This window comes from Abramis brama (assembly GCF_963993115.1).
Source record: "Abramis brama genome assembly, chromosome: 7".
Taxonomy (NCBI): Eukaryota; Metazoa; Chordata; class Actinopteri; order Cypriniformes; family Leuciscidae; genus Abramis; species Abramis brama.
Genome location: NC_139969.1, coordinates 33962163 through 34034251, shown reverse-complemented (window position 1 = coordinate 34034251; position 72089 = coordinate 33962163). Strand labels below are relative to the sequence as shown.

Sequence of the window (72089 nt, the reverse complement as noted above, 5' to 3'; positions counted from 1 at the left end):
TTTATGACTCACCCTGTGACCCGGCAGAGGTGGAGGGCCCTCTGTGCAGTATGGCATCACTGAGGCTGAGTAATTTATTATGGGAGCTAAGTGTTTCCATTCACAGCCAGAGCCACTAAAAACAAGCAGGGCCAGGGTTTCTGGGGGGCCCTCTCATAAAAATACTTATGTGGTGGGGGCTGGCTGCTTGCCTAACAACCTGTTTGGGGAGCAGTTTTGATGCAATTGTAATGAATACATAACCCAATGAACAAATGTACAGACACAGAAGAATAAAGAGTTCCATGACTTGGCTACAATGCTATATTGGGTGTTTTCCAGGCCGATTCATGTAATTGTTATATAGGTGAGTGGTTGCTAGGTGTCCACCTCCAAATTTCTACTATATTTTTGTTCCTAGATATGTCAATGTCAGTTTAAGTCTATGGATTTTTTTTCACCTGTTTTTTTTTTTTTTTTCATCCAGAAAATGAAAACCAACCTGTTTAAAGTGTTTTTTTGTTTTTTTTACAAAAGTAACAGCACACCTCTACAATGTTTGAGGCGTTTTTCATGTCCATAACATAAATGGTATAGGAGAAGATACACATCTATGTTTAATAACTATAAGGTCAGGGGTTTGTATATCAGTAACCGTGAGAAGAAATAGTGATTCTTGCCCTGTTAAATGTTTTAGGAGTTTTTTTTTATTTTTTATTGTCTGTCTTTTATCTGTAATTCAAATTCATGAAGAATGACAATCAAGCCTACTTAGAAATAACTTTCTGTATGAACTACTGAAATCCATTAAATCATACAACTGTATGTAAGATTGACATTATGGCAACTAAAAAAAAAACAGGAGTTGGCTACTCTGAAACGGATATTGAGGGGAAAGCATTTTGAGGCAACTGGGACTTTCCTAGATTGATTACTTCCACTTTTAAAATATATTTCTGGGAAGGTGCTTTTTCTGTACTCAAAGCATGGTCACAGGAGGAGTTCTGGCAGAAATGGATCATATATCATGGCAGAGAATAAGTATTTCACAAGAGCCATAAGTTGGACATTTGTTTTCATTGTTAAGAGTATGCAATATGTATTGTAGATCTGTGCAATTGGTATAAAGATAAACAGTAATGAAAGAAATAAAAAAATGTAATAAAAAAAAAGTCTGTTGGATCAATGAAGCATTTGTTATAATTTAGCAAAAGTAAAAACTGATTAAAGGCAGTGTTGCCACATTCAGAGCAGTGGAGGACTTAGAAAGTGGATAAGCTTTATTATTTTCTGGTTGTGTGATAATAGAGAGAATTAAAATGATTATTTATAATTATTAAAATTTTTAGTGATTGACCCAGTAACAAACGCATTGCTCCTACACAGCGTTTTTAACTAAAAATATTTTGATCTACTGTATACTGTACATATTTTTAAAAATATTTGTGATGAGCGACCTCTTCAAGCAGTCTGCCTGGATTGAATGCATAGAGGTAAATTTCTGTTTGTTAGTCTTGGCCTGAATGTAAATCAGCTAAGCTGAAATGAAACAAGTATATATCTGAATAAACTCAGATCCATTTATGACCAAAGGAATAATAACAATAATTTTTGCAGAAGGCTGATGATATTGTATTAATTTCTGCACGGACCCTGTTAAGGCATGTACATTAGTCACACTGAGGACATTTATGCTGGGACACGGATCTTTGCAACGTATTACTTTCACCTGAAGTAGCTAGGTAATAGCTAGACAATTTCTTGCTGGATGTTGGATGTGTTATCTCATCTTTCCCGGAGTACTCCAACATACAATAGTTCTTCAACATCCACCTAGAAAAACCTCAGGCTGCTGACTTCCACTCTGCTTGCCACGTTTGACCTTAAAGGGATAATTCACCCAAAAATGAAAATTCTGTCATCATTTACTCACCCTCAAGTTGTTCCAAACATGTATGAGTTTCTTTGTTCTGCTGAACACAAAGGAAGATATTTGGAAGAATGTTTGTAATCAAACAGATCTCGGTCCCCATTGACTTCCATAGTAGGAAAAACATATACTATGGTAGTCAATGGGGACCGAGATCTGTTTGATTACAAACATTCTTCCAAATATCTTCCTTTGTGTTCAGCAGAACAAAGAAACTCATACAGGTTTGGAACAACTTGAGGGAGAGTAAACGATGATAGAATTTTCATTTTTGGGTGAACTATCCCTTTAAGCGACTATCTACTGCGGCTACTCACAAATCACTAATTGGACCTTGTTTATACACACTACTGCTCCACTGATCATATGCTGGTTACTCCACTGCACACTTCAGATCACCATCTCCTCACTCTTAACCTCAACCTGGCTCATCACACAACACACACTCCTCCACAGGTGCACTCCTCCTTTCGGTGTAACCTATTTATTGAACCTCACATTCACCCTCCCGCCTATCCTCTTTGGTCTCATCCACACTTCCTCCCCCTAATCTGCTCTCATCACATCACTAGATACTAGCAGTGCAACTGATACTCTTTTCTCCATTCTAGCAGCTTGTTTAAACAACTTCTACCCCCTGGCTATTTGATGTTTTCCGTGAGCATTGTTGCGCAAGTGGCGCAAATCGCAGTAATGTCTCTACTGCTAAAATGACTTAATACCATAACAAAATGAACAATTATTCGGACTTGCGCATGCGTTTCAAAACCTTCTCCTCTCTTCTTAAAGGCACACTATGCATTTTTCCATTTTTGTCAAACAGCGACCCCTAGAGTCGCTGTGGAGTACTTGTATTTAATGTTACTGTCGTAAATACCACTCACGCAGAGCAGTCTCTGCACTCACGACCTGATCCTCTCCCCCCTGTATACCAGTACCTGTTCAGTAGGATGGAAGCGTCGGACATCGAGCAGGCACAGATAGCCTCCGAAGATGTCTACTGACGAGGTAATGTTTCACGATTTCATACAAATATGCCAGCTAAAGTTTGCATAAGCACAGTGCACATGCCATACGAAACCTGAACCAGACAAAGGACTACGTGATAAATACACATCACAACACCTGAGTTCAGCTGGTAAACTTGCTCGTGAGGCGAGCTGGGCAATAAAACATAACGCAAAAACACGTAAGTTAAGAGAAACAAGTGTTTGTTATCAAGTCTGCTAATAGCTCTGCTAATCGACAGCTAGCTAGACATCTGGAAATTAGTGGACTGGTCTTATTATCAACAATGGATGAATGAACAGAACGCAAGGAAGTTTACAAATAAGAGATTTACTTACTAGTCCATCAACAAGAACGCCAGGTCAGCATCGCTGTTGCATCCTTTGCTGATTTGTAGCTCTGGTCGAGTGAAAGCCTGACCGAATGGGACTCTTGTGCCTCACTTTCTCATTTTCTTTTCCTTGACTCTTCCGACTGCATTTTCTTCATAGCCTCTACCATGATTCACGTCTGAAATGTGTGCTAGTGTCTTCCATAGAGGCTGCTTCATATGTTGTTGATGTATGTGACGTCGTCCTATAAAGCAAGTCGTGATTCTCGCGAGAATTGCTGGTTTTTCCAGCGGCGTCCCCCACCTGCTTTGCTATCGGGATGATTCGCCCTACTACGAGTTCGTTTACCATCGAAATGATTTCGAAGCTGTTATATTAAGGTACAAATCTTGCATAGTGTGCATTTAATTCTCCTCCTCCCCTTCTTTCATTTACCATAACAGCTGACGACTTTGCCACATTCTTCATAAATAAAACAACCATCAGCGGCCAATTTTCCACAGCACAAATCGACACGCACATCTTAACAGCTAACACACACATTCTCCCCTCCTTCTCTCCTCTGTTGGAGGCAGAAGTCTCCAAACTCATCATTTCCAATCACCCTACTACCTGTCCGCCACCCACTCATCTCCTTCAAGCCATTTCAGTTGTACCGTCACATTGTATCGTGTTCAGTCGATCCCTCACATCATCAACACCTCTCTTCACACTGGTACCTGTTGGAAACTTTTCCTTCATCGAAGCAGAGACCAGGAGACGTTGGGATATCTTTCAAGCAGAAGTTACTCTTTATTGAGAACTCGCTGTGCGTCACTGTAGTCATCCAAGTCTGACTAGGGAACTTTACATCATAGTTTATATACCTTTCAAGGGGGAGGGATTTACATAGAGGTGGAGACACTCTGAACAAAGCATGTAAATTAAGTACATGAGTCAGCTTGTTACCGAAATTTCCCCAACCCTGATCTCATCAGCATAACAGTGTCATTCATAGATGCTAATCCAATCAGCCTGACTATTCAACGACTGGGACAGGGGCTCCAAGAGCCATTAAAGACAAAGGGTGAGAGTCTCAGTAATCTGACTCATTTAACTTACAATAGAGAGAACAGGACGGGCAGGAATCTCTTTGCTGGAAACTCTGTTTAACAGCTGATATAATCATCATCTATACCTCAAAATGTAAAATTCTATCTACTCTACTTTCTCAGTTTATATACAATTGTATTGGAACCTAGATTTAACATTTTATAAATTTGTAAAACAATATACCTTTCCCACAGCATTTAAGCAGGCTCAACAACCGCCTAAGAACAACATTCTGGACAACAACCAGTCTGGTGTCAAAAGTGGACACTCAACTGAGACTGTCCTACTCTTGGTTATTGGAGCTCTGAGACCGGTAAGAGCAGCTTCCAAATCCTCAGTTCTCATCTTGCTGGATCTGTCTGCTGCTTTTGACACAGTTAACCACCAGATCCTCCTGTCAATCCTCAAGACGAAGGGCATCTCATAAACCGCACTCCAATGGTTCAAATCTTACCTCTCAGGTAGGTAATTTAGGGTGTCGTGGAGGGGTGAGGCAACATCTAGCGACAGGGGTACCTCAGGGCTCAATGCTTGGACCACTTCTCTTCTCCATCTACATGTCATCACTAGGATCTGTCATTCAGAAATATGTTTTTTCCTATCACTGCTATGCTGATGGCACACAACTCTACCTCTCATTCCAAACAGATGATCCGACGATAGCTGCTCACATCTCGGCTTGCCTGACAGACATTTCTTGCTGGATGAAGGATCACCTTCAACTCAACCTTGCGAAGACAGAGGTGCTTGTACTCAAATCAAATTCAAGGCACTGATTTTTGCAGACAGATCAACCACTAGCATGCACCCCAATACCTAAACTCATTACTTCAGACCTACGTGCATTCAAGTCAAATCAAGTCAAGTCACCTTCATTTATATAGCGCTTTTAACAATATGGTTTGTTTCAAAGCAGCTTTGCAGTGATAATAGGAAATTACCATAACAGATTGTTTAGGCTTTACAACGCTCTAGGATAAAGTTTCTGGGGTCTGAGGTGTTTTTGGGGTCCTTGAGATGTTTTGACATGCCCTGACATTTGTGATTTTTTCAGTTGCTTATAAACATATTAATGGCAAAGGTGACATTACACTCTATTTAGCACAAACAGGGCTACCATAATATGTGTGCAACATGTGCGACATGTTTGTATTTTTGAGAGAATAATGTTTATGCATGGTTATTGAAAAAAACAAAAATTAAAGTTTCTGAAATAAGGCCACAAAACACATACTAAATATGTGTCTACAAGACTTTTGACTAATGAATGTTGTCGCCTAGAGTTTTTGCTTCAAAATGATCTGAAAATCATCCTGCCTAATCATTCACATAACACAAAACAATAATTTAAATTTTGTAAGACACTTTTTGTTTGGAAAGGCCATATGCGTGGGGGTGTGAATGATCATGAATAATGATGTGGTTCACACCAGAGAAGACAATGACCTGCATAATGAGCTGCATACATGGATGGTCCAAACATAGCCAGTGGGGACATTAAAGCTGTTCGACTCTTCGCCCTCAGGGTTCGTTCCCTCATTGGCATGCTAGAGCAACTAGGAAGGAAGGGTACCTTTGAGTTGCAGTGTGGCTCTCAAGTCTCCCGGCTCCTAGGGAAACTACCGCACGACCCCAGGTCAAGTTTTCGCCGCTTTGCACATCCTCACCAGGTTCCAATACTCTGTAATATTCTGTTTGGCACAGAGAAAGCACCTCCACAGACAAAGATGACACCTACAGCCAAAAAACCTGCTTCAACCCCTTACTGCCCTTATTGTGACCACCATAAACACTCCCTCAACAATTGCAACAACTTTAAGCAGCTTACCGTTGACCAGAAACGAAACTGGATAGGAGACTGCAACAGATGCTGGCACTGCGGTAGGAATCATCAAGTTTCAGAGTGCAATCTGAAGATGCGATGCAAACAGTGTAATGGACGCCACCTACTGGTCCATGCCATCAATCCCAAGAGTGCAGACATCCCAAAGACTACCCCAAATGAAGGTTCTTCTGCTAATGCCTGCCTCCTCAACACTATGAACAAGATACTTCTCATTCGTAAGCCCCCTGCCAGCCGAAAGGTTCTTCTGAAGATCGTCAACGTCATTATCCAAAACGGGGCACACAAGATGAAAGCCTATGCCATCCTGGACGATGGATCGGAGAGGGCCATCCTTCTGCACAATGCTGCCAAACAGCTGGGCTTAAAAGGTCAGCAAGAAGATCTTCCACTTCACACGATCAGGCAGGAATTACAAATGCTCTCTGGTCTCAGCCCAGCAAACTGTATCACATAAAGGGTGCATTCACAGCCCAGCAGTTAAGTCTTGCTGAACATACACACCTGGTTAAGACCTTGAGGGAGAAATACCACCACCTCAGAGGGCTTCCTTTGAGCCATTTAGAGGCAGTTCGTCCTGTCCTGCTCATCGGATCAGACTACCCCCACCTTATTATGACAGTGGAGCCAATCCGCCAGCAGCCATCAAGACTCGTCTCAGCTGGTCTTTGCAGGGCCCTGTACAACACTTGCAACATGAGGTCATTGAACAACAGTATCTTTTCACCTCAATGGCACCTCCAGAAACTGATCTTCTCAAACAAGTGGAGAGACTTTGGCAGATAGATGTGCTTCCCTGGCAAAGTGAAAAGATAAGCACAAGATCCAGACAAGACCAGGAAGCAGTGAAAATTCTGGAGAGCAAGGCAGTGAGAGTCAAGTCAAGTCAAGTCATCTTCATTTATATAGCGCTTTTAACAATGTAGATTGTTCCAAAGCGGCTTTACAGAGATACAAGGATAGTTTTTAAAGTAACAGAGATTGTTTTAGCTTTATAGCAGTTCTTGAATAAAGTTATTTTCCAGCTAAAGTTAATTTGATTGATTCACTTCCGTCGCAATGATCATTAGTTATTAACTTGGGGGCCGCTAACACGACACCATTTTAACAAGAAACTCTACACAGACTTTAAATGCGAAACCTGTGAGAAATGCTGATGGCATGCACATGCGTATTACGAGTTCAGTCTATTGGTATGCGCGTTTGAATATATGTGTGCAGCTTTATAATTCCCTACAAACCAAGCCTTAAAAAACTACTTGTCTGGCCTTAACATTTTTGATACAGAATTTTATCACTTCGGGGTAGATACGCGAACCGAATTTTCCCAACAACGCTTTATCTGTAGAGTGCTAAAGGGATCCTCCATAAGGAGAAACTAGTTGGCACTTTAGCACCCCGCTATGACATCGGGTCCAGGCGCAGGTCCTTTATCAGATCTGGACACAGCCTGGATCCGGCAGGCTGCGGGAAAACCTCGGGATAAACAAAAACACTACAATTAGCGTAGATTCCATTCTTCTTATGATGTAACGAGTACATCAGGATTTATGGGAAGTGTTCCCGGTTCCGGCTGACCTAATCTATGCAGCCTAAGATTGAATTATAAAAGTCTATAATGTGTTATGTGTATGCTAGGTCAAAGAGATGTGATTTTAGTCTAGCTTTGAACTGACAGAGTGTGTCTGCTTCCCGGACAATGGTAGGAAGACTGTTCCAAAGTTTTGGTGCCAAATAGGAGAAGGATCTACCGCCAGCAGTCGATTTTGATATTCTAGGTATTATCAACTGGCCGGAATTTTGAGATCGCAGTAGACGTGAAGGACTATAATGCGTTAAGAGCTCACTCAAGTGCTGCGGAGCTAAACCATTTAGTGCTTTGTAAGTAATCAGCAATATTTAAAAATGTATACGATGTTTAATAGGGAGCCAATGCAGTGTTGACAAAACTGGGCTAATATGGTCATACTTCCTGGTTCTGGTAAGAACTCGAGCTGCTGCATTTTGGACCAGCTGTAATTTGTTTATTAAGCGTGCAGGGCAACCACCCAGTAGAGCATTACAATAATCTAGCCTTGAGGTCATGAACACATGAACTAATTGTTCCGCATTTGTCAATGAGAGCATATGGTGTAATTTAGATATATTTTTAAGATGGAAAAATGCGGTTTTACAGATACTAGACACGTGACTTTCAAATGAAAGATTGGTATCAAAGAGCACACCCAGGTTCCTAACCGACGACGAAGACTTGACAGAGCAGCCATCAAGTATTAGACAGTATTCTAGGTTATTACGTGAGGACGTTTTTTGTCCAATAATTAGAATCTCTGTTTTTTTCAGAATTTAGTAGTAGGAAATTACTAGTCATCCAATTTTTTATATCAGCTATGCATTCTGTTAATTTTGTGAATTGGTAGTTTTCGTTAGGTTGTGAAGAAATATAGAGCTGAGTATCATCGGCATAACAGTGAAAGCTAATTCCATGCTTCCTAATTGTAGCAAGTGGCTCAATTTTAGCGACTACGCCACCCCAGGTTAACGGGGAAAACAATCCAAATAAAGCACACAAATACGTTCCACCTAGAAAAGGCAAGAGGCATGGGCTTCCGTGCAAAAATGTTTATTTAAAGCTAAAAGTTGATCAATAATTTAAAATCAGTAGTTCACATGGGTCATGATTGAATTGGACAAAGCGACAAAATTAAACCTTCAAGGTTCACAATAAACCCTCACAAGATTCACAATAAACCCTCACAAGATTCACAATAAACCATCACAAGATTCACAATAAACCATCACAAGATTCACAATAAACTTTCACAGGGGCTGAGGCTTCCGGTCAGGAGCAGGCTAGTGTGCTGGCAGCAGGTCTACCATAAGAAGCACGCCAACCCAACGTACACCCACCAAATTCACTGCAAATAACCAATGGTAGTGACACGGCAATGAAACTGCAATAACACTCTTAGTGAAGCAAAACCTGCGGTGAAACCGACAACCAGCCCGCTCCTGGAAGTCCTCAGCTCCTAAAGAAAAAAAGAAAAATAGATAATCAAACTAAATTTAAATAAACAAAGAAAACAGAAACATTCAAAGTCAATTTGTTGACTCTAACATGACGGAAACCAACAAGAAAATAAACAATTTACAATGCATCCCAAAATATAAATACTCTAAACACTCACATTCACATTAAAGAAAAAAAACACATTCACATTCAAGAGAAACAAACAGATCTACTGTGACCGCGGCAGAAACTTACACCAAATACAGCGTTAACAGTAATAACATTACACCTAAAAATAATTCCAAGCAAACACAATCACTCAGAATCAAATAACAAAAAAAAATAATCTTTCAAGCCCGCATAAACATGTTTGACTTAAATGTAATGGTGTGTAGAAAGCAGCAGCGTGGCTTTAAAGAGCGAGTGGCGGAGAGAGAGAGCGCGCGCGCTGTTTAATGCGACTGCTCACTTAACCCACTTTAGCATCCGTGAAGATCAGAGAATACGATCGTTACACTTCAACATATACCGTAAGAGAATCATGTAACAGCCTTGTTGATTGCAACAGGTGGTGTTCCGATCAGTTAAGCTGCAATGCCACACCGATGGAAGCCCTGAAGGCACACCGTACTGGGAGTAAGCAGCCACCCACGCGCACAAACCCTCAGCCACCCAACGGCACACTCAATCCATAGTTGCGACAGGAAGGGGCGGGCTTTCAACCATGACACACACCAGGAGGCATGAATGAACGGTTTATATGCCCCAATGGGCGAATGCTCATTGGCCACCTACCAAATTGTACTGACATCACACAACTTCACTACATAATGATATCTCCTAATGGTAGCATGTACAGAGTGAACAGCAGTGGTCCTAGTACTGAGCCTTGTGGTACGCCATACTGAACTTGTGATCGATAAGACATCTCTTCATTTACTGCTACAAACTGATAACGATCAGATAAATATGATTTAAACCATGCTAATGCAATTCCACTAATGCCAACATCATTTTCAAGTCTATTTAAAAGAATGTTGTGGTCAATAGTGTCAAATGCAGCACTAAGATCGAGTAACACCAATAGAGAGATACAACCACGATCGGATGATAAGAGCAAATCATTTGTAACTCTAATGAGAGCTGTCTCGGTACTATGGTACGGTCTAAATCCTGACTGAAAATCCTCGCAGATATAATTTCTCTCTAAAAAGGAACATAGTTGTGAAGATATTGCCTTTTCTAGTATCTTTGACAGAAAGGGTAGATTCGAGATCGGCCTGTAATTAACTAATTTTGTAGGATCAAGTTGCGTTTTTTTAACAAGCGGTTTAATCATAGCCAGCTTAAAGGTTTTTGGTACGTATCCTAGAGACAAAGATTAATTAATGATAGTAAGAAGAGGATCTATGACCTCTTGAAGCATCTCTTTCAGTAGCTTAGTCAGTATAGGGTCAAACATACATGTTGTCGGTTTAGATGATTTAATGAGTTTAGCGAATTCTTCCTCTCCTATAGCAATAAATGAATCAAATTTTTCCTTAGGGAGACTACAATGTACTCCCTGTTGCGATACTGTAGTAGACGGTTGCATAGTTATAATTTTGTCCCTGATATTATCAATCTTATAAGTGATGAAGTTTATAAAGTCATTACTGCTGTGTTGCTTGGAAATTTCTGGGCTTGAAGCTTTCTTTTTCGTTAGTTTAGCCACTGTTTCAAATAAATACCTAGGGTTTTGTTTATTTTCTTCTAATAGGGTTGAAAAATAAGCAGATCTAGCAGCTTTTAAGGCCTCTCTGTATGCAATCGAACTCTCTTTCCATGAAATGTGAACTACCTCTAGTTTTGTTTTCTTCCAGTTGCGCTCCATTTTTCTAGCTGCTCTCTTAAGTGCCTGAGTGTGCTCGTTGTACCACGGCGTTAGACTATTTTCTTTAATCTTCTTTAAGCGCAACGGAGCAACTGTGTCTAAAGTGCTGGAAAAGAGAGAGTTAAAAATTTATTTTGCAATATCGAGTTCTTCTAAGCTATCCGGGATGCTGAGATGATGAAACTGATTAGGAAGATTATTAATAAAGCAATCTTTAGTGGCAGAAGTGATAGGTCTAACATATTTGTAACACGGAATCGGCTTTGCAGCCTTGGCTAAATGTAATTTACACGAGACTAGATGATTATCTGAGATGTCATTGCTCTGCTGCAGAATTTCAACGGCATCAACATTTATTCTGTGTGATAACATTAGATCTAGAGTATGATTACGACAATGAGTAGGACCTGACACGTGTTGTCTAACTCCAATAGAGTTCAGAATATCTTTAAATGCCAATCCCAATGCATCTTTTTCATTATCTATATGCATATTAAAATCACCAACAATTAGTACTTTATCTGCAGCCAATTCTAACTCTGATAGAAAGTCAGCAAATTCTTTGATAAAATCTTTATGGTGCCCTGGTGGCCTGTATACAGTAGCCAGCACAAATCTCAAACGTGATTTGTCATTTACACTATATATTTTTACATTAAGCACCAACACTTCAAAAGAAGTATATTTAAAACTAGATTTCTTAGTGATTTTGAAAATATTACTATAAATTACAGCGACACCTCCCCCTTTGCGTTTCAGACGAGGTTCATGTTTATAACAGTAATCTTGCAGGACTCATTTAAAGTAATGTAATCGTTTGGTTTTAGCCAGGTTTCTGTCAAACACAGCACATCTAGATTATAGTCAGTAATCATATCATTAACAATAAGTGCTTTTGAAGTAAGGGATCGAATATTCAGCAACCCAAGCTTTATCATTTGCTCATCTGTATTATAGCTGTTTTTTATTTGTTGAACATCAATAAAAAATGTTACCTTAGATGGGTTGAAACATTTTTTTGGATTTCCAAATTCAGGGAACAGACACAGTCTCTATGTGATGATAGCTAGGTGAAAGAGTCTCTATGTGATGGGATTTATCTGACCTTGGTGACGTGAGACAGCTAGCAGACGGTCGGTTAAGCCAGTCTGTCTGCTTCCTGACCTAAGCCCCAGATTGTCATGTTTTATCTCTAAGACTATGAGCCAAATTACTAGAGAGAAGAGCAGCACCATCCCAGGAGGGATGAATGCCATTTCTTTTCAACAGGTCAGGTCTGCCCCAAAAACTTTTCCAATTGTCTATGAATTCTATATTATTTTGCGGACACCACTTCGACAGCCAGCCATTGAGTGAACACAATCTACTGACTATCTCATCACTCCTGCGAACAGGAAGGGGGCCAGAGCAAATTACAGTGCCTGACATCGTACTTGCAAGTTCACACACCTCTTTAATATTAATTTTGGTGATCTCCGACTGGCGGAGTCGAACATCATTTGTGCCGACATGAATAATAATCTTAGAGAATTTACAATTACAATTTGCCAGCACTTTTAAATTTGCTTTGATGTCAGGCGCTCTGGCTCCCGGCAAACATGTGACTATGGTGGCTGGTGTCTCTATTTTCACGTTCTGTGTAATAGAATCACCAATAACTAGGGCACAATCAACAGGATTCTCAGTGGGTGTTTCACTGAGTGGGGAGAACCTGTTTAATGTTGTTATCGGAACGGAAGAGTGGTGTTTTGTCCCGCGACTATAGCGTCTCACCGTCACCCATTTGCCCTACTGCATGGGCTCTACTTCAGCCAGAACCAAGCAATGTACAGAGTTCACTAAGCTAGTTGCATCCAAAGCAGTATCTAAAGCCCTTGCATTCTTACTATCCTCTTACTATTAAAGTTTGGATGCATGTCTCTAGTTCTGAAATCTTCCCCGTCAGCTTTACTATCTCCCTGCATTTATCACATGTAAATCCTGTGCTGACAGAGAAGGATATGCTAAACATGTTGCATGAGGTGCAAGTAACAATAAGAGGAGAAGATGACATGACTTACCTTGTTTGTTGACTGATCCTACTCACCTAAGTTGTTTGATGGACTCATAAAAGGCACGATCGTGCGCGAGAAAAATAAATAAATAAAGAATGCGCGGATGGCACACTAACAGGCTAGCGAATTGCTAGCGTGTTGTGCAAGCAATAACAATTAAGATTGAAGCTAGCTATGTCAGGTTAATGTGTGATGTTGAGTAAGTTATATTTAGCAGTATAAACAACAAGGAATGATTAAATAATGATTCAAAACAGAAAGATATACAAAGCTTTCAGATGCACAGCAACGCAAACAGCAGCAGAAGCAACGAGGCAGCTAGAGTAGAGAGTAGAGAGTAGAGGTGGATGGTGTTGAGCGCTATGCAACACCACTTTTGCATGTTAAGAACATGCCAGACCTCAAGGGCCCCAAAAATGCTGTTCTCCCTCATCTGCGAGCCACAGAGAGAAGGCTGGCAAAAGACCCAAAGCAAGCAGCTGCCTACCCTGCAGAGATTCAGAAACTAGAGCGGGCAGGTTATGCAATCAGGGTAGAGCCAAATGCTGAAACATGCTCAACTAACACCTGGTACATTCCCCATCACCTGGTCCAACACAACGGGAAGAACAGGGTTGTATTTAATTGCTCGTTTCAGTGTCAGGGTCAAAACCTTAACAAGCTCTTGCTCCCTGGACCTGTGTTAGGCCCATCTCTTCTTGCAGTGTTGCTCAGATTCAGAGAACATTCCATTGCTATCAGCAGTGACATCAGGGGGATGTTCCACCAGATCAGATTGCTTCCAGAAGACAGGCCACTCCTGCGATTCCTCTGGAGGGATCTAAAGACACAGGATCCTATCAGTGTTAATGAATGGCAGGTTCTCCCCTTCGGCACGACATGCAGCCCTTGCTGTGCAATCTTTGCATTACAAAAACATGTCCTCGACCATAGCCAACCTGGGGAAGACGCCCGCCATTCTGTCCTGAAGTCTTTCTACGTTGACAATTGTCTGCAAAGCTTCTCCTCAGTGGAAGAAGCAAAGAGTCTTGTTGACAAACTCAGGAGCTAATCAGCAGAGGGGGGTTTTGACCTGAGGCAGTGGTCCAGCAACCAGCTCTCGAAAATAAGCCATTTACCTCCTGAGGCCAGATCAGATGGCACTGAACTTTGGATTTCACAAGGGCAGAGCAACACCAAAAGAATCTACACTGGGGCTTCTCTGGAATCACCAAACGGACACGCTTTCCTATAAGTATTGTCCCATAGCAACCACTGAGACTACAATGCGTACCATTTACAAAGTTGTGGCAAGTCAGTACGACCCCCTGGGCTATCTTATTCCCTTCACTACCAGAGCCAAGCTCATAGTGCAGCACCTTTGGGATAAGAAAAGGGGCTGGGATGACCCACATTTACCTGTAGATCTTCTACAGACCTGGAGAGAGTGGGTGGAGGAGCTGCCTGCCCTGCAACACATTGTCCTTCCAAGTTGTTACACCAGCCCAATCAGAGACACAGACATGAGTCAGAGAGAAATACATGTTTTCTGCGATGCCTCTGAGCATGCTTATGGTTCAGTTGCCTACCTTCGCACTGAGGATCAACATGGGCAGGTAGAGGTGGGCCTTCCTCACAGCCAGATCATGAGTGGCACCCAAAAAACACCAATCGGTCCCTCGTCTGGAACTCTGTGCTGCTCTGACTGGGGCACTGCTTGCTAAAGTAAACAGAACTGAACCTTCCCATAAACCAATTCATTCTTTGGACTGACTCCACCACAGTCCTCACTTGGCTGCATTCAGACTCTTGCCGATTTAAAGTGTTTCAGTCGCTGAGATCCAGGACATTACAGACAGGCACACATGGCGTTATGTACCATCAGCTCATAACCCAGCAGACGATATAACACGAGGGAAATTTTTATTTTATAATAAACAATATTTCCCTCTGAACTGGAGCAGTTAACGGCGGGAAAATCACTTTCCAGAAGCAGTCGGTTACTGCTTGCCCCTGAACTTGACCATGAGACACAGCTGATCAGAGTAGGAGGTCGCCTACATTGGAGCCCTTATCTAGATCCTGATACAGTGCACCCCATTGTCCTAGACCCGTAACACCTATTTTAACAATCTGAAACGCAAGTATCAAGAGCAAAACGCAAGTAACTTTGTGGGCGGGTCTTGGGCGCTGTTGCTATTATACCGGCGGGATAAATGACTCTTGCGCCCGACGCAAATCTAAAATGGGTTGGTCTGAAGTAGCTTCATTATTCATAGGTGTGGTTTGGGCGTAACGTGAAATAAACCAATCAGAGCGTCATCTCACATTCCCTTTAAGAGCAGGCGCGCTTGTTCTATAGCGGATTCCTATTATAACGGCGGATTTGCCAGGCACGCGCCAGGAGCGGTTCACAGCCGAGGAGACCGACGTTCTCGTCAGAGACGTTGGGGATGGAGAAACACAACCAAATTAACTTCGGTTAAACAGGCGTATGATAATTTGGGTAAATGTGTAAGCTAGATGTATGCTTTTATAATAAACTATCTATCTATCTATCTATCTATCTATCTATCTATCGTAATAATGTATGATTTGCAAAAATGATAACTGCTGCGTCTGTGTGTAGATGAGAGAATCAATGTGTATGTGCGTTGTGCACACGCTACATTGATTATGGCCCTTAAAATAGCATATGAATAACATGCGCAACGCGCCACTGACTTTAAACTGTTTTTTTTCGGTCAGTGGCGGAATTGTTTTCTAAACCTGCAAAATAGCATGAGGGAACGTTTGCGCCGGAACACGCCTCCTCTTTGCGCTGAACCGCCACGGCAAGTGTATTTCTTAGTTAACCGACGTGCGTCTGTGGAGGGAAAAGTCCGCTTTGCGCGGGTGCAAAATAGGAATGATACATGCGTCGGTGTACAAAGTCAGTTGCGCTGGGTGCAAGATAGGGCCCCCAGTCTCTAAACTGCTCATACAGAGTTACGACACTAAACTCCACCATCCAGGTCATTCGGCGTAAATATTGGATTCTTCGAGGCAGAGAGGCCATCAAACGGTGTCAGAGTGCTTGTGTGGAATGCCAGAAGTGGAGAAAAAACCCTGAGGTACCAAAAATGGCAGACCTCCCTCCAGCCAGATTTATTCAAGCCCGCCTTCTACTCAACAGAAATGGATTGCTTCGGTCCATATACTGTTAAAGTAGGTCGCAGAAACGAGAAGAAATGGGGCATCCTGTTCAAATGTCTCACTACCCGGGCAGTCTACGGTAAATTGACATCCTTCATAGCCTCGACTGATTCATTCCTCATGGCTCTCAGACGATTCATCGCAAGACGAGGCAAGCCATTCGAGCTATTATCGGATCAAGGGACCAACTTCAGGGGAGAGAGAAGTGAAAGAAGTAAGTAAGTTGTTTATACATTGTTCTTTACTTTGTTTATGAACGTTTACTGAACGAGTCCTAAAATACGAACTAGCTTGTAAAGATGTTCGTGTGTATATTTACAGTGAGGAAAATAAGTATTTGAACACCCTGCTATTTTGCAAGTTCTCCCACTTAGAAATCATGGAGGGGTCTGAAATTGTCATCGTAGGTGCATGTCCACTGTGAGAGACATAATCTAAAAAAAAAAAAAATCCAGAAATCACAATGTATGATTTTTTAACTATTTATTTGTATGATACAGCTGCAAATAAGTATTTTAACACCTGAGAAAATCAATGTCAATATTTGGTACAGTAGCCTTTGTTTGCAATTACAGAGGTCAAATGTTTCCTGTAGTTTTTCACCAGGTTTGCACACACTGCAGGAGGGATTTTGGCCCACTCCTCCACACAGATCTTCTCTAGATCAGTCAGGTTTCTGGGCTGTCGCTGAGAAACACGGAGTTTGAGCTCCCTCCAAAGATTCTCTATTGGGTTTAGGTCTGGAGACTGGCTAGGCCATGCCAGAACCTTGATATGCTTCTTATAGAGCCACTCCTTGGTTATCCTGGCTGTGTGCTTCGGGTCATTGTCATGTTGGAAGACCCAGCCTCGACCCATCTTCAATGCTCTAACTGAGGGAAGGAGGTTGTTCCCCAAAATCTCGCAATACATGGCCCCGGTCATCCTCTCCTTAATACAGTGCAGTCGCCCTGTCCCATGTGCAGAAAAACACCCCCAAAGCATGATGCTACCACCCCCATGCTTCACAGTAGGGATGGTGTTCTTGGGATGGTACTCATCATTCTTCTTCCTCCAAACACATTTAGTGGAATTATGACCAAAAAGTTCTATTTTGGTCTCATCTGACCACATGACTTTCTCCCATGACTCCTCTGGATCATCCAAATGGTCATTGGCAAACTTAAGACGGGCCTTGACATGTGCTGGTTTAAGCAGGGGAACCTTCCGTGCCATGCATGATTTCAAACCATGACGTCTTAGTGTATTACCAACAGTAACCTTGGAAACAGTGGTCCCAGCTCTTTTCAGGTCATTGACCAGCTCCTCCCGTGTAGTTCTGGGCTGATTTCTCACCTTTCTTAGGATCATTGAGACCCCACGAGGTGAGATCTTGCATGGAGCCCCAGTTCGAGGGAGATTGACAGTCATGTTTAGCTTCTTCCATTTTCTAATGATTGCTCCAACAGTGGACCTTTTTTCACCAAGCTGCTTGGCAATTTCCCCGTAGCCCTTTCCAGCCTTGTGGAGGTGTACAATTTTGTCTCTAGTGTCTTTGGACAGCTCTTTGGTCTTGGCCATGTTAGTAGTTGGATTCTTACTGATTGTATGGGGTGGACAGGTGTCTTTATGCAGCTAACGACCTCAAACAGGTGCATCTAATTTAGGATAATAAATGGAGTGGAGGTGGACATTTTAAAGGCAGACTAACAGGTCTTTGAGGGTCAGAATTCTAGCTGATAGACAGGTGTTCAAATACTTATTTGCAGCTGTATCATACAAATAAATAGTTAAAAAATCATATATTGTGATTTCTGGATTTTTTTTTTAGATTATGTCTCTCACAGTGGACATGCACCTACGATGACAATTTCAGACCCCTCCATGATTTCTAAGTGGGAGAACTTGCAAAATAGCAGGGTGTTCAAATACTTATTTTCCTCACTGTACATACTAGTTTCCTCACATATTACATTGTTATATTTAGAAGACATAATTTATGTGCCCGAACTAGCTTGTAAAGATGTTCGTGTGTATATTTACATACTAGTTTCCTCACATATTACATTGTTATATTTAGAAGACATAATTTATGTGCCTTTTAGTCATTATATGGTCTATTTAATATTTAATATATATATATATATTGCTCACTTCTAAAGTTAAAGCACTCTTTGGACGCATGCACACTAATGTGCTAGCCAAAGCGGCTCCATTTCTGTCCTCAGCACGCAAAGGTGTCGAATTTCAACTGCTCAGTATTAATCATTTTTAGCAGTGCACTTTTCCATATAATGGCACATTTGTTCCTATTGTACTGTATTAATCATTGTAATTTAACATTCATTGTGGAGATTACTGTTACTATGTTATTATGACTGCTATTATTTCTTATTGTTATTTGTACTTATCTATTTTTCTTATACCTTTATTTATAGAAAACTTCACACACATGCAAAGTCGAATTTATTCAGTGTACTGAGTTGTGGTGACAATAAATGGGTTATTCCCGAATACCTGATCATCTCTGGTACAAGTCGCTCTGTAGTGGGTCTATTATCAACCGGCAAAATCAGCTTCTACTAAGAGTAGATGCAAAAACGTGTATAAAGACAGCCTTATCTCTTTTCCAGAATTCACTGCACAAATGAACCCTCCACATTTTTTTTTCTAATACATGAGTTAGGTTCCACATTCAGTCATGTTTTAATTGGGCTCTTCTATGTAATAGAACCAATTATAATAAATATCCTGTCTTCACTGCGGTGTGACACCATAACGGACATGCTATTTTAGTAGGGCCATATCTAAATATATTTTGTGGTAGAATCACTATTAACCTGTGGGTGACTCGTGGACACTGTATTATACACACCGAAACAAAAAAACTAATAGTGGTGAATATACAGTATGACAAGGTCTGCTTTTAGTTACAGAATACTCAGCTTTTACACACACTTCTTAAGATGTTCATCTTTCTCTCTGATTTGTATCTGATCTAGGGCATTTCTTCAAAGAATTAAGAAAAACTGTTCTAGTGACATCTACTGTAGCTTGGAAAAAGTCAAGGTAGGAACATTTGCAGTGATTTAAAAAAAATTATGTAGTAAAACTATGTCCAAATCTTTGAATTTCACTGAACATTATGCCTCCAAGTAAACTAGCCAGTTTTGATTAAATTAATCAAAAGCCTATAGATAGCATAATGTGCTAAAATATGAGCATAAATCATCTTAATTTCTAGGAGGTGGTCACCATCAACTGCCTTGTAGATCACTGACTACTTCTATGTCCAAGACAAAATAAAGAAAGTCCTACATGTTTAGAATAACTCAAATGTGTGCAAATAATGACTGAATTTGAATGTTTGAATGTTTGTCTCCTGTCCCTCAGGATGATGGTGTGGACAAGCATCCAAGGTAGTGATTCTCTGCTTGATTCTCTACCCCTCTGAAAATGCAGAGCTTCTCATGGCACATTACCAGGTCAGTAAATATGGTTAATTTTGTGTCACTGATTTTGCAGGGACTTTTTGAAGTGCTACAGTTTTGTAAATTGTTGTGACTGTGAGTGTGTGTGACACCAATGCTAAAAGATCTCCAGATGAATAGCTGAACACATGAAACTAAGGCATAGCCTACACAAATGTTGCATCAGATTTTTGTGAAGTTAAATCAAATTAATTGTTGTTTTGCTTTGTTCTAGGACAACCAGGGATGAAGATGAACCAAGATGAACACACAGTACAATACACACTTCATATCATCTCCAAAGGGGGGTCTGAAGATGACAATCCTCTGGAGACTGTTTGTTATAGATAATCAGGAGAGGAAACACAGGAATCGTTGAACAGTTATTTTATTGACAGGTAGAGAACCGACTGAACAGCAGACAAGCAGTTGGGTGAGTAATTTGAAGACAAGTTGAAGACCGTCACACTTAGCACATTAATCTTTCTTCTTTTTGCAGGTTGTGGTGAAGCACGCGGGTATGTGGGGGAGTGGGTAACTTACCCAAGGAAGCAGGTAATAACAAAAAGGTGAGCATTCAGGTAAAGTGCACTGGTAAGAAGTAAACCCAGTTGTGGTCTGACGAAGAGTGTTCTGTGCATACTCGGCCCAGGGCAGAAAACGGGTCCAGCTGTACTGGTGGTTGTGGCAGTATGACTGCAGGAAACATCCGATTTCTTGGATTTTTTGTTATGTTTGGCCATTGGTCTAAGGGTGGTATCCTGATGACAAGCTTACCGACACCCCGGACAGATGGAAGGCGGCTTTCCACACACTTGAAGTGAACCGTGACCCCGTATCCGACACAATGTCTTCTGGCAGTCCATAGTTATGAAACACATGGTGAAACAATGCCTCTGCAGTCTCCAGAACCATGGGTAAACCCTTAAATGGAATGAGCTTACAGGCCTTTGAGAAATGGTCAACTACAACCAGAATGCAGGTATTGGTGTCAGAAGGGGGTAATTCAATGACAAAATCAATGCCACGGTGAGACCAGGGTCTATTTGGAAAGGGCAATGGTTGCATTCCTTCTGGAAGATGTCTCGGGGTTCTGGAAATGGCACATGTGGAACAGCCTTGGACCAGGCGTTGGATGTCCTGCGTCATACTGGGCCACCAGTAAAGTTCACAGAGGGGCGAGAGGGTCTGCTGGTAACCTGGATGTTCTGATCCCGGAGACGAATGCACTGAGTCCATGAGGGTAACGCGTAAGGTTGATGGTACATACGTTCACCACAAGCAGCAACCTTCCGGTCTCTCTCTTCAATCCAACACGGAAGTGACTTAAACTGCAATTCATCGACTGACAGCTAGAAACAGGCTCCAAAAGAGAGTCAATCCCATATATGACATGACAATCTTCATGACAACTGTGAGGGGAGTGAAATTTTTTATAACTCATCCGCTAAAATTATATTAAGCCTTAAAGTTCTGCATAATTAAGGGCGTGGCCACTTGCCGCAATTGACGCTGCTGTCACTACTAGCCGTTTGCAGACTGACAGACTGAGGTGCGTTGAGCCACTCGGATGGATCTTTGAATTAAATTCTCCTGACCCATAGCATCATCATAGATCGCCATCTGAAATCTTAACTCTGGAGAGAGACCTTGACGATAAGCAGTAATTAAAGCTGCCTCATTCCAACCACTCACTACCGCCAATGTACGAAATTGGATAGCATAATCACCCAGAGTTAACTGACCTTGACAAAGACTGTACAGCTGATCGTGCACAGAAATGTTGTGAGTGGTTTGACCAAACACCTCTTTAAAGTGTTCCAGGAAGTCATCTAGAGAGTGAATGAGCTGGCCATCCAGATCCCAAATGATTTGTGCCCATTAAAGAGCGCGTCCAGAGAGGAGTGAAATGATATCCTGGTTGGGCCATGGACATACCTGTCGAAATTTTCAGGACATCCCTGCATTATATCATTGAAAACACAAAACAGTGTTCAGCACAAGTTTATTATGTATTACTTGACAATGGGTAGGACAGTGTGTGAGAGAATAGATGGGGGATACCGTTGTATTTGTCGTGTGGCTCTCTTGCATCTGCAATGGACTTGTTATACACATAGATCGCAGACTTTGCATTTCTTAACACTTTCTGAGGAGTATATGTGTGAGCTTGACCAGCGTCGTTCATTTTACATGACAGTAAAGCACAAACAGTACTGTTGTCCAATGCCATTCTATTTTCTCCATCTCCTCTTCAAGCCTGTGAATCTGTACTCCCTCTGACTGTAGACAGTACATGTAGCCACAAAAAATAACTGCAATAATAAATATTATCATATGTGATTTATTCAGATCTATTATTCTGACATTATCCCAAGAGGTCATGACACCCACCTGAAAGGCAATATTAAATTCAGCTAAAGGCTTAAGGGCAACACTCAGGAAAATAAAGTATGTTTAACTGGATCACAGAGATGGTTTGCCAGATCACAAACTTTGGCATTCCTCTCCACCTCCTCATGACTGTCAAAGTATGCCTATAGATTTAGGGATATAGGGTGGCAATATATGGTGAAAAAATGCAATGGAAATATTTTCAAGATATCTGCTGAGTGAAGTTTACCATTACAATCCTACCTGTAGAGAATCCCACTGGTTCAGTACTCTCTGAATGCATGTAAGCAGACTGAGCCATCTGGTCAAAGAGTATAGAAGTACCAAGAGGCGAAACTCAATAGAACGTTCCATTGCAACAAACTCACCCATGCGCAGAGCTGCAGCTCCGCCATCTTGGACTGAACGCAACACAGCTGTCATAGAATTGAACGATACCGGTTCAAATTCAAAAGCGGTTAACTGAACTAAAAAGTAGTTTCTAGTTTTTAATATCTCTAGAGCAGACATCCCATGTCTCCCGGAAGATCCGGGAGTCTCCCGCATATTGATAGCGGCCCCCTGATGCCCACAAATGAGCTAAAATCACCCGGAATCTAGAGCGAGCGAGCAAGATGGTCCATCGGCAGCTCCAAACCGTGTAACGTTAGAGCACACGGCAGAAAGGGTGAGGAAGCGAGATATCAACATATCAACCTAAAATGTGGAACACAACTTGTTCAGATTTTTTGCTTTCATTTTCTTGCAGTTCTAGAGTAAAATATATTTTGTAATATATATATATTTTATATAAAATATAATTATATTTTAAATTTGTACATTTTAATAAACTCAAACTTATATAACTTTTTTCTGTTTCACTTTCATAATTTATTTCACTTCAACAATAATCTGACAAATTAAAACAAGACCAACCATAGGTCTAAATTCCAAAGCATTCTTGAATTACAACCATTTAAGTTTGGATAGTGATTTTCATGTTTATGCGAAAAAAAGGTGACACTAGTTAAAGGGTTAATTTAGTGATAACAATGAATTAATAAAGCGGTCATTTGCCAGGTTAGGTGTTCATATATCTCTGAAAGTATGCGATTTAAAAAGCCCATTTCGAGTCTTGACAATTTCGACCAAATACATAACATTAGCAAACTGTTACTGCGGTTACATTAACGTTACAGCACCTGTTATCGTTGACGTTAGCTCACTTTAAAGTTAATAAAAACCTTTTCTACTTTACCTCTCTGGATCTTTGGGGAATCTATGAAATGCTAGTTGATTGGTTGTACACTGGTAGTTGTTGCAGTTGATGGCAGAACACTGTTTTCTTTGTTTCCAATTATTTCCAGACATAATGTTAATGCTGTACAGTAGTTGTGCTAACGGTAAAGCCGTTGGTTCAGTCCAAAATGGCGGCCGCGCTACCGAAGCGCCACCTAGTGGCTGTTGTCAAAACTGCAATGGAGTTTCGCCTCTTGTTACTTCTATACTCTTTGATCTGGTACTGCAGTACCTCTGCAGCTTCAGGTTGTCAGAGTGAACTCTACAAACTCCTTGTAGAGCTCACATCTCTTTGCACTGAAATGAGAGAATAATTTTGAGTTTAATAAGTGGTCTCAGATTTCTCATGGTGTAATTATTAGATATAGAGTTAAAAGAACATATATATATGTGTGTGTGTGTGTGTGTGTGTGAGTGAGTACTTTTATTTTACATTTACCTTTTGTCAAAGTGGGTGTATATCCCAACCAATATCTCCTCTACTGGAAGTTTGGTTGCTTTGATGCCACAACCAATGGCAAGCTGGACATGGTGGCAAATGCAGCCAAGGTCCTGGACATTAGGCTGGCTTCCTCTTAGTCTGCTAATCACTGAATTGTGTCTGCCTTTCATTACACTTGCATTGTCAGAGTTGAAGGCAATGACATTCTTCCATTGAATGCCTCTTTTGCTATTGGAAACAGGAAATCAAAACAATATGTCTATAATTACAAAATAACCTATTTGACAAAAGTTTTTATGTAAACTGTAATAAAAAAAATTTTCTAGCTGTTATAATTAAATGCAAACTAGGTAAACACAATGCAGTTCCCTCACTTAAATGCTTTGGACAGCTTTTCATATAAGTTTTCTGCATTTCCCACATTGCATATGGGCATTTCAAGGAACTTCGTTGTCACCTCCAGATTGGACTCATTATAAATTCTTGCAAGGATGACAAATTCTTTGTCGGTTTTTCTGTTGTTTGATTCATCGCACAACAATGAAAAAGGCTGAGATTTACATATCCTTGCTACGTCCTCATCAAGCTCCACAGCTATGGCACCTGTTAAGCAAAAGTGTCCAGATACTTTAGGCTACACCATGGGAACATTATCAAGGATTCGATTCGGTTGTCCTATTCATTTTGAGGCAACAACCTTTTAAAGTCTATATCTTACCTTTGATGAGTTGCGTGGCTTTCGTTTTTCCCTCAGAGTACTTCTGAGCGATGGCAAAGTCAGGGAACATGTCTGCTACACTACAGTTAAAATCATTGCAAAAACTTAAGGTCAGATTATTTTTGGCGCAAAGCCTTGACATTTTCAGCTCAGGTCACTTGATCAGCCTCAGAAACGTTTGTAGTTACAAATGCAGTCATTGGCTGGGCATGTTTCTGCGCCTCTTGGGCACGCTTGTGCTTTGCAGATTTTTCATGTTGGCTCATATCACTTCTCCCTCCGTGTGATACACTAAAATCCGTGTAACATATTTTACAAAAAGCATGATTTTGCCCGATGTTGCTCTTGGTTAAGTATGGGTAAGCCTCCCTCTCCCATTTGATAAGATACTTGCACAAAGTTTTCGCCTTTTTGCAGGTACTCCAACGCCATCTCTCTCACGTTCCTCCATCCTCGGGATGCTGTTCTTCTTCGCGAGATTTTTCCCCCTAAACCAGTTCAGCGGAAATCCCGCCCTGCAGCCGTTTCTAAAGATTTCATTGGTCATGTCAATCACAGTACTGATTGCCTACACCAAACACTGATCCCTAAACCTACCCGTCACTGTAACCTTAACCAATGAAATTAGCTGCAGGGCGGGATTTCTGCTGAACTGGTTTGCGCCCAGTGGGATTTTTTATAGAAAGATTAAAAATACGGGAGAAATATGGGAAAAAAACGGGATGATAGCGAGATAGAATGGTAAAATACAGGAGAATCCCGGTAAAAACAGGATGGTTGACAGTTATGGCCATGGGACTGGCAGGTGGGACTGTCAAGTGAGAAGCGGTTGGTGGAAGTAGTGACAGTCTGAGTGTCTGCAGGAGCTCAGTGATTGAATCGGAAGCTCCTGCTTCCATCCTTTTCAAGTTTAGGTCCGGTCTTCTGTTGGTGGAATCCGTGACACTGTTACAGTAATGTGAAATTACTTTTATGTTTCCAATAAAACTTTTTTTTTAATTTCTTCAGGTGAATTTAATTTAAGCTATTTTATTAACAGTAATAAGAAAATGAACATCTAGATGAATAGACTATCTAAAATCTAAATGATATTAGAATGCATAGCTGTGTAAACCTAAATACTTTACAATAAGGTTTAATTAGTTAACAAACTTTAGTTAACATGAACTAAGAATTAACAATAATTCTTTCAAAAATGCTTAAAAAATGGCTCGCAAAAATGATGCACTATATTTTTAAGTAATTCCAGGTCTTTTGTTTTTTTTGTTTTTTTGTAGTTGGCAGTGATATCCAAGATTAGTTCTTGATACACTTGGTTATAACAAGCATATTTACTCAACAGAATCAAAGTCCATGCCCTCACCAACCTTTTCCCATGTGAGAGGATGAAGCTGATTGATTTACCATTAAGTGGCACCCCTCCTCCCAGAGTAGCCTACCCCAAGTCCACCATGTAAACAGACCAGTAAGTGAAGGCCAGTAAAAATCACTACTGTCTCCACACCATCCGCTGCAAGACAGAGCCGGATCTCAAGTACAGTGACTGTGGTTGGACCAGACCGCTGCCACTTCCTCACATTGCATGGCTGCTTCTAACCACACCAGTATGTGTTCATACTCTCCATGTCTTCAGGCTACCCAATCCAAGTAGCTGAAATGTACGTCTTGAGAGTTTATGCAGAAAATACCAAAAGAGTTTGCTGTTTATCACGCAATGGAAAGGAGTGAAACAAGTGTCCTTGGTAAACAGAAGCAAAACACTTAGAATGAGTCAATGTGCCCCAGATTTTCTGCTGCAGAAAGTAAAACAAGCACAAAAACATTGTGCTTAGTTTAAGCCCAAAGTCTACTTCACTTTAGTGTTAATTAAATTTAGTCTTAGTCCTGTGCCAAATGTACTTTTTAATTTTCATTTTTAGTCAACCTTTTTCTGTTTTTGTTTAGTCAAATTTTAATCGATTGAGGTCTGGTTTCACAGACAGGGCTTAGATTAAGCCAGTAATAGGACTTGGTTCAATTAGGACATTTAAATAGCTTTTATAAACCTGCCTTAGAAAAAAAAACATTACTGGTGTAAATCTTGAGACAAAACAATGGCACTTACTTTCAGTTAAAACAGCTCAAACATGCATTTTAGTCTGGGACTAGACTTAAGCCTGGTCTGTGAACCTTGGGTAAATGTCTGGGCATTTTAGTCTACATTTTCATCATGCTGCATAATGGTTAAATTGATAATCAAAATTATTTTGCTCAAAATTATCATCACAATGATTGTTGTCGTTTCAGAAAGGTATATTTACATTTTATCAGAATTATCGCACTTTCACCTATAATAAAAGCACCAAAAAAAAGTCAACTCATACGCATGCTTTATTTTCCCTCATCTAGTATTCTGATTTATTTTAGGCTATTTATCATATAAATTAACACTCTCTACATAATGAAAACTGGTTAAAAAAATTAAACGATAAAATTCCTACTAGTAATTCCAAAAATAATTCCAATAATTCCAAATGTTAGGTTGCATAAGTGCATTTCTGTCAGGATCACTATTGACAATTAGCATATTCCATTTTAAATGGCGGCATGGTTCTGTTCTGGGCAAGAACTCACTGCCCATCCATGCAGCCTAGCATGGATAAGAGCAGAGAAAGCCCCCAGGGTAAACGGAACAGAACTTCACTTTTTACACTAACGCTTGGGCCCGCGAACAGTGCATGTGATGCGAATTTCGCCATCAGCACATTTCACGAATACTGTACACGCACAGCCTGATTTTTCCATGCATACTCTGTACACAAATTATTTTGCACTAATTAGTTGGTCCACAAGGTGGCAACATTGCCTCAGGATTCCTGATTCAGGTAGTCAAAGAAAAAAACAAATGTAATATAAATCTATGGTGTCCCCAGAATGTGTCTGTGAAATTTCAGCTCAAAATAGCTGAACAGAGGCGTTCAGAACAGGGCCGATCCTTTACAAGAGCTTTGGATACTCCGGCGAATAATCTCCCTCATCCAAAATCTCAGAAATAACCAGTAGCAGAGTGCAGCCTTACGGAGAGACTCAGGAAGAGGTTGCAACTTTTAGACTGCACCTGGACGTTTCTGAATGGTTAGTGGATCTATGTAGTTGTTGTGGAGTTATATTGATTCATCTCATCATCTTGCATGTACCGTCATGTTTAACTTTTACACAAGTTGACAGTTCCCTGAGGTCTTTATAAGACAGCTGTGACATTTTTCAGTCAAATAGTGTTCTGTGCTTGTCTGTGCAGCAACGACAGAACAGTTTGCATGCTTTGCTCGAACTTTTGCCATTGCGTTAGAACTGGTGGTTACACTGTTGTCGCTTCCGAAAACCAAATGGCGGCGCTGTGGGTGGAAAAGCGTGCAGTTTAACCGGCGGTAATATTATAACAAGATCCCCTACCTACGTCAGAAGGGGAGCGAAATATGATCGGCTTATTTTTTGACATGCTTGCAGAGAAAGGCTTACCAAAACAAAGTTACTGAGTTGTCACTTTTCACATTTTCTGGGTTGGTAGATGCACCGGGGACCCGATTATAGCACTTAAACACTGAAAAAGTCAGATTTTCATGAACTCTTTAACTCTACTCTTTAACTCTAACTCTTTAAAGATTCCAAGGGGTCCTCTAACCTTGCCAAAAGAAAACGGTCTGTGCCTTTAGTAAACGGTGGTCTCTCTTTCGTCATAATCACGCAAGGGCAGATGCTTGACTTCTTTTGCCAACAGGATGCAACAGGATAATAACAAGGTTCCTCCACAAGTGTTAGTCCTTCACCATTGAGTCAGTCTAAAATGAATCAACATTGCTGTTCACAAGCCTTCACTCTGCATTGTTGAGCACAGTTATTATGAAGCGCTTCCGACTCCAGTAAGAAAAAAAAATACAATTTTAACACACCAAATCAAGATATTGAGATAAAACTTGGTTTACTTTGTTTTTTCAGCTAAACTTATTCAAGTTTGTTATCAGGAAATCAATCCCCCAGTTTTATAGAAGAGTGACAACAAACAAATGACAGTTTGAGTTTATTTTACACTTGTCTTGATCACAAAGAACACAGTAAATAAATACATCATTATCAGTTTACACTAATCAACAACTGATTGAATCAACTGATTGAAGTTCAGTACACAAGTGACAATAAAGCAGGATTACACCTAAGATAGAGTGCATTACTTTTAAGTGGTTGACAACGTACATAATCTTGTGAAATACTGAGATGCCACTTCCTAACAGCAACAACTTCAAATTGATTACAGTGCTCAAGTTATGTCAGAGTTCACTACATTTTTTTCCAGAGGGTTAGAATGTTAAGCCATGCAAAATGATGTTGAAAAGTTATTTGTGTGTTGTCAGATTTAGTTTGCAGGTTGCAGATCTATGTTGACCTGAGAAAAAAAAAGACATTTGCTGTGATCCTCAGTCACATTTTGGAAGTAAAAAATAGCAAATTACACAGACAAAAAAACTGACCGATTTCACTAACAATATGTATTTGTTTGTTTTTTTAAGAGTAGTTAAATCACTCAATCATAAGATATGTTATCCTAAAAGACCCATCCACACTGAATGAGAACACTTTTGAATAAATGGATTCCTGTCAGGTCCTACTACTGACATCTGGTGCATCATTTGCATGTCGACAAGCCAATGGATGTTTGAGGAGTAGTCCTAATAAAAAATTTTAGACAGAGATGTATTACTGCACCAGTATTTTTTTTTTATTCTCTCACAATCTACAAAAACTTTCTTTTTAAACTGTTGGAAGTGTTTAGTACACTGCAATTAACAGTTTTTATGTGATCTACAGGCTGCCACATCCCTAGATGCATCACAAGATCCAACACCCACATTAATAAGCTTTGTACAAATTTAGGTACATTTATGTAATCTATTACTTTACTTTTTACATGAAAATGTACAGACTATACCTAAATTGTATGAAAGTGCCACGGAAAAGAAAAAAAAGCTGGTAGGAATCACTGGGTAGATGTGAGACCACTTAAAGTGGAAATTCACTGTTGGGAAAAGGGGCTTTACATAAAACCTGTCAGCCTATTTGGTAGAAAGAAGTTTTTTTATTGGTGGTACCTGACTTGTGAAAAAGAAAAAGGGTTGTTGCCTTCCCTTGCCAAATAGTTAGGAGAACTTCAACACCCATAATGCACTGGGCATGTTGCCATCCAAGGCCACTCCCAGTCTGCTCATATTGAATAGGCTTGACCAGAGTCAAATACTGACTTGCTTGAGTAGGGAATACTTGTTAGCAAACTTTTAGTCACAATGGTGTCAACTTGTATTGTTGCAAGAATTCAAGGACTAAACGTTTAGTAGGAGTGTGTTATTTTCAGTTTCCAGTGAAGGATCCAGAGCATTGTAGGCATTGGCTAAAGGCTGCAACGAATCGTAAATATGGACAGAACACCGCTGCTAAAAATCTGAAAAACCTCTTTGGCCCACAAAAAGGGAAAAAAAACAAAACTTTTAAAAAAAAATTGTATTAATGAATATAGGAAGCTGAATGAAACCACTGAAAATGTAAGCATTTTAGCTTTGACTCGAAATGTCAGAAGGCTTTAGGTATTGCCCTGGCAACTTGCATTATACAGATTATACAGATTTATGACGTACAGATGTGGCCATTAAGAATGCGCATCCCAGGGAAAGGGATTTTCCGACCTGCCATAGTAGTGAAGTTCTCTGGCACATGACGTACATTACCAGTAGAGGGTAGTCATGTTTCTTTCTCAGTTATAGCGTGTACTGAAGCCAATAATATGCATCGGATGTGTTAACCTCTTTCAGGACCATATTGACAGCAAGCGACAAAGCTCATAAACGTGTGAGAACTACATTTCTAAGTATATTGTTTATGTAGCCTACACCTCAAACAGAAATAAAATATTAATGATTCAGTTATTTATGTTTTTTACATGCTTGTCATTGGCGTTTGAACATTACTGTAGCATAAAACAGTATTAAATTAAAACAGTAACTTTTTTAGTGAACATATAAGTGCAAATATCCCGTCCCATTTTAGCAACCTTAATTCCCACATTGTGGAATTATTCACACTGTGAATTTAACACATTTCTTTGACATTTAAATAGCCTATAAAAGGTCTTTTGCAAGGACACAATGACGAAAATGTGACTTATGTAAGTATAACATAAAATTATATTGCATTAAAATTAAAATTAAAAATTAAAATTAAAAATTAAAATGGCAGCTTACTACAATGGCTCTCAGTAGAGACACAGCACAAGCCGGTCAATTTTCATTCTGTTTCAAGCCACAAATATTTGGATCACCTCTCAACAGATGAAAAACTTTATAAAATAAAAATGAAAAATTGTAATTTATTATGAAAAACAATAAAAAAGTTATTATCACAGATATTTAACATTTGATATCACTTGATATTGTAATAATGATTATTAATGTCCATTAATAGATACATAAAATGTTTTTGTATTTGGGGAAACTGCACGTCATATTCTGTCTACACCGATAAAACGATCTTAGAATAATTTATTAATTATTTTTAGCTTATTCTTATTATACGCAAAATAATGCTTTTTATGCATTAGAAAATGAAGACTTCACATAATCTTATCAGCATGATGAATAAATTGAATTATATTAACATAAACTGCAGAAAGTGAGTAGAGAATGCGACCAATCTAACTCTCACAAAAACTCCCGTTAAAATCACGGAAGCTGACGACACTGCGACATGAATCTCTTACATCGAATCTGCACTTTGTTTTTTTATGATGGGAGAATTCGCGAGTTTCAGTCAGAATTCAGACAGAGAAAAAAATTCTTCGTTTTAGCAATGACTAATCTGAATGCCTCTGATTGGCCATTCACATTTAACAGAAAAGCGTGTGATTGGTTATATAATGCTCAATGCTGCAAAAGGAAATCTGACTGAATGCTCAGTCGGGTGGATCGAATGAACGTTAAAGGTAAAATATGTAATATATTTGTAATAAAATATTCAAAAACCACTTGCAGTGTGATATTTTTCATGCAGTTGTGTTACATACGGATCTATGTATACATATCTGTGATACAATATCTCGCACACCACTGTTGTGTCGTTCAGTCATCATGGTTCACGATTATTGATTGGCGAGTACAGTAAATCCCAAAAAAAACATAAACTTAGATCAACTGAGGCAAGCAGTATTTGGGAAAAACGGAGAAATAAAACAAGGATCAATATTGGCGTGGCGTTTTCGAGATGGAGAGAGCTTCGTGACAAACTTGGACTTGATCTGTTGACAGAGACTCCACTCTCACATGTGTTTTAATAGACAGGTAAGCAAATATATATTATTTATTGTACACATACAGTTATATTGCACTTTGTTTGTACTTCAGTAACGCTTTTTATCAAGTCTGGTGACCAAGTCTATGGCAGTGAAATTAAATACAGTATGTGTTGCACAAAAATAGTTACTTGCAAATACTGTGGGTTTGTTCAAATGTACTTTTAGTACAACTGTTTTAAAAGTGTAAAATTGTGCATCATTAAGCCACCAAATCATTGGACAAATAGTCACATAGCCAATTAGTGACTGACAGGCTAATATAGCATTACATTTCACGTTCCTTGCAGCTAATTCATTGCGATGACATGATCAAACGTACAGGTAATACAAAAACAAATTTATTAGCTGATATATAATATGATTTCTGAATAGTGAAAACGACATCTCCCATCGTTCCACTCTCCTTCATAGCGTCATCAAGTTTCATCTTTGTTATTGTTTTGAAAATGCGACCTCTGGCGGCGAAAAAAATGACAGACTGTACCTTTAAGTAGACTATTGTAGCTTGTTTAACCAATACTATCACTTTCTGTGTTTATTTATTTCTCCAAAACTTTCCCAGGCCTGAAAATTGCTATTTTAATTTAAATTGCCATGACTTTTCCAGGTTTTTCATGACCGTACAAACCCTGTATTTAAGAGACCTCATCTCATTATTATGAACATAATTTTAAAGCGCATTTACCAAATTTATTAAGAAAGATCTATTGTAAAATACCTGATTGATGTTTGCTTCAGCATTGGATACTGATATACACTGCCGTTCAAACGTTTTTGATCGCTAAGATTTTTTTGTTTTTAAAGAAGACACTTCTGCTCACCAAGGCTGCATTTATTTGATTAAAAAACAAACAAACAAAAAAAAACAGTGATATTGGGAAATATTATTACAATTTAAAACAGCTGTTTTCTATGTGAATATATGGTAAACTGTAATTTATTCCTGTGATCAAAGCTGAATTTTCAGCATCATTACTCTAGTCTTCAGTTGGAAAAGTTTTTGGGGCAGACCTGACCCGTTGAAAAGAGATGGTATTCATCCCTCCTGTGATGGTGCTGCTCTTCTCTCTAGTAATATGGCATATAGTCTGAGAGCTCAAACATGACAATCTGGGGCTCAGGTCAGGAAGCAGACAGACTGGCTAAACCGACCGTCTGCTAGCTGTCTCACGTCACCAAGGTCAGATAAATCCCATCACATAGAGCCTCTTTCACCTAGATATCATCATATAGAGACTGTGTCTGCTCCCCGAATTAGGACATACAAAAACCTCCTAAACCCATTCAAGGGTAAAAATTTAATTGATGTTCAACAAATAAAAAACAGATATAATACGGATGAACAAATGATAAAGCTCGGGTTGCTGAATATTCGATCCCTTACTTCAAAAGCACTCATTGTTAGTGATATGATTACAGATTATAACATAGATGTGCTGTGTTTGACAGAAACCTGGCTAAAACTAGACAATTATATTACTTTAAATGAGTCCACCCCGCAAGATTACGGTTATAAACATGAACCTCGTCTGAAAGGCAAAGGGGGAGGTGTTGCTGTAATTTATAGTAATATCCTCAGAATTACTGAGAAGTCTTGTTTTAAATATAATTCTTTTGAAGTGTTGTTGCTAAATGTAACACTATCTAGTGTAAATGATAAATCATATTTAATATTTGTGCTGGCTACTGTATACAGGCCACCAGGGCACCATAAAGACTTTATCAAAGAATTTGCTGATTTTCTATCAGAGTTAGTATTGGCTGCAGATAAAGTCCTAATTGTTGGTGATTTTAATATACTGTACATGTAGATAACGAAAAAGATAAATTGGGATTGGCATTTAAAGACATTCTTAACTCTATTGGAGTTAGACAACACATGTCAGGACCTACTCATTCTCGTAATCATACTCTAGATCTAATATTATCACATGGAATAAATGTTGATGCCGTTGAAATTCTGCAGCAGAGCGATGATATCTCAGATCATTATCTAGTCTCATGTAAACTTCATTTAGCCAAGGCTGCAAAGCCGACTCCGTGTTACAAATATGTTAGACCTATCACTTCTGCCACTAAAGATTGCTTTATTAATAATCTTCCTAATCAGTTTCATCATCTCAGCATCCCAGATAGCTTTGAAGAGCTAGATATTGCGACAGAAACTTTTAACTCTCTCTTTTCCAGCACTTTAGACAGTTGCTCCTTTGCGCTTAAAAAAGATTAAAGAAAATAGTCCACAACGCAACGCCGTGGTACAACGAGCACACTCAGGCCCTTAAGAGAGCAGCCAGAAAAATGGAGCACAACTGGAAGAAAACAAAACTAGAGGTATTTCGCATTTCATGGAAAGAGTTTGATTGCATACAGAGAGGCCTTAAAAGCTACTAGATCTGCTTATTTTTCAAACCTATTAGAAGAAAATAAACAAAACCCTAGGTATTTATTTGAAATAGTGGCTAAACTAACGGAAAATAAATCCTCAACCCCAGACGTTTCCAAACAACACAGCAGTAATGACTTTATGAACTTCTTTACTTACAAGATTGATAATATCAGGGAGAAAATTATAATTATGCAACCGTCTACTACAGTATCGCATCAGGCAGTGCATTGTAGTCTCCTTGAAGAAAAAATTGATTCATTCGTTGCTATAGGAGAGGAAGAATTTACTAAACTTGTTAAATCATCTAAATCGACAACATGTATGTTAGACCCTATACCGACTAAGCTACTGAAAGAGATGCTTCCAGAGGTCACAGATCCGCTTCTTAATATCATTAATTCATCTTTGTCACTAGGATATGTACCAAAAACTTTTAAGCTGGCTATGATTAAACCTCTTGTTAAAAAAACGCAACTTGATACTACAGAATTAGTCAATTATAGGCCGATCTCGAATCTACCCTTTCTGTCAAAGATACTAGAAAAAGCAGTATCCTCACAACTATGTTCCTATTTAGAAAGAAATGATATTTGCGAGGATTTCCAGTCAGGATTTAGACCGTACCATAGTACTGAGACTGCTCTCATTAGAGTTACAAATGATTTGCTCTTATCATCAGATCGTGGTTGTATCTCGCTATTAGTGTTACTTGATCTTAGTGCTGCATTTGACACTATCGACCACAACATTCTTTTAAATGGACTCGAAAATTATGTTGGCATTAGTGGAATTGCATTAGCATGGTTTAAATCATACTTATCTGACCGTTATCAGTTTGTAGCAGTAAATGAAGAGATGTCTTATCGATCACAAGTTCAGTATGGCGTACCACAAGGCTCAGTACTAGGACCGTTGCTGTTCACTCTGTACATGCTACCCTTAGGAGATATCATTAGGAAGCATGGCATTAGTTTTCACTGTTATGCTGACGATACTCAGCTGTATATTTCTTCACGCCCAGACGAAACTTACCAATTCACTAAATTAACGGAATGCATAGCTGATATAAAAAATTGGATGACTAGTAATTTCCTACTACTTAACTCTAAAAAAAGAGATTCTAATTATTGGACAAAAAACTTCCTCACGTAATAACCTAGAATACTGTCTAACAGTTGATGGCTGCTCTGTTAAGTCTTCGTCGTCGGTTAGGAACCTGGGTGTGCTCTTTGATACCAATCTTTCATTTGAAAGTCACGTGTCTAGTAAATCTGTAAAACCGCATTTTTCCATCTTAAAAATATATCTAAATTACGCCATATGCTCTCATTGACAAATGCGGAACAATTAGTCCATGCGTTCATGACATCAAGGCTAGATTATTGTAATGCTCTACTGGGTGGTTGCCCTGCACGCTTAATAAACAAACTACAGCTGGTCCAAAACGCAGCAGCTCGAGTTCTTACCAGAACCAGGAAGTATGACCATATTAGCCCGGTTCTGTTAACACTGCATTGGCTCCCTATTAAACATCGTATACATTTTAAAATATTGCTGATTACTTACAAAGCACTGAATGGTTTAGCTCCACAGTACTTGAGCGAGCTCTTAACGCATTATAGTCCTTCACGTCTATTGCGATCTCAAAATTCCGGCCAGTTGATAATACCTAGCAGGGCTCCAGACTGCGACCAAATGGTCGCATTTTGCGACCAAAATTTGAGTGTGTGCGACTGAATTTTACATCCAGTCGCACATGTGCGACCAGTAAATTTCATCTTGTATAGTGTGATAGTGGGCGACAACCGATGTCGCGTACGATGCTTTACGACATCACGACAAAAAGACTAGCATGTTTAATTTTTTAACGGGTTCCGTCAAGAGTGAATGAGTGTGTGTGCGCATGCGCGCGCAAGTGAGTGAGCGAGCGAGAGTGAGTGATAGAGTGTGTGCGCGAGTGAGTGTGTGTGTGTGTGTGTGTGTGCGCGTGCGTGCGCAAGCGAGAGTGAGTGAGTGTGTGTGTGTCTGTGTGTGTGAGTGAGTGAGTGAGAGCGTGTGTGTGTGTGTGTGTGTGTGTGAGTGAGTGCGTGTGTACATGTGCGAGTGAATGTGTGTGTGAGACGGCTCGCGATGACTGTTCGTAAAGCAACGTGTAGTCTGACAATGTTTCTTGTCCAGGACATGACAAGATTTTTAGGAGTCAAAATCGTGTAATCTGACACAGTGACTATCGTAACATACAAAAAAATGTATAACTATAATGGTATACTGTGGTTATAAAAGTAGCCTATATACACATCTTTTTCCAGCACTTCAAAACTATATCATATTTAAATGTTATTTTTAATGTGTTGACCAAAACATTTTTGTTCATCCTTTTAAAGATTGTCTCTATTTATAAAACTGAAAGTTTTTAGAAGTAGGAAAACACTTCTTTTTTTAAAAAAAGAAAGACTAAATTACCATTGTAAACATAGCTGCTGAGGGAGCTTATTGGCTATTTTCACTCCCTAATATCTATTTTGTCACTCATTTTGCTTTTGAATTAATATTAAGACATTATGAATGATAATAATTAAATTGAACTTTATCTATACACCTCAAATTAAGCTCAGTGCTTTGTCATCCCACAGTGCTACCAAACACTTTCTGTAGAACTTAGTGCCGCTGCCCTCAGATGTTAGTCTGGAGCCCTGTGATAAAACTGCACCATAATTTCTGTACGCTAAGTCTATTTATATCAAAGTATTTGTCTGTAATAGTTATTTAGGGGGAAATGTGAAGGTGTGCCCCTAAATTTTCTGCTTGCGCTCCTAAAATTTTAAGTCAGGGGCTACAGCGCTCCTAATAAAAAAAGTTAGTCTGGAGCCCTGCCTAGAATATCAAAATCGACTGCTGGCGGTAGATCCTTTTCCTATTTAGCGCCAAAACTTTGGAACAGTCTTCCTACCATTGTCCGGGAAGCAGACACACTCTGTCAGTTCAAAGCCAGATTAAAGACACATCTCTTTGACCTAGCATACACATAACACATTATAGACTTCTTTAATTCAATGTTAGGCTGCATAGATTAGATCAGCCGGAACCGGGAACACTTCCCATAAATCCTGATGTACTCGTTACATCATAAGAAGAATGGCATCTACGCTAATTTTAGTGTCTTTGTTTATCCCAAGGTTTTCCCGCAGCCTGCCGGATCCAGGCCGTATCCAGATCTGACTAAGGACCTTCACCTGGACCCGATCACAACGCAGTGCTGAAGTGCCAACTAGTCTCTCCCTATGGAGGATCCCTTTAAACACACTACAGATAAAGCGTTTTCGGGAAATTCGTTTTGCGTACCTACCCCGAAGTAACAAAATTAAATAAAATTCTGTATCAAAATTTTATAAGGTACTTTGTAATCCTCTTTGTATAAGTACTTTGTATAAGTACTTTGTTTAGGCTTGGTAAAAGGGAATTACAAACCTGCACACATATATTCAAACGCACATAACTATAGAACCAATTCTTAATGCGCATGTGATTAAGAATCAACGTTTCTCACAGGTTTGCGTTTAAAGTCTGTGTAGAGAGAATGGTGTCGTCTTAGTGGCCCCTAATTTAATAACAAATGATTGTTGTGACGGAAGCGAATCAATCAAAAATAACTTTAGCTGGAAAATAACTTTATTAAAGGGATACTTCACCTCTGGGAAGATGAATGTGTATTTAAAATAGGTCAGATTTCTCCTACTATTCAGCTTTCTCCACAGAACAAGAGCCTGCTAGCTTAGCTTCAAAAGAAAGACGGCTGACACTGTGTACATTCTGTGAGTGAGATCCCCCCTCTATGGGCGGCTGAAAACATGCGGAACAACGCCACCTACTGGCTGTAGTCTTTAGCCTCTGGCCAGAAAATCCTCCGATGACGCAAAATGACGATTTTTGCGTCATCGACGGATTTTTTCCAGACAAAAAATACATACATCTCTTGTCTCAGGGGGATATGAGGGTGGAAAGCATGGTAAATCGAAAATACTACAGGTTTTCTACTAATACAAAGCTTAATGCTAAATCCTGAAGTATCCCTTTAAAGAACCGCTATAAAGCCAAAACAATCTCTATTACCTTAAATTATACATTTATCTCTGTAAAGCTGCTTTGAAACAATCTACATTGTTAAAAGTGCTATATAAATTAGGATGACTTGACTTGACTTCAGTGTCACATGATCCTTCAGAAATCACTCTATTATGATGATTTGATGCTCAAGAAACATTTCTCATTGTTATCAATGTTGAAAACTGTTATTTACATTTTTATTTCAGGATTCTTTTGATGAATAGAAAATTTAAAAGAACAGCATTTATCTGAAATAGAAAGCTTTTGTAACATTAAACACTACCGTTCAAAAGTTTGGGGTCAGTAAGAATTTTTATTTCTTTTTTGGGGGAAAGAAATAAAAGAAATCAATACTTTTAATTATCAACGATGAATTAAATTGATCAAAAGTTACAGTAAAGACATTTATAATGTTACAAAAGATTCTACTTAAAATAAATGCTGTTTTGAACTTTTTATTCATCAAAGAATCCTGAAAAAAAATTGTATACAACTGTTTTCAACACTGATAATAATAATGAATGTTTTTTGAACATCAAATCCACAGAATGATTTCTGAAGGATCATGTGACTGAAGACCGGAATGATGCTGAAAATTCAGCTTCGATCACAGGAATAAATTACATTTTAAAATATATTAAAATAGAAAACCGTTATTTTAAATTGTCATAATATTTAACAGTTTTACTGTTTTTTGTTGTTGTTGTTTTTTAATCAAATAAATGCAGCCTTGGTGAGCAAAAGAGACTTCTTTTAAAAACATTAAAAATCTTACCGGCAGTGTAGGCTATTTTTAGGCTAACTTATTATTGCACTTAGTCTTTTAGCATGCACACGCGTGCAGGCATCTTTAAATTTGAACAACAACACTGTTTACAAAGCACATCAATTAATGATCCGCTTTGCACTCATGTGTAAATAGATCAAATATTTGTGTCTAATACTATTTCATTTAGCCTATATTTTATTGTAGTTTTCTCACAATCACAACATTACATGCAATTAATTTATCAGACACTTATAATTAAGTTAATTCTATTTTTAAAATGCAACGTACTGTAATAATCTATGAGCATATTTAACAATCGAGACAAATCATTGCAAAGTGTTTACGAGCAATTTGGTCTGGCCTGTAGAATACAGCATGTTGTTCCATGCGCCATCTGGTGGATATTCTGTGAAGCACAACACATTTATTTTAATTCTAAAAAATGTGCTGACAGGATTCAGCGGCATTCCGCAGGACGAATTGCGGCATGTTGTGGGAAAAAAACGCATTCTTAATGGCCACATCTGAAGGCATAGCGTAAGCTTAGGTGAGAAATGGCGAACATGGAATTGAAGGATTGAGCAAAACAAAACGCCCGGTCACGAATTAGTCTAAAGTCTAAAACAAAAAGTTTTAAAGAAAAATCTGGGAGGATTTCGATATAACAGAAGAGGAGCTATGTCATACATCAGGTCAGAGGTCACCCTTCTGCCGGAACTTGACTCTCTTGTGAACGTGCGTATGGCCGTTGCCGGAAGCCAATGATTATAAAAGTTTTAAATATGGATATTTTTCATACAAAAACCATTAATTCACTTCAGAAGGCATTTATTAACCCACTGGAGTCATACGGATTAATTTTATGATGGATGGATGTGCTTTTTGGAGCTTCAAAAACTCAAAAAAGGAGGAGCCAGAATATTATTTAATATAACTCTGATTGTGTTTGGCTGAAAGAAGAAAGTCATATAGCCTACACCTAGGGTAAATTGAGTAAATTATGGTATAATTTTCATTTTTGGGTGAACTATTAATAAAAGTAGATCTATTAGGCTGCATTTACAATAAAGCCTAATGCAGAGATTTGATGGGCTTAGTGACTAAGAAGATTATTTAAATGTTCACACTCAGTAGCATAAACATAAGCACGTTTCAGAGCACATGTGCAAATACACATTCTAAGTAAGCATTCTAAATCAGCATTATTTTTTATAGGTGTATTTTATTTTAGTGTCAACTTCGTAATAAAGTACTGGTACTTTGACATCCCTACTATAATAATAATAATAATAATAATAATAATAATACATTTTATTTGTTGGCGCCTTTCAAGACACCCAAGGACACCTTACAGAAAAAATAAACAAGACATTAATACAAGCCCAACAATAATATCAATAGTAAAATCAAAATAATAAGTACGATCTTGATCCTAAAACCATAAAGTCCAGGAAATTAAATTGGAATGGTGAAATTTATGACTAAATTTCTAAATTTCTTATATTTACTACAAATATTATGACACTTCACTCTTAAGGTAGGGACACCCCAAACTGATGCCAAAGAACTAGCGCTGATGAAAGCTAACTGTGTTGTCGCCTCGCATCGCCTGCGTCGGGGGAAAAAAACTGCACTTGAACACACCGAGAGAACTACAGCCGACTGACAGCTAGAATGCGCGTTCTGCGCCTGCGTGTAAATGAGACTATTTCTGCAGATATATTCATCTATATTCATCATTCAAAAAGGGAAACCGACGCTGCAGGCTGCAGATACACAAACCATAAACAAAGCAGTGCGTGCTTACCATTTTGAATATCAATCTTGCTGATCTCTTTCATTATTCCACTCCTCTCATGGTAATATTGAAATATTCGCCAAAGAACACTCGGGTAAGATTACGTAAAATTAGAACAGGCTTACATCTGTACCGTTTTGACTTCTTTGCTTGCTGTTTTGCTATTATTCTCATCCACTGACTCATTCACTAAGCTGAACAGCCAATCAGAGTTTTAGATATAGAGAACTTTTTTTCCCTGCCCCAGCGCAGGCGACGCGAGGCAACAACACAATCGGCTTTAGTTCAGTTCACAATCAGCGCTACTTCTTTGGCGTCGGTTTGGGTTGTCCCTACCTTTACGCGTATGTTTTTTTTAGCATGCAAAATGCATAACCTTTAACCCAAACCTTTTGCTCTTGCTATTATTGCTCTCTTTACAGCTTTCTACCTTCCTCATAAAGATCAAATGAATTTACAGTATAAACAGTGCGCTATTAAGAAACACACTTTCTAACGATTTTTTGTGCATACCTGTGAATATCTTACCATTAATCTGGCATTAAGCATTAAGTTCACAGCAGTTTCCTCATGCGGCTGGTGTGCCTGTTAATGTTCATGGTGGTGTGGTCGGTAGAACAACTCAACAGATCCAGAGCCTCATCTTGACGCTCCAGCTCTGTCTCAGCCTCCAGGGCAAGATTCTTCAGCTGCTGGAGCATCTACACAAACACAGAACACAACATAATCATGTGGATGACAATGAATAATTGGGGTTGCAGTTCTAAATATAGATATACTATGGACACTGAGGATTGACTTTTTAAGGGGGTCATGATTTATTAAAATTGTCATAATTTTGAAATAAAAGGCCATTTTATACCCTGATTTTAGCCCTCTGATTTGAATGCTCTGTTGGAAGGGGCGTGTCTGCTGTGAGACTTCAGTGTGAACGCCCACTGCTGTGATTGGCTAACATCTTCCATATGAAATAGAATCTGCACTCTCACAAATGCTTTCATCATTACTGACAGTTCAAACATGATGTAAATAAGAGTGTAGACAGTGTTATTGATAATTACGGATGTTTTGGTGAGAGTCCAGAACTCAGTCACTGATAAACTATAACGGAGCGTCCTTTGATCAATTCATCTGTATATACGGTAATTTGATCACAAGTTAAATAACAGATTATTTTCATGATACTAAGAGAAACATTGTGAGTTTGATCCTTTAACCTCCGGCTTGATAAAGAGCAATGAATGATTTTGAGACAAATAACGCATGACTGTATGAATCGCATAAGAAATCACTGATCATAGATTAGGCATTTGAATTATCACGGTTACTTACATGTTGTGGCATTACTGTCTGGTCCACATATTACAGTAAAAGACTGTTTGCAAAGCCTGCGCCAAAATGCGACTGATTTACCAAAGAATTCACAGTGAAATATACCAACAAACAAATAATGCTATACTGAGACATTCATATAGTTGAAAATAAGTAACCACTTTCCTAGTATTAGGATCCTTTGGAAGGTAATGTTATTTTTAGTCCAGTGATCCTCTATTTCTCTTTTCATCTCACTAACGTGCCAGTGGGCAGGGCCAAAGACAATGATGTAGAAGTAGGCGTTTATTTGGTTCAGACGCGGTCTTTCGTCGCACTATTACGTCATAATGTGACAACATTCCAAACAAGTCATTTTCTGAGCTTGGATTCAATAAAAGCTGTTTTTGGACTAACAAGGAAGTTTTGAGTTTGAGGTTTCTCAATTCATGACCCATTTAAATTCATCAAGTTTAAACCTTTTACTAACTGTTTTGCACAGAGGTTGACAGACAGCTAAGTCGCCAGTCTAAGATGCTGGTGTTCAGGAGAATGAGTGATGCAGTCACATGTGTTCCTAACAACCTCTGAATGGTTTAAGTGATGAGATCACAAATTATTTTAGACATTAACGCTTGCATTTAGTGATGTACATTTGGGATCCAATCACCCAATATGGATTTGAATATAAATTGTAAAAGTGGTGAAAGTGATAATAAACCTAATCTACTTGCAACGATGCAAGCAAAAGAATATAATACCTTATCTTCCTACACTAGGAAGACACTATTAATATATCATAATGAATAATAGGTCAGTGTACAGAGAATAATAATCAACAATAAAGATAAAAAAAAGTTACAATACAATTAAACTAAAATGCCCAGAACAATAAATTATGACGAAGACTTTAGATATACAAAGACGGTGCACTCATATTACAATGAATTACTATTACTATGAGATTGCAATGGCGGAATAAGTCCCGCCTTCTAAATAAAAGAGCTAATTGCCAATTGGTAAAGTCATTGCATCACTGTAAATGCCATTAGAAGCTCAAGTTGCCGTAGAAACAGTCAGTGTCCTTAGACGCGCGATTAGGACTATACATGTGCATTGGCTGGTCCAGCCTGAAATATCAGCTTTTTTAACGCTATTTGAGCATAAGAAACAACATTTATGGGATAATTCATGTGAGATTTTGTTGCTGATTTGAAATATGTTGTTTAAATATGAGTGTGGCAAGCAGTTTTTGAGATTTCAGGATTTCCCCATTCAGGTAGATGCCGGGAGACATTGCAAATATAGTCGCTGAGTGAACAGACTTTCCTTGAAAAGGACTTTGGTTATGTTTTGAATAACAATTGTTATGGTCACAATGAGACTGAACACTATTAATATTTTGTATGTTATAATTAAATCTTACTGTGAAGAGTGACATTTTTACAGTACATCTTTTTTTGTTACATTATTATAGTCTGTACTCTGTACATTACAATCTTCTACAAGACAAGCTGCCCTGCCTCATCCTTTTAAAAAAACTTATTTTCCTTCCCCTCGTGGCATCTTAACATGTTTGTTTTTAGTGTTTCTCAACCCCAAAACCACACTGAAAAGTGATATCCGTGATGGTTGACCAACCATCAATTATCTCTGGTAACAGCAATAATATTGTGTTTTGGAATTATTCAACACGAAGTGCACCATTCTGCACAGCCCCATAATGATGCACTTGATGAAAAATGGTTGACTGTTTTTGCGTCAGTGTTTAAGCCTGGTTTCTGCATACCATGATGCACCTCAGCTGAGCACTGATAGGTTTTACTGCTGGCACTGCGGTCGTCTGCTGATGACGGCACTGAGACCTTATATCTTTGTGGAATGGGAAAGCCTAGAGTCAGCTTCCCACGCCTGAGTCATAAAAAACTACAGGCCCCAGCCAGTCACACTGTAGTTTACGTATGTTCACTCGGTTTTTGAACCCCATGTGTGGGATTGCTTTTCATCCAAGGCAGTGGACTCTCCCGCAATTCTGCCCAAACACACTGCCAGGAACAAAGAATGGTATAAAAACATCCAGCAAGATCTTCTCCCAAAGATCCAGGAGCAATTTGATAATGGTCTGTGCATTTTCCAGCATGGTGGATCACCAAGTCATAAGGCAAGAGTGATAATGAAGTGGCTTGGAGATCATTACATTGAAATTTTGGATCTGCGACCCGGCAACTCCCCAGATCTTAAACCCATAGAGAACCTGTGGTCAATCCTCAAAAGGCTAGTGGACAAAAGCCAACAAATCGTGACCACCTCCGAGCGCTAATAAGGGAAGAATGGATCGCTATCAGTCAGGATATCCAGCATGCCAGAGTGAATTGCAGAGGTTATGAAGAAGAAGGGTCAAAACTGTAGGCCTAAATATTGACTCTTTGCATATATTGAATGTCAAAAACAAAGCCTTTAAAACTTATGAAATGCTTATTGTTTTCCAGAATACCATAGAAGCATGTGAAAAAAGAATCTACAAATACTGAAGCAGCAAACTTTGCAAAACACAAAATTTGACACTGCCAAAACTTTTGACTGTACTGTACTGTATTTGTCTGCAATAAGAAGTGACAACCACACTGATCTCAAACCTGTTTTAGCTCCTGTGCCTCTGCCTCAGTAACAGTGGGCTGAAGCACTTGAAGTTGAAGTTGTGTCAGTTCACCAGCAGGCACCTCCACTGGCACATCTATATCCTTTCCATGACCTGAAGTGACACAGAATGAGCTCATATATTTCTTTGAGATTTGTTGTTAAGATTAGAAGAATGTTGGTAAATAGGCCTATTAAGAAGCCAACAATGGGATCTCAGAGGGTTTTTAATGAACTGCTGTTGGAGCATGGCTGCCACCATGTGGTAGAAATACCTTATGACTTTCAGTGTTACGTCTGTCCATTGTCAGAATTTGAACGTTTTCTTAAGTGTAGCTGTAATTACTCTGCTAGCAAGGTACTACTTGTATTATCAACTCCGGTCCTGGGGACCCATCGCTCTGCACATTTTGTCTTCTTTATTTAACACACCTGATTCAGATCATCAGTTTGTAAGGAAAGAGCTCCATGAACTGAACAAACTGTGCACAAAATAGTAATACAAAAAATGTACACAGCAGTGGATACCCAAGACCGGCGTAGAGAATGTTATAGTTAGTTTTATTCTAAACCGCTTACTCAAAGAAACAAAGATTTGGTGGCAAGCTGCAAGTACAGAATCATTTGATGAACAAAGCTTTAAGAATACAACATTTATTAGAATTAGAAATGATAATTTACTGTAATTTTTGATCCGTGGAAACATTAGCTAGTTCTCTAACTGTACCTGCACTCCAAATGTTTCCTCCACCTTCTGGGCTTCCTGGTGTGGTTGCCAAAGTTGCCTGAAATGCTGCATAGTCACGTGTGATCTCAACTTTCTTCTTGTACTGCATCTCCAACACAGATAAAGCTTCAGTCATCCTGGCAGAGAGAACTCTGAAACAGATGTCAGGTTTCCCAATGAAGCGTTGCCGAACACTGATCTCGTAGGGGTTGTGCACATGGATATCATCCACCTCTTCCTTCTCAAAGCAATGAAGGAGCTGTCCGTTTGCATCTCGAACCTCCAGAGAGGAGACCGAAACCATCAGGCTACCTGGTTTCATGTTTTCAGAGTTTCCAACACGAGAGATAACAGCTGGAATGCTGAGTATGACTTTTTGGCCCTTGCCTGAACCTTTAGTATAGGGCACCTTGGCAGATGCTTCAGACTTGGCCTCCTGGTGGCTCTTCCATGGCAGTTTGCCAAAAGGCCACCAAGACGGACACTCCAGTTCGGAGAGTAGTCTGCACACAAGAGAATCAATGGCATTAAATGTAGAACTGCAAGACTACAACTAGATAAATCATTACTATAAATACAACACATGATTGTATAGGATACTGCAGCTGCTGAAGACATGTACAGTCAAACCAAGATTTATTCAGACACCTTCAACATTTCTCACATTATCACAGTTTATTCGCTATAGTTTAGAAAATGGTAATAAAATATGACAAGAACTCAGAGTTATCAAATCAGTTGATATTTCACTGGTTTTGGCCATCCTTCTGTTAGACTGTCTCACAAATGAATTAGGTTGAATAGCTGTCAGCTGTTAAATTTAGGTCCACAATTAGATAATACTAATTTAGGTCAACAAATAACCAAGCAATGCTTAATTTTGATCAGTCTGTGGTGTACAAAGGTCGCATTAGCAATTAAAGAAAAAACACTTATGCAAAAATATGGACAGGTCAAAGTGTCTGAATCATTTTTGGTCCCAAATGTTTATATATTTTACTGGCATTCCACTGTATGAAGAATTGTTGGGTATAATATGTCACAGTTTACTTTATTTTGCTATCATCACGTACATAAATGTGAAAACTATAGTGTCCTGCACCCACTAGTAAAAAATAATTTTTGGTTTGTCAATAGTGTATGGAATACCATAGAAGAACCATTTTTGGTTTCTCAAAGAACCTTTCAGTGAACAGTTCTTAAAATAATCAACCATTTATTCTAAGTGTGAAGAACATGTTAAAAATCTAAAGAACCTTTTAAGGAATGGATGAATGAACCTTTTTTTCACTATAAAGAACAGAACCTTTTTTTCACTATAAAGAACAATTTGTGGAATGGAAGGTTCCTTGGATGTTAAAGGTTCTACATGAAACCATAGATGCCAATAAAGAACATTTATTTTTAAGAGTGTATGTACCAAAGTTGAATATTTAGGATTCTGAATCTGAGCAAAACCTACTTATCTGCCACACTCAGGTCTGATTCAATCTTGTCCAGGCCCTGAATCATGTTGTCAAACTGCTCTCCCTGGTGGTTCAGGACTTTTCCAGTATCCTCCAACCTCCGTTGGGCTCCAGATATCAGGCTGATCAGCTCCTGGCCCTTACTGAGAGGAGCTTCAGCTCCCTGTGGCTCTGTGGGTGACAGCAGCCGTTCCCTCCAGAAGTGCACTAGCACGTGGAAAACGGTAGTACGGCAAGGCCTGAGAGACCCAAACCAGTGCTTGATGTTTCCCTGCTCCAATACAGTAAGAGCACTAAAGATTAAGCTGGAGGACTCCATCTTGATCTCCATGATTCGCGAGAGCCTCAGGCTTGTCAGATTCTCTTGTTTCTCCTCAGAGGTGAAGCGCAGGGTGGTGCGGGTTAAGGAGAGAATGCCACTGGCCCAGCGTTTCTCACTGTTGATGTAATAAGAGCCGGGCCAACTATGGATGGATACCTCCTGGCTCATCTTTTTGTGATGATTTGGAACAGCTACCCTGACTTAGGGAGCTCACCTGTCAAGTGAGCGATGTAAATAATAAATTAGTAAGTAGTCATTACCAGACACTTCTATCTACATCAAAGGTATATCAATTATTTCCTCACCCTCATATCGTTCTAAACCTGTACAATTTTCTGTCTGATGTGGGACACAGAAGGAGACGTTACATTCATTGCGTTGAAAAGAGCAGATTGAACATTCTGCAAAAACTCCTTTTTTGCTTTATAGAAGATAGGAAACCATACCAGTTTGGAATGACATGAGGGTGATGATGACAGAAAAGACAACTTTGTCAATACTAATTTTGGGACATGTTTGAGTGAAAACCCTTTAAATTAGTGATTCTCAACCAGGGGACAGAGGTCCACAAGAGGGCACCAGGTGACCAAATGATGTAAAATTATTTCAAATAATATATTATTATTATTTAATATAAATATATTAAAACTAACTAACTTAATAAAAAACTAAAATACAAAAATCTATATTTTAACTTAAGTCACAATTCTTTTTTTTTATTTTATTTTATTTTATTTAAGAACATCACAAAATGAATTCATGACAATACACACACACACACACACACACACACACACACACACACATTTATATAGGCTAACATAACACGGACATGCCCATGAAATAATTGAAAGAACCGTTCAAAGATCATAAGTCATGATCTACTTTATGGATTGATGATCCATAAAGTGACCGAAAGATGGCACAGAATAAACGGTTAAATAATCATCGTATATTTGGGACATTAACAGAACTGAATATATATAGCCTACGGTTCTGTTAATATTACATTATATAGAGGGCCTTCGAGTCAAAAAGAAGAAGAAGAAGAAGAAGAAGAAGAAGAAGAAGAAGAAGAAGAAGAAGAAGAAGAAGAAGAAGAAGAAGAAAGAAAAAAGAGTTGGAAACCACTGCTTGAGAAACAGATCATGAAATGCCTGTAGAACACATTAAACGTATTGTGCTAATGTTATATTGTTCTATTAAACGTATTGTGCTAATGTATTTGATTGTAAGACATGAAACCAACACTGTACAGAAATGTACATAGCCTATTATTTAAAGACCATCATTTACATTTATTTTTCAAGTGGTTCTGTATGCGCAGTAACAGTATATGCTAGTGTAGTTGGCATTACATGTAATAAGGAAATAAACATAATCTATGTCATACCTTTATGATGATTTTGACTTTCAACTGACAGCTACGGCAGGTTGTGACGTAAATCAAGCATTAAGATAAACAACATCCCTTCACATCGTAAAGTGTTGGTTTAATGTTCTCTGCAGGGTAAATCTCAGTCGGAAGCGAGACTTTTGCTGTTCCACCTTAATGTCTCTCTGTATAAAAAGAAAAAACGCAAACGCGTTGTAGCGATGTAAACCAAAGGCAGAACACAGCGGAGATTGTTTGGTGCGCTCATGTTTACACTCCGACGTGCAAAATGAATGATTAAAGATTCCGCGCAAATGACGATGGAGCATCATATATATCTATTTAAATAAATCGACCTATAGTTATTTAGAGATAATTAACTGATATTTAATGAACTTTTTATTTTGTTGTTATACAGCTCATTGTATAGCTCTTTACGCACGAACTCGAGTTAATCACTGAGTTGGTGTGCACACGTTTTTTTCCGGGTGGGCAACTGGATAGCCATTTCCGAACCTGGCGCAGAAAAACACGATTATGTTCGACTTGTATGCATATAACTTAGAAAACATTAATCGGTTTGTATCGAAATTTGAATTACCCGTAAGCGTGAACGCTGCACCGTCGAAACCTTAGTTGGGCCTAAATATAACCACGCAAACAGGTCACCGGAAAGGAATGAGGCTGTTGAAATGTGCTCTATCTGTTGGCTATATGTTGATATTATCTTGAACTTAAAGTTGTTATTAAGGTTTTGTTTTTAATATTATGATATATCAAGCATGGAATAACGTGTGGAAATATCATGTTAGTAAATAAACAAGGCTGAGCTCCTTTCTGAGATGTCATGGATAGGGAAACCTTTCATAATTGCTGCAGTTTGGCCAAAATGCCCAGGCAGATCCATCAACAGCACTGCTCCTCTTATTTCATTGAGTACTTAGAGAGAGAAACACCTTACTTGAAATTCTTCAGGAACTACCTGATTCCGAATCAACCATGCATGTTTTCCAAAAAATTCACAGAAGATTGGAACTGCAGAAAAAATTGGGTCACGGTTGATGGAAAACCAAATTTACAAAGACTTCTGCATGAATTTGGTGAGCAAAGAATGCTATTCTATTACATTTGATTATACTTGCATTAACATGTCACACATTATAAGTTCCAGCTCTAAAATGTAAGATATGGACTCTCAGGGAGGGACAAGCTCATCATGAGTACAGTAACTAGGCAAGGTGCACCCAGCCATCCCCGTGAAGCCACCAGGCCTGATTTTAAATAGATTTACTTTGATTGTTATTTATGTTTTATTTACATCTTTTTTGCTTCTGCCATTTGTCCACAGAAAAAAAAAGTGATGACTGCACATTGCAGAAATGTAACATTTTCCTATGTTCATTTGAAACATGTATTTTGCATTGCTGTGGACTCAACTGATTATTAAATGTACTTATTTAAAAGATTGTAATGTCATTTTGTTGTGTATTGGTGAGCATCAATTTTTTAAAAGCTGTAAAATAGTACCAAAACGATAACAAATCATGTATCCTTATGCATATCCTATGTATAACTGTGTCCTTAATATGTTATAACTATAAATAGCCTCATTTTATTATACAGATGAGACTCCTGTTCCTGTTGCAAACTGCAGTGCAAAAGAATACAATTCCAACCCGAAGCAGATCATGCCTTTTAAGGAGTTTATCCAGTACTGGAGGGAGTACATACAGAATGGGCATTCTTCACCCAAAGGATGTCTTTACTTAAAGGACTGGCATATGCAGAGGTACACATCTTTTTCAAAGCATATAACCTAGGTTATTGCACAACATGTAGTAGTTTTGAATGGAATGAATAAGATTAGCTTGGAAATGTAGTAAAATCAAGGAAGTTTACATGTCAACTATGTTTGTTCATTTTAGGAACTTTCCTGAGCATAATACTTACAAGAACCCAATTTACTTCTCCTCTGATTGGCTGAATGAATATTGGGACACATCTGAAGTGGATGATTATCGTTTTGTCTACATGGGACCTAAGGGGTCATGGTACCGTATGAATAAATGTCCACATACAGTTGGGTATAAAAGTCTGTGTCCACGTTGAAAGTCTGGTCAGTTTTTGTATTTTGAAAAACTAAACTCTGCAGGACAGCGGCCCTCCAGGACCGAGATTGGTGAACCCTGACCTAAATGTACAACAAAGGAACATTATGATGTTAAGTGAAGAAATATTGTGATAAGTGAAGAAGTAATTGGCACAAAAGTTCAGATTCCATTGAAATACACTAAATGCTCTTAACATTCTTAAATAATTAAAATATGTTGTCTTTAAAGGACAGGCAAACTACTAAAAAATATGGTATACACATTTATATATATATATATATATATATATATATATATATATATATATATATATATATATATGTATGTATGTATGTATGTATATATAATATATATGTTACCGGCAAAGTGTGAAATCCCGGTATTGTATAGAATGCCTAGGCAATGTATAGAATTCCTGATGTTTTTTGCAAAAAATACATTACCTAATTATATACATTACCTAGGCATTCTATAGAATGCCGGATTACACACTTTGCCGGTAACATATATATATATATAGTATTTGTAATGAAGTGTTATATTAAATTGGAAAATTATAGAAGCATTTTCACAAGTGTTCTCAGACTTTTGAACCCCAATGTAATTATAAGGCATTATAATATAGTTTGTGCACTCCTTGCCAAATGATACATTTGTTTGTTTGTTTTATAAAGTCAAAATATTTTACTAATTGTATTTTACTAATTGTGTGTGCTTAAACATATTTTTTGTTATATTTAACTGTTTTTTAAATTTAAATAAATTGGTGTGCATTTGCAGAAATATGTCAAGTTAGCTACTTGATGAGCTACTTGTCACACCTTTGGATGTCTATAGTAACATTTTTGTTCTTGCCTCTAGGACACCTTTCCATGCAGATGTGTTTCGCTCTTATAGTTGGTCTGCCAACATCTGCGGACGTAAGAAATGGCTCCTATACCCTCCAGGCCAAGAGGAGTTCCTCCGGGACTGTCATGGCAACTTAGCCTATGATGTAACAGCACCCGTACTTCAAGACAAAGGTCTGTATGCACAGTTTGAAGAGGCCTGTCAGCCTTTAGAGATCATTCAAGAAGCTGGGGAGATAATCTTTGTACCTAGTGGTTGGCATCATCAAGTTTACAATTTGGTAAGTAATAATGGTTTAATGGTGTCCAAATATGTAAGATGTATTAGAACAGGGGTGTCCAATCCTTGTCCTGGAGGGCCAATGTCCTGTCTCATGTACTTGGAGGAACAATATTGCTTAAAATATTTGCAACAATTTTGCAAAAATACAAAAACGCAACAAAATGATCATTAAAATAATACATTTTATTTGTAATCCAAATCTTCAGAACCCATATTATTGTGAGGAACAGACCCAAATTCAAGCCTTTAATCACTGATCTTCATCTCCATCCTCAGCAGTGACTGGAAACATAAAATCCCGCACTTACAAATTCAAAATTTGCAGCCTCAAGAAGCTTTACAACAAAAGATTGTGTCAGGAATATCAAATGCTTATTGGCTCATTGGATAAGATTTTCAATGATTACCAATTTAAATGGGTAATATCTGCACTTTAAACAAAACTATTATAAACAGACTGCGAATGCAACATCGTCATTTGGACGTTTTTGCAATAAATCAGTTGTGATTACATATGTTTGTCTGTTATGTTTTTCTTTATACTGTATATATTTTAAAGGAATGGCTAAGGTTAGGTTAGGTTTAGAGGTAAGAGTGGTTTAAGGGCTCAAAATATTTATTTATAGTATATTGTTACTAAAATTGTCATTGTACATTTTTCTGCCCATTACTTTTTATACATTCTATACTCTCTATAAAAGTGTTTATGTTAGAGTCTCTTTAAAGTCCAAAATATGTATATATGTACATGTACCATGTAATGTGCACTAGAGATATTTTTTTGTTTCAAGCAGCTAATACCTGAGCTGATGATCCTGAACTGAGATAATGAGGTTTCTGTAAACTTCCATATAACCCAAAATTCGTTGTGGGCCATGACAAGACAGCCACTGTGGTTAAACCTGATGTTTTGCAATACCATAGAAGTAATCACTCAAAAAATGAGGAAAAATAGACATGGTCAAGCAACTAAAATCGGACTACTTGAGATGGATTGACCCAAAAGCAAAGTGGAATGCAGCCTAGTGATCCTTAAGACCTTGATTAGATGGCTCAGGTGTGTTTGATTAGGATTGGAGGTTAACTCTGCAGGATAGTGGCCTTCCTGGAGCAAAATTGGACACTCCAGAAGATGATTTCAAACTATGGGAGCACCTCAGGCGTGACCGTCTGTCAGATTAACAGACCAATTGCTACAACGATCAGGGAGTCCCGCTTCCTTAGTATATAACTGGCTGTAGCCCCCTACTGCGTCATTCTCGCTTTCTTTCCTGTAAAGATTAAACATTATTGGATTTACCATTTAACAGTTCACAGATGGAGTTGATCGGTAATAAGTAGGGCTGTGAAAAGATGAATCGCGATTAATCGCATGAGAATGATGCGACAGCGGGCTGCAGTGAGTTATATACTAGGGAGGCGGGGCACACTGATTGCTGTAGCGATTGGTTTGTCAGTCTGGTGGTGTAATTAGAGCTTGTAGTCGGTCACGCCTGATTTGTTCCCATAGTTGACTTCTGTTATCTGAGAACCGGGGTTATGGAAGTAACCTACTTCCATATAATAATAGTATAAGCTTTTGTTATTTATTTTTTTACTATCGTAATTCTGTTTATATTATAAGAAAATATGTTATATCTAGAATGTATTATATATCTAGCAGTATTTGGGTGAATCTAATGAAACTTGGGTCTTATTTCACTCAAAAGTCAAAAGAAATAAAAAATATATTTTGCTTAAAGAAGTAAAGAAAAATATCATTTTTGATATTTTGAAGACCCTGTCCCTAGTTATCATAGTATAGTAAAAACCTTCTTTGACCAGCCTGCCATCTCAGTTTCGATAATGCATCTCTTAATAATAGGAGGATACCATTTCCATCAATCATAACTGGCTGAATGGCTGTAATTTGGACATCATGTGGCAGTTCCTGCAAGATGAACTTTCTTCTGTCCAGAGAGAAATTGAGGAATGGCGTGATACTATGGACACCTGGCATCAGCATTGTCAGGTAACTGTGTTTATTTTTTGGCTCTAGGTTGTTAAGTCTGACATCATGCATCACTGCATCAGATCCCTGAAGCAGACAACAAATGGTGGTAACATACACATATGGTGTAGTGTTGTACCACTGTGAAATCATGACCTTAACCTTTTCAAATCGTTAAAATATTGGTGGTGCAAAAAGAACTCTTAATGCCCTATTCGGACGGTAATTGTTTCTCATGGGGTCGTACATTTACAGGGATTAGTTGGTGATTTTATTGCCGTCCGAATCCAGAATGTCAGTGTTTTTCTCCCACCACCTGCGTTACTTAGTGTCTTAGTGTTTTAATCTAAATAAAGAAAATAAGATACCCGTAACAAATAGCAGTGATCCTATCAAACATATCCTGGAGTCCCCACTCTCACTTCCAAGACTTCGAAACACCCAAACACTTTTATAGTGCAAGAAATAAACTTATTAAAAAACTAAATAAAGAAGCAACATAATCTTTGGAAGGGGGTAAGCCAAAATAAATAAAACAAATCTAACTGATTTTAAATACTAACCTGTTTATTCAGATAATAAACAAAATTACAAAAGCTTCCCTCCCTAACAATCAAAAACAGAAGATAACAGAATATAAAGAAAAAGGCACCCAGCTTCCTCCTATGCTCCAATTACAGCAATGATTAGGAAGAAAACATGGAGCCAAAACAAACACCAGAATTCACAACTTAATCAAACAGTGTACCAAATATCTAGTGTACCGTTTCCTTTAACAGTCACTATGTACACCACAAGTCACAAGTCAAGGAAGCCAGGAGAGCGGGGAGCCATGCATCTATATTTCAGAAGTAACATTGGCTAATCAGGTCATGTCTCATTAGTAGCTCCTTAGGCCTGTTGCATGGTTTGCGTTTAGTTTGAGCAAACTCTTGAGTTTTCAGGCTCAAGAAGGTGGGTTGGTTTTTCGGGTTTCATCGCCATGGTAACTTAAACTGCACGGCTACCCTGCTCCGGAGCAGGTTTTATTCTGGGTTAGAGATCGCAGACCAAAACTGGATCAATCAGCATGGGCAAAGTGACATGCATCTGATGCGATAAAGCCACTGTAGCCCCCTGTATCTCTTGCTCCAAATTAAAGCAGTTTATAGTGAAAGAATTTTAGACACAAAACTGCCACATTTTTTGCTGCTAATTATTTATTATATTTATATTATGAATTATATTTATTTATCTATTCATATAGTTATTATATGAATTGACAATTAATATTCAACTTTGCATTAAAATGTATATGAATATACATATAAAAACTAGTTTTAATATATGAATATTTGAGCTCTTTGTGAACCTATATAAATGATTTAAATTAAGTTGATTCACTTGCATTGATATAGTTATATGATATAGATTTTTTTTCAACTGCCTTCTCAAACCTTCACTGCAGCAGCAGTGTGTATCTCTGCCTTGTAAATGCATTTATAGTCGTGATATCTTACATAATCTCTTAATTTTCAACAGAGAAGTGAACTGCGCAGCTCTCTCGCGAGAGGTCAATTAAACTGATGCGCTCCATGTTCCATGTGATTGACTGTTTGCTGCACATGTGACACTTTCAGATGAACGCTTCAGAGTTAAACCCTGAGTTGACAGAGAAAGGTTATACCAAGTGTTGTGAACCTGCTGAACCTGATCTAAACAAGGTTGGATTTGTGTGGTTTTGTCAACTCTAAACCTACTCTCAGAGTTTGTTCAACTAGCTTTATACAACAGGCCACTGTGAGCAATTACAGCTTGAGAGTAAAAACAAGAGAGAGAAACACAAGACACCCTCCCAAGTCCTAATAAAAACACTCACATGTACAGGTAACAGCAGCGTCGTCTTCCAATGGTTGTGCTGGCCATATAGCATCTGCAAACAAATGATCCTTTTTTCTCAGAACTAACCTCACTCTACTTTTTTTTAACAATTTTGGACATGCTTCACAATGTTTGACAACCAAAACATGCCCAAACAAATTAAACAAGAATAAGTGTGATAACACAATTAAGTGTGGTGTAAGTGTCAAGGGTAACACTTTACAATAAATGTACATTAGTTAACATGAATTAATAATGAACGGCATTTCTACAGCATTTATTAATCTTAGTTCATGTTAATTTCAACATTTACAAATACATTATTAAAATCAAAAGTTGTATTTGTTAACATTAATGCTCTGTGAACTAACATGAACAAACAATAAACGGCTGTATTTTTATTAACTAATGTTAAAACAGATTAATAAATACTGTAACAAATGTATTGCTCATTGTTAGTTCATGTTAGTTAATACATTTACTAGTGTTAACTAATGAAACCTTATTGTAAAGCGTTACCGTGTCAATCTTCAGCCAGGTATTTTTGGCCACTGTAAACATAATTTTTGAATTCCTGTGATAATACATTAATTTATATTCTATTTCAGGTGATCATGAAATCATGTACAGGAATCGATTATGGGGAGTTTGCCTCTTTCCTTAAGACCATTGCAAATACTCGAATATCCTTTTTGAATTCATGTCCCAGAAATGCAGATAATTGCCAAGACCTCCTTGCAGAAAGTTTGTGTGCATTAGGCCCTCACCATGCAGCCTTTGACCTCCAGAGAGTATTGCAGATATTTGAAAGCATGCTTGGCAATGAAGACTTTAAGAGACTGGACCCTTCAGCTCTGAGCTTCAAACCTGAGGAACTGCTTCAGGAGATCCGAGAGGCTGTTCGTACAATTGTATAACTATACTGTATGTGGAAGATCAACTATGGCAAATGTCTTAATAAATTATTTTAACAACAGATTTGTGTTTTCATTGTTGTTTATGCTGTCATAAAAAAGTATCATAACAAATCGTCTCCTTGGAATTATAAGGTTCTATCTGCATTCAGAGCAGTTTTGAGATATTGTTATAAAGTTTTTGCATTCCATTCGACTTTGTGACAACATATTTACATTTTTTTTTTTTTTTTGTGTATATTTTATTTAGAAAACAAAAAGTTTCTATCTACAGAGTAAGAATATGTGAATAACTCATTTTTTACAAAAATGTCAGATAGAAAATCTTATAATTCCAAGGTGACAAAATATTGAGTTATTAACTTAACAAAGGGTGTCAACGTCCAACTTTTCAGCAGATGGAATTCTTTTACTTTCAGTGGTGTTTTTCAATAATCTTAAAGTGCTGCATATGAAAGAGCTTTTAATGTAAAGCTAATGTCTCACCCTTTTTGTAAATGTAATTGTTGGATAGGGGAATTTTTGTTTTAAACCAAACTAAAAACTTCCAGAGTGTGCTTCTAAAGTGTGAATCCAATGGACACTTTACTATCCATGTGGCCATGGCAGAGGAATTGTAATGGCAGTGAACTGATGCAACCGACACTGATAGGTCACATGACAATGACAACATGATGATTGTACTACATCTGGATTACATTTATACCATGCACATTCATACTACAGAACATACTTTTAAAAAAGTCATGAAATTATTATTTAAAAGAAATAACCTACTCAGAAAGTATGTGGTTTCAGATGTACTGTACCCATTGTTTACGCCAACAATGTCTTATCCTGTTGCTGGAGATCTGCCTCCCTGCAAAGTTCAGATCCAAATTCAATCCTAATCAAACATACCTGGAGCAGCTCATTAAGATCTTCAGGAATGCTTGATAATTACAGGCTGGTGTGTTAGAGGTTGGAACTGAACTCTTGCAGGAAGGATGCTTTATCCATGACTACAGTATAATTTGCAGTCCAATAATTTAATTTACATGGTCTTTATACATGGGCAATTCATCAACGTGTAATATGCAATTAATATGCAAAAACCGAGATAAATTCGCTTGTACAAAACACCATTTCAATGTGTATCTATCGGCAACTGTATATGATCGGTCCTTTCTAATAAGATGACATGCCAGATTTAGTTTACTAGATTAAAGGGGCTACACATCTTACCCCACTCACCCCTATAAATAAATGAGTTGTGATAAAGATGTATTCACATATGCTTATTCTCTGCAACAACAGAAAAAAGAAAAAAAAATTGCTCTGTTCTGGCTATTTGACAGTCCAGCTTTTCAAGTAAGAATAGGTTGGTTTACATCCATGATGTGATTTGCTTTAGAAAATTAACAACAATAAAACATTTTTGAAATATATTTTATTACAAGGTGTTAATCAAGACACTGTCAACAGATTTTTGTGTAAAATGTATTATATTTAACATTTTAAGTCACCTCTAAATAAATATTATCTGCATTAAAATTAAAGCTGTCTGGTAGACCTTACTAGTGTTTCCGATTCATTTATCTTCAGTGTTTTTTGGCCACCAGTCAGGCACAGTAGCCTGTAAAGTCACCGTCGTATTATCAGAGGATTTAAGTTTGAGTGACTCTTTGGCATGAGCCAAGCGTATAAGGCCAAGTCCCAGCCTGTCGATTCCTGCCCTGTATTTCCCTGCTGGTTTTCCCCCCTCAGTCTCAAGAGCAGCCCCATGGTCCAGGTTCTCAGCTGGAGCAGACATGGTAACAGGCATTAGGCGCTTCCTTATTACACCAGTGTGGTGAGTTCTTGCTGTTAGTTCCTGTCCGATGTAGCATCCCTTGCTGAAGCTAATTCCCTGCATGTAAACAAGATTAGACTCCAGTGGAAGGGCCTCACCTGGCGGAAAGTCTCTGACACCCTCAGGTAGTCCTATAGAAATTAAATAAATTGCAGGATTAATTACAAAGGGTGTGCAAACTCTTGAATATCATTTTTCAATAGTTAAAATCCCTCCCCCTAAACCTAACCTTAACCAATGTTACCTTATATTAACCAGTACTTTCTTAGGCAAGTACACTACCAGTGAAAAGTTTTTGATCGGTAAGATTTTTAATGTTTTTAAAAGAAGTCTCCTCTGCTCACCAAGGCTGCGTTTATTTTATTTTATTTTATATAAAAAAAAAAAAAAGAAATATTATTACAATTTACAACAATTAAAATATATAATAAAGTGTAATATATTCCTGTGATCAAAACTGAATTGTCAGCATCATTACTCCAGTCTTCAGTCACATGATCCTTCAGAAATCATTCTATTATGATGTTTTGATGCTCAAGAAACATTCCTCATTGTTATCAATGTTGAAAACAGTTATTTACATTTTTATTTCAGGATTCTTTGTTGAATAGAAAATTCAAAAGAACAGCATTTATTATTAAACACTACCATTCAAATGTTTGGGGTCAGTAAGATATTTATTTATTTTATTTTATTTGGGGGGGGGGGGTAAAAGAAATCAATACTTTTATTCATCAAGGATGAATTAAATTGATGAAAAGTTACAGTAAAGACATTTATAATGTTACAAAAGATTCTATTTCAAATAAATGCTGTTCTTTTAAACTTTCTATTCATCAAAGAATCCTGAAAAAAAAAATTTACACAACTGTTTTCAACTGATAATAATAAGTAATGTTTTTTTTTGTTTGTTTTTTTACATCAAATCAGCATATTAGAATGATTTCTGAAGGATCATGTGACTGAAGACTGGAATGATGATGAAAATTCAGCTTTGATCACAGGAATAAATCACATTTTAAAATATATTAAAATAGAAAACAGTTATTTTAAATTGTCATAATATTTAACAATAATACTTTTTTTTTTTTTTATCAAATAAATGCAGCCTTGAAGCTAAGAGCAGAAGAGACTTCTTTTAAAAACATAAAAAATATTACTGATCCCAAACTTTTGACCAGTGTATATTGTAAGTAGATAATTATAAACTGTACTTGCATATGAATTTGTTTACAAAACTTTGTAACTGTTAAAAGCATTCAAGATCGCCCCACTTCATGAAGGTGGTTGAGAAAAAGCCCACAATGTGCAGAGCTGTAATCTAGACAAAAGGAATTTGAAGAAGCTGAAATATTAGATCTGTTTAATATTTTTGTCACTACGTAATTTCATTATGTGATTAGGTCTTTATTATTCTATGTAAAAAGTACAAAGAATGATAATGATAATAATACTAATACTAATAATGAATAAGTCATTGTGTCCAAACTTCTCACTGGTAGTGTATGTATGTAAAACTAATTAATTTGAGGTCATTAAGCTCTTATTCATAAGACAGAGAATTACTGCATGTTTAACTTCAAAACAATGTAGACTATCAATAACTAACAAATGCAACAAGTTAAGATTGTAAGTAATAATTCAAAGCGTTTAATACCAATTTCATAGCGATGTCTGTGGTATTCTTCAGTGTTGCCCTGTTGACAAGCAGAGACAATCTCATGTAGATTGTCCTGACAACTGGTGATCATTCTCCAGCCCATGAGTTCAGTTCTTGGGTCTTTCTCCAATACTAACACTTTCTCTGCTGCAGTAACTTCTGGCTTTGGCTTTCCCAGCACTGCATCTTTATTCCGAGGTAATAGAGCCCATAGCGAGAGACTAGAACACAAGCTTATGTTTACTTTGCGACGTATCTTGTAGACTTTCAGAAGCCGCATAATGGATTCCTGTACAATGCTGTCACACTCCAGAAGTACACCATTAAGTCCATTTGGGTTTCCTTTTAAACTGAACAACAACAAAAAAGAGTTATATTAATGCATACATTCAGAATGTACATTCAGAACCGTTTTATGTTTAGCACATGCTATTCTCTAAAAATCTGCACTCTTTTCATCCATGAATTTAATGCTAAATTGGAATTTTACATAAACAATTTGCAAATAAAGCACTGTTTCCATCCCATGTCATCTCTTCCTGGGAAATTGGCATGAAATATATATGTAATAAAAATGAAACTTGCTGCAATCGGGGCTCTGTGGCTATTAATTACTTGCACGTCAAAGCATGCAGACGAAACATTGTTATCTTGTATTTGAAGGTGGATATCTGGTGTTAGGAAACGCAATCGTGTGTGACAGGCATTTCAGGATGGTCAAATCACCATTTGAGATGCAGTGCAATGAAATTTGTTCACTGATTAGTAATCCAATCATTTCCTCTGTTGAAGCAAATTCAGTTTTATTCAGTAAATGTGTTTCTGTGTGTACAGTGCGTGCAGAATTATTAGGCACGTTAAGTTTCTGATCTTTTTTTTTTTTCAGGCACATTTTACCAATTCCAAAACACATTAATCCAAACCCCTTTTTCCACATTGAGATGACTCTAAAAGTGGTTCAATATCTAAAATGCATAATATCTACACTAGTACCAGTCAAAAGTTTGAACACGCAGACTGAAATGTATGCTTCTACTTATCTTAAAAACCTTTTGAACTAAGCTTCTGCTTAAAGGCTTGAAATTAATTGTGTAGATAATTATGAACTGTACTTGCATATGAATTTCTTTACAAAACTACATTTTTTAAAATGCTGTTTAAAAAGCTTAATAACTTAATCTTAAAAATGCCTTATATTCAGGTGTGCATAATTATCAGGCACGTTTTCTTTTACAGATAAAATAAGCCAAAAAAGAGATTTAACTAAATTATTAAATGCCCATGAGAAGGATGCAATACTAATGCAATACTAGAAATTGCAGTGAAGGCATTACCATTGAAATTGAAATGCTCATTGGGTCAGCAGGGTCAGAATTTAGGTGAAGAATTAAGTATGAAACCATCAGGAATCCTTTAGTATCCAGCGCCACCATATTCCAGAACTGTACCACTGTTCTGAAGAATTTGTCTTCCAGAATCTGGCAGTAAGTTTTGTTAGTTCATTTTTATTCCATCTCCTACCCGAAGTCCGTTTGGAGAGATGAACTAAAAATGAACTCCCAAAACTTACTGCCAGATTCTGGAAGACTAAAACCAAATGTGGGTCACTTTGCATATGGCTGATACTTTTTGTAACTACATGTTACCGCATTGACATCCCAATATCTCTGTTTATTAAGTTTTATAAAGTTTATTAAGAAATAGTGCAAAATGCCCATGCAAAATCAGTTTTTGTGTGTGTTTTTAGTAATTGTTGGTTTGGTGTATTTGAGTGCTCATTGTTACAATTACACAACAAAAGTTCAGTGAGATTTTTATTTGTGCATGGTATAAAGCAAATACTGATACTGACATAATGACATACAATAAATGTGGAAAATTGAACTACACGATTCAGGGAGCTGGCTACACAGTGAACTCCCGAAAAAAACGCTACTTAAGCTCCGCTGCTTTCTTCGACCCTCTCTGTCTCTGGTCCTGGGCTGTGCTCACTCAGTGTGCAGTGCGAGAGGGGGAGTGGCCAGCGGCTAGAGCGGCAAAAGCCAGTGTGTGCTTCTTTTACCGATATATATTTAACAACATCTTTTGCATTTCTAATCCAAACAACGTCAAACTTGGCACTGCACTTAGTCATGCAAGACACCTGTCAAGTTTGAAATCCATCGGACTAACGGTTCGAGAGATATGTGAATAACACACACACACACACACACACACAGACAGACAGACAGAAAGACGTTCCCATAATTTATAGATAGATATAATATACAGAAGTAAACAGCGTAGGTGACTTACAGATTCAGTTAACATCCACAAATGAATAAGCGCGGCGATTCAGGGAGCAGGCTACACCGTGAACTCGACGATTCAGGGAGCAGGCTACACCGTGAACTCGACAATTCAGGGAGCAGGCTACACAGTGAACTCGACGATTCAGGGAGCAGGTTACACAGTGAACTCGACGATTCAGGGAGCAGGCTACATAGTGAACTCGACGATTCAGGGAGCAGGTTACACAGTGAACTCGACGATTCAGGGAGCAGGCTACATAGTGAACTCGACGATTCAGGGAGCAGGCTACACAGTGAACTCGACGATTCAGGGAGCAGGCTACACAGACCTTGACGATTCAGGGAGCAGGCTACACAGTGAACTCGACGATTCATGGAGCAGGCTACACCGTGAACTCGACGATTCAGGGAGCAGGCTACACAGTGAACTCGACGATTCAGGGAGCAGGCTACACAGTGAACTCGACGATTCAGGGAGCAGGCTACACCGTGAACTCGACGATTCAGGGAGCAGGCTACACAGTGAACTCGACGATTCAGGGAGCAGGCTACACAGTGAACTCGACGATTCAGGGAGCAGGCTACACCGTGAACTCGACGATTCAGGGAGCAGGCTACACAGTGAACTCGACGATTCAGGGAGCAGGCTACACAGAACTCGACGATTCAGGGAGCAGGCTACACCGTGAACTAGTGTTGCACGGCGTATCGATACTTCAAAAGTATCGCGATACTCGGAAATGAAAAACGTCACGATACCTAAATTTATCAGTATCGATACTTAAAAACAAAAATCAAAAAAACGCCTCCCTATGGACGTCTGTGTTTTTTTCCTGACGCACGCAGCAAAGAACCTGCCGCTGTCAGTGTCATGTGACAAAACACTACAGCGAGATGGCTGCATGTGCGAGCACAAGTGGCCCACGACTCGTAGAAAAAGATGACGCGAGGAGTGACATATGGAAGTACGTTGCCTACCTTGCTCTGTTGCACGGTGCACTGATACTTCAAAAGTAAACCGGAAATTAAAAACGTCACGATTCCTTAATTTATTAGTATCGATACTTCTAAGAATGACCGCGTTCAAGATTTGTAAGGCCGGTGACACACACGCTGCGTGTCGTGTCCGTTTTTATTTCGGCTCCCATGTTAACTGCCTGCGTGACACACGCGTCTGGGCGCAGCTCGAGAGACGCGCGGAAAACGTGTGCATGCTAGAAATAGAACCGACGCCTATTTTTCACGCGACACGCAAGCGTGTTGGAAGCCTTTCCAGGCAAAATATGTCATTTGTCATGTCATGTCATTTTGACACGAATACATATTAATAAATGACATTTTGATGTTTGAAAGTTTTGACATAAATATAAATGTAATTTAAAAAAATATGATCGATTTTCAAATATTGCACCTCTCAATACAGAACGAATTATTCTGTAGCCTATTTTGCCGTCAACACTGCCGACGTTGTCTTTGCTGCTATTTATGTTTAACATGAAGTATAGGCCTTCCACAACTCTCTCTCCCACGTCAAATATATCACCAATGAGGCTTATCATATGTTACCAATATTAAACATTGTTTAATATAATCCGTGAACCGCTACACCGTGAACTCGACGATTCAGGGAGCAGGCTACACCGTGAACTCGACGATTCAGGGAGCAGGCTACACAGTGAACTCGACGATTCAGGGAGCAGGCTACACAGTGAACTCGACGATTCAGGGAGCAGGCTACACAGTGAACTCGACGATTCAGGGAGCAGGCTACACAGTGAACTCGACGATTCAGGGAGCAGGCTACACAGTGAACTCCGAAAAAATGCTACGCTTGAGCAAACAGTTTGTGAATAGGTTACTACAAATGATGGCTGTGAATAAAATATAATATTAATGGTTCCGATTTCGCTTGGCACGGCTACTAGAAAACTTACAACTGTCAGGCAGGCTGCTCACGTCACATCCACGTCGTCAAGCTCAGTTTGAGTCTGCGCAGTACGCTCGGCAATCAGGAAGTGACTGCTTCTAATGTGCTTCAACTTCTCTCCGTTGAAACCTATGGGGTCGCTGTGTCCAGTTTATATACTGTCTATGGTTGTTGTGGTGAAGGAATTTCCCTTGCGGTAATTTTGAGTGGCTCAACAGTGCAATATGCAGTATTATCACCATTTATTTATTTACTTATTGCTATCTAAATAAGTATTACGATGTAGTCAGCAGGCACAAAAACAAGGACACATTCAGTAACCAATGTAACCAAAACTAAACCGCGTTGAAACAGGAAGTGATGTTAACTGAAGAGAATGACAAAATAAGGGTCCACATAACAGAACATAAATCTTACAATAAGATTGTTAGGCTATTGTTATACGTATAACAGTTCATTCTGATCCTCGAATCTGCCTGGACGAGAGGCTTTCTGCTGATATTTCACCAGTATCATCATCTCTGTACATAGACAGGCTGTCAGTCTCTGCATTTACATTGTTACGCCACTAGGTGGCGGCAAGGACCTGTCTTTGAGTTAGTCATTAAAAGGGACCCATTAATGTACCGGTGTCACCTGATTCACAAATGCACATCTTACTTGCTGCATGCACAAATTCTGACCTACATTAATGCAAAATCAAGGTTTTGTATTTACAACTATGTCTCTATTTGTACAAAATGCTGCATATTTGTGTAATTCTGGATTTTGAACACACAAGTTGTAAAGTATTAGTTTAAATGTAGTAGGCTAATGTGCATTTGGGAATTTGTCAAATAGATGGGTAGTTGTGTGCACACATTAATAATCAGCACCGGCGTATTCACTGGTAGTTGTTTGAGTGTGGGTTGTGAAATGCTTGAAAAAGAAAGTCTCAAAATCCAAATGAATCAAATAAGATTGACTCAGAAAAGAAGTCAATGAATGGACGAGTCAGCTGATCCACAAATGCACATCTTTGTTGCATGCGCAAATTATGATATACTAATACCAAATAAAACATTTGTATTCACAAAAATGTCTCTATTTGAACAAATTGCAACATTCATTTAATTCTGAATTTTACACAGGGAGGAATTTGGTTGTGGATAGTAAAACATATCTGCAACATTTATCAAGTTCATGGATAATTGTTCAAGCATGTGTTAATCATTTTGAGACTCAGTTCATCCCATACATTAAGATCTCCATATGGCTGGGATTTAACCATTTGTGGCCTTTAAAATGAAGATAGTATACCAAAAGAAAGGTGTGATAAGAACCAGAATCTAAAAGGATATCAAGATATCTTTAATACTTATTGAGTTACAGGCATACAAACTTGAGGCAAAAAACAAATTTGACATGACAGTCCTCTGGTTGAGCTGACACGGAAAGACCCAATAGGGTTGTATAATATATTCAACTGAAATGTGGTATAGAGCCATTTACTTCTACCTGTTTTCTTCATGTGGATTAATCACATCTGTTTGTACCACTCATCTGTATGCCATTTTGGACATATCAATATCATTTGATGTTTGTGAACTGCTAAAACCACATTGACTTTACTGACATATAGAATAGCACTGTAGAAGAGCAGCTATCAGTAACAAAAAGTCCAGGGTGGGACAGTGAGATAATGCTGAGGTCACGCCCACATTTTACTTGTCTTATTTACAAAACTCCAGCACCTCTAAAAAAATATTAATATTACATTCGGTGTCTAGTTTACAATTCAAACATATGATAAAACAATGTAGCATATTACCTGTAAATGATGATGTCATACAGTGTCCTGCCTTGAACATTGAGCATGTGTGCGTACATCGCACGCAGTGCATCCTCTGCCAGAAGAGCGGTGTCATTGGTTATTATCCCTTGAAGAAATGAATTCATGTCTTCTCCAGACACATTGATGAGAGTCCGGTGTGGTAAGCTGTAAAAGCTAAAGTGTCCTGTATAGTTGGTGGGTTGATCTTGAGAATGTTTTCTAATCTGAGTCCTGCTCACACTCTCATGTCTCGTACAGAGAAAATAGTGCGCATGAAGTCCGGCTGATCCTGCCACGATCGCTCTGAAAGCACTGCCAAACAAAATCACCCTTTGCATTGTGTAGTTTTCTTGAGCGCAACTATGAAAGCTCCACAGACCGAGAGTTTGTGTTATCTTGTCTCCCACCTTCCATTTTCATTCCCATATTGCATTGCGAATGTTGAGTTTAAAGCGAAATACGAATCCTACTATGGCGAAGGTTTACTGTCGCTCTCGCGATACTTTGTTGCATAGTGCTCACTCAAACCATATATGGAAATGGAAGAGTTCTTATAGTCTTAACTATAAAATACAATTTTAGTTATATTATCCATTTCCAATAAACCGGTATCACAATCCATAAACAAGACCATTATATCAGTTACTGTGACAAATTTGTAAAACACCTAAAAACTAAACAAAGAAACTTTGGACCAAAATAATTTGGTATAATTACAACTAACTAAAAAATAAATGTATTTTTTTTTCTGTTTCCTCTTTACAAAAACAACATAATGGAGAAACCTCTTCTTTAAACTTACTGATAAAATAATTACATGGATAATATCTGTTTATTATTTTAAAGTGAGTGTCTTTATTAGGAATTACATTTAATATCTGAGCACAGATTCTGAAAAAAAAAAAAAAAAAAAAAAAAAAGGAATGAAAATCCTGTTTGGTGCCTTATGCCTTAGGTGGAATACTTTTTTCTTTAGTTAAGATTTTTTATTATTATTTTTTTATCACTAATAGAAAGGCCCCCAACAGTGAGAGCCAGAAGAGAACCAATTACAGGATTATACATCTTTTACATTTTTAAAAGGTGAAGTAGTACACTTCTAATTATGGTTTTCCTTTTTAACATACTCTGTCTTGCCTCTCTAGATAGATTTAAATACAATTTTGTTGCTGTAGAGCTAATGCAGGATATACAAGTCTGGAGATCCCATCAGCCTTGGAAATCAATACACGACCTTGAATAGATAAATTTATTTGGAGCCAACAGTTAAAAATATTTCTTGAAATCTTTGTGAAAAAAAAATCTGTAATTCTCTCTGAGGCTGATTTGCTAATTACAATACCCAAGTATCTAACTGTTCCTCAAGCCGTATTCGGGACAAATGTGGGCAAAATAATTATTATTTTAATTTATTTATTTTAAAAACCTTCCTTAATCTGAGTGGTACAATACTTGGCTACTTTTCATAAGTTTGCCACCTGAACACACAAAAAACTTGATGGATTCTACAATGTTAAGTGGTAAAAAAAAAAAAAAAAAACTTGTTAAATTCGTCTTCGTGGACAAAAATGGGCACCCATAGGAATGAATGGGAAAAACTATAATTCAGAGCATTGTTTTTTATTTGTCGAATAAAAATCAATAGATCCAACACAATGCAGATCATACATCTGTACAAAATTTTCAATGTGGCAAACACTCACACACACAAACACATCCAACCACAAAAAAATCATTCAATGTGCCTATAACAGAGCTGGGGGGGTTTTTGTCAAATAAAAACAGTCACTCACACATACAAAACCGTTTGGTACCGTTTACTTTTTGGACTTATTTTGATGTTTTTTTTTCTTTTTGAACTACTACTATTTTGATCTACTACTTTGTCTTTTCCTTATAGCATGGTCAGATGTGTCTAAGCGTATTTTGGCATCTTTGTTTAGTCTCATAACACAGACGTTTTTCTTTTCTTTTTTTTCTTTTTTTTACTTTTTTTTAAATACAATTTTAACTTGAGATAAAATCAAAAACTTAAGGTTTATATATTTCAGCCTATATGCAGCCATTGAGTACTACAGCCATCTAGTGGTTATGGATATTATTATTGTTATTATTTTTTTTTACCAACATATGACACCAGATGACACCAAAGTCACCACATTTTTAGGTTTTGGCTGTCTGAACTTACTGGAATGATTTTTTTTATTTATTTTTTTACTGAAGTTAAAGAAATATTAAATATAACATAAAAATAGGCATAATTTACATAGAAAATATGGTACTTTTAGAGGTAAATAAATTAAAAAATATAATTATAAAAACGGCATAAATTGATAGTTTTTATTTTATCGAAGATAGTGATATAACATTTATTTATAAATAAAAAAAAAATGTTGGATCACACCTGGGACCTTTGTGCCCAAATTTGTCCACGAATGTGGAATTAAGGGCTGCTATGTGGAGGCGGCTTGAGGGTTAACCTGTATTCCAGATATACTTGAATCATCCAGATGGTGAACAGCCATAATCTCACTCTTAGACTGGTTCACTGACAGACCTGAGGCATCAGAGAACAGTTCTAGTGCCTCTAGAATAACAGGGACCTGATCTTTGTTATTCAGAAATAAACAAGTGTCATCAGCGAGTTGACTAATATCTCAATACCTTTTAATTTGAGTGTAAATATTTAAAGTTTCAGCTACTAATAAAAATAAAAACGGGGAAATAGGGCACCCCTGTCTAATGCCTCTTTGGATAACAAAACGAGAGGATGTACTGCCGAATAAAGAAAAACCACACACACACACACACACACACACAAAAATGAAATATTTACATTTACATATTTGGCAGACGCTTTAATCCAAAGCGACTTACATTACATTTCAAGGTACACATTTTACATTCTTATCAGTTCTTGCTTTCCCTGGGAATCAAATACCCTGGTAATCCAGAGTTCTCGTGAGAGCACAAGTTGAATTTGCTCAGCGAGTTACTCTGGTGTCAAGTAATGATGCTCATTAAATATGCCCCTCTATCTGAGCTGCACCAATCACATCGGGTTATCTGATATAGGCGGGCCAGAGGCGAGATGACGACAGCCCTGTGACGTCGAAGTAATTAGTAAACATTGCAAGATGGCTATGGATGAACACCATTTGTTTGAAACAGCTTTGGTCGCTACAATGAAAGATTTAGACTTTTTCTCTAAAAGAGGAACAGAAGACGACGCTCAAATCTTTCCTTTGCAAGAAGGGCGTTTTTGCTGTTTTGCCAACCGGATACGGTAAGAGTCTAATCTACCAGTTAGCTCCGCTGGTAGCTATGTGATAACTTGTTGTGATTGGTCGTAGTGTTATCCAATTGCGTGCAGTGAGATTTTCAAATGCATGCTTGGTGCCGCCCCTCGAGCTGGCTGATTTTCATTAGTCGACGCCAGACCATTAATCTTTTAGATTTAAAGGTCCCATTGCATGGATTATTTTAATATTTTAGAATGTTTCCTGGTGTGCCCTTATAATGTTAGTATGTTTTTTAGATCAAAACTTGTTATAATTTAGAAATAAAAGGCATTTTTCCTAGCCTGATTTTAGCCTCTGATTTGAACGCTCTGTTTGAAGGGGCGTGTCTGCTGTGAGACTTCAGTGTAAAACCCACTGTTGTGATTGGGTGACATGCTTGCATATGAAATATTTAGCATTACATGATGTGGAACTCTCTCGAAAACTTTTACTATTACAGCCATTATACGTTTTTACTATTACAGCTATCGGGATTAATGAATCGTGAGAAGTTTAAGTATTTAGATCTATTCCCATCACATAAAAGGTCACAGTGATGAGCATTGAGCAGATAACAGCCTGTTGATCGCGTGAATGAAGATCTTATCATTGCTACGCAGTTTCTGCACTCTCACTAATGATTTCACCAATGCAAACATGAGGTAAATACAGTAAGAGCTTCGTTGTAACAGCGTCATTGATTTCATAACGAGTTTTGGCAAGTTTCCAGATAAACTCGCACTGTGTGATTGACAGCTTGGGCGATTGGAAAGGGATTGTTCTTTGATCGCTTTCTGTATATTTATTAATCACAGTTTAAGTGAGATTATTTTCATCCTAAGAGAAACGACGTGAAGTTGATCGTTTAGTCACTGGCTTGATTTACTGATGCATAAACAGTATTGAACGACTTTGAGAGAAAGATTATCTGTCGGGATATATGAGTTTTTTTAACCTTAATATGAGCTTCCCTTGCCTGCCTGTGGTCCCCCAGTGGCTAGACATTTTAATGGGTGTAAACCAAGCCCTGGGTATTTTTGAGAAAATGAAAGCTCAGACGGGCGAATCTAGAAATCTTCCCCTTATGTCGTCATAAGGGGAAAGGTTACCTCCCCTTTCTCTTCTTTGCCTGCAAAGAGAATTTTGCCCGCCCATGAGAAAATGAGCTGCGCGAGCTCGATATTGTTTTTTCCTCGAGAGACATCATGGCTTGTGTAGGAAACTTTTTCTTCTTCAAAGCAAAGACCAGGAGACGTTGGGATCACGCTCAAACAGAAGTTATTCTTTATTGAGCACGGCTGCAATTTGTCCAACATAATCTCTGACTAACGTAACTTTACATGTTTTTTTTTTATAGGCATTTCAGTAGGCTGTCCTTAAAGGGGCTGACCTTACACACAGCCTTAAAGATGACTACTCAATCTAATCATCTAAAGACAATAGAGGCAATTACCCCCAACTGAGATAATGGTACCCCCCAAATTGTATAAACAACACATGGTCACGAGAACTAAGACTTTGTAACATTCACACATAGTTCATCTCTTAGTAGGAAGATTAAAGACTAACAAAACCCCTTCAAAGGAAACTGTTCAATCTAATCAGTAAATAGATGCCCTCATGTTCACCTTGAATTCCCAATACAGTATAGTTCACCTTAGTTTTTTATGTGATGTTATGTAAGGAAATAGGATCAGCAGATCTAAAACATATTCTTAAATTTGTAATCCTACACTTGCAAACGAGCGAAGCACGGCAGTTGCTCAGTGTTTGGATGTACAAATGACCACAAAGGTATTTTTTTAGTTCCTTCATCCGAGCCTCTGAAGAACCAGTGGGTTATGTGAATTTCTGATGTGTAATTGTTCAAGTTCAGACAGATAATCTTTCTCTCAAAGTTGTTCAATACTGTTTATGCATCAGTAAATCAAGCCAGTGACTAAACGATCAACTTCACGTCGTTTCTCTTAGGATGAAAATAATCTTACTTAAACTGTGATTAATATATATACAGAAAGCAATCAAAGAACAATCCCTTCCCAATCGCCCAAGCTGTCAATCACACAGCACGAGTTTATCTAGACACTTGCCAAAACTCGTTATGAAATCAATGACGCTGTTACACTGCACAACGAAGCTCTTACTGTACTTACCTCATGTTTGCATTGGTGAAAGCATTAGTGAGAGTGCAGAAACTGCATTGCAATGATAAGATCTTCATTCACGCGATCAACAGGCTGTTATCTGCTCAATGCTCATCACTGCGACCTTTTATGTGAAGGGAATAGATCTAAATACTTAAACTTCTCACGATTCGTTAATCCCGATAGCTGTAATAGTAAAAACGTATAATAGCTGTAAAAGTAAAAGTTTTCGAGAGAGTTCCACAATATGCTAGATATTTCATATGCAAGCATGTCAGCCAATCACAGCAGTG

The 72089-nt window shown here is 38.2% G+C and overlaps 3 protein-coding genes and 1 long non-coding RNA gene across 5 annotated transcripts; 1 reads left to right on the top strand and 3 right to left on the bottom strand.

Moving 5' to 3' along the window:
• Positions 1–20123: 20123 nt before the first annotated feature.
• On the bottom strand, positions 20124–23916 carry LOC311087431. Of its 2 annotated transcripts, none has more exons than XR_014607277.1 (3): positions 23856–23916; positions 22139–23713; positions 20124–22059 (listed from the first exon to the last, which is right to left on the bottom strand). It is a non-coding gene; the product is annotated as an uncharacterized lncRNA (long non-coding RNA). The 2 variants fall into 2 exon arrangements; XR_014607278.1 differs by having other exon boundaries at positions 20124–22281; positions 22382–23713.
• A 4701-nt stretch (positions 23917–28617) lies between these two features.
• On the bottom strand, positions 28618–49120 carry snap47 (synaptosome associated protein 47). The gene is made up of 6 exons (XM_084119696.1): positions 48862–49120; positions 47143–47682; positions 45681–46183; positions 44953–45068; positions 41534–41706; positions 28618–28996 (listed from the first exon to the last, which is right to left on the bottom strand). Exons 2-5 carry the CDS (start codon positions 47634–47636, stop codon positions 41560–41562), a joined length of 1260 nt encoding a protein of 419 aa, XP_083975822.1. The 5' UTR covers positions 47637–47682; positions 48862–49120; the 3' UTR covers positions 28618–28996; positions 41534–41559.
• Positions 49121–49313: 193 nt separating this feature from the next.
• Positions 49314–56911, top strand: jmjd4 (jumonji domain containing 4). Its single transcript, XM_084119697.1, has 6 exons — positions 49314–49943; positions 50467–50632; positions 50769–50894; positions 51816–52083; positions 53950–54096; positions 56544–56911. Exons 1-6 carry the CDS (start codon positions 49691–49693, stop codon positions 56850–56852), a joined length of 1269 nt encoding a protein of 422 aa, XP_083975823.1. The 5' UTR covers positions 49314–49690; the 3' UTR covers positions 56853–56911.
• Positions 56912–58261: 1350 nt separating this feature from the next.
• iba57 (iron-sulfur cluster assembly factor IBA57) lies at positions 58262–67258 on the bottom strand. Its single transcript, XM_084119584.1, has 3 exons — positions 66369–67258; positions 60338–60690; positions 58262–58811 (listed from the first exon to the last, which is right to left on the bottom strand). The coding sequence occupies exons 1-3, from the start codon at positions 66707–66709 to the stop codon at positions 58420–58422; spliced, it is 1086 nt and encodes a 361-aa protein (XP_083975710.1). The 5' UTR covers positions 66710–67258; the 3' UTR covers positions 58262–58419.
• Positions 67259–72089: the final 4831 nt, after the last annotated feature.

What these genes read in the sequence shown, in the direction of transcription:
- snap47 (XM_084119696.1), bottom strand. Translation starts at nt 47,636, where the DNA reads ATGAGCCAGGAGGTATCCATCCATAGTTGGCCCGGCTCTTATTACATC. An exon ending in GACCTGAGTGTGGCAGATAA is followed by an intron (nt 46,184 to 47,142) that starts GTAGGTTTTGCT and finishes TCTTGTGTGCAG; the next exon opens with ACTACTCTCCGAACTGGAGT. An exon ending in AGGAAACATTTGGAGTGCAG is followed by an intron (nt 45,069 to 45,680) that starts GTACAGTTAGAG and finishes GTGTCACTTCAG; the next exon opens with GTCATGGAAAGGATATAGAT.
- jmjd4 (XM_084119697.1), top strand. Translation starts at nt 49,691, where the DNA reads ATGGATAGGGAAACCTTTCATAATTGCTGCAGTTTGGCCAAAATGCCC. An exon ending in ATCATCAAGTTTACAATTTG is followed by an intron (nt 52,084 to 53,949) that starts GTAAGTAATAAT and finishes TCTTAATAATAG; the next exon opens with GAGGATACCATTTCCATCAA. An exon ending in CCTGGCATCAGCATTGTCAG is followed by an intron (nt 54,097 to 56,543) that starts GTAACTGTGTTT and finishes ATTCTATTTCAG; the next exon opens with GTGATCATGAAATCATGTAC.
- iba57 (XM_084119584.1), bottom strand. Translation starts at nt 66,709, where the DNA reads ATGCAAAGGGTGATTTTGTTTGGCAGTGCTTTCAGAGCGATCGTGGCA. An exon ending in TATGACATCATCATTTACAG is followed by an intron (nt 60,691 to 66,368) that starts GTAATATGCTAC and finishes GTTGTTGTTCAG; the next exon opens with TTTAAAAGGAAACCCAAATG. An exon ending in CAGACATCGCTATGAAATTG is followed by an intron (nt 58,812 to 60,337) that starts GTATTAAACGCT and finishes TAATTTCTATAG; the next exon opens with GACTACCTGAGGGTGTCAGA.